This window comes from Atractosteus spatula, chromosome 5, assembly GCF_055471065.1.
Source record: "Atractosteus spatula isolate fAtrSpa1 chromosome 5, fAtrSpa1.hap1, whole genome shotgun sequence".
Taxonomy (NCBI): Eukaryota; Metazoa; Chordata; class Actinopteri; order Semionotiformes; family Lepisosteidae; genus Atractosteus; species Atractosteus spatula.
In genome coordinates, this window is record NC_142710.1 from 8,431,554 (window position 1) to 8,501,352 (window position 69,799).

General features: G+C 52.0%; 4 protein-coding genes across 5 annotated transcripts in view; all 4 read right to left on the bottom strand.

The window, feature by feature from the left end:
* Window positions 1-633: 633 nt before the first annotated feature.
* thoc6 (THO complex 6) lies at window positions 634-10,655 on the bottom strand. Its single transcript, XM_088917630.1, has 13 exons — window positions 10,512-10,655; window positions 8,142-8,233; window positions 7,370-7,434; window positions 6,813-6,916; window positions 6,642-6,679; window positions 5,655-5,703; window positions 5,491-5,562; window positions 4,955-5,057; window positions 2,400-2,449; window positions 2,131-2,193; window positions 1,444-1,554; window positions 896-1,024; window positions 634-782 (listed from the first exon to the last, which is right to left on the bottom strand). Exons 1-13 carry the CDS (start codon window positions 10,524-10,526, stop codon window positions 702-704), a joined length of 972 nt encoding a protein of 323 aa, XP_088773756.1. The 5' UTR covers window positions 10,527-10,655; the 3' UTR covers window positions 634-701.
* A 1,141-nt stretch (window positions 10,656-11,796) lies between these two features.
* Window positions 11,797-29,556, bottom strand: srrm2 (serine/arginine repetitive matrix 2). 2 transcript variants are annotated; one of them, XM_088915890.1, is made up of 16 exons: window positions 29,334-29,556; window positions 27,700-27,949; window positions 26,762-26,863; window positions 26,040-26,213; window positions 23,981-24,067; window positions 23,816-23,881; window positions 23,694-23,726; window positions 21,961-22,008; window positions 21,067-21,144; window positions 20,822-20,960; window positions 17,020-20,621; window positions 15,246-16,418; window positions 14,850-14,990; window positions 13,108-13,218; window positions 12,450-12,514; window positions 11,797-12,322 (listed from the first exon to the last, which is right to left on the bottom strand). In XM_088915890.1, exons 2-15 carry the CDS (start codon window positions 27,942-27,944, stop codon window positions 12,466-12,468), a joined length of 6,048 nt encoding a protein of 2,015 aa, XP_088772016.1. In that variant the 5' UTR covers window positions 27,945-27,949; window positions 29,334-29,556; the 3' UTR covers window positions 11,797-12,322; window positions 12,450-12,465. The 2 variants fall into 2 exon arrangements, with proteins under 2 accessions (XP_088772016.1, XP_088772017.1); XM_088915891.1 differs by lacking the exons at window positions 27,700-27,949; window positions 29,334-29,556 and adding an exon at window positions 27,081-27,105.
* Window positions 29,557-34,267: 4,711 nt separating this feature from the next.
* Window positions 34,268-52,242, bottom strand: mmp25a (matrix metallopeptidase 25a). Its single transcript, XM_088915892.1, has 10 exons — window positions 51,968-52,242; window positions 46,954-47,086; window positions 45,360-45,495; window positions 43,259-43,557; window positions 42,173-42,349; window positions 40,971-41,067; window positions 38,642-38,724; window positions 37,406-37,558; window positions 36,300-36,563; window positions 34,268-35,121 (listed from the first exon to the last, which is right to left on the bottom strand). Exons 1-10 carry the CDS (start codon window positions 52,067-52,069, stop codon window positions 34,841-34,843), a joined length of 1,725 nt encoding a protein of 574 aa, XP_088772018.1. The 5' UTR covers window positions 52,070-52,242; the 3' UTR covers window positions 34,268-34,840.
* Window positions 52,243-65,866: 13,624 nt separating this feature from the next.
* The window catches only part of unc119c (unc-119 lipid binding chaperone c), a 5,092-nt gene continuing 1,159 nt past the window's right edge, over window positions 65,867-69,799 (bottom strand). The window contains exons 2-5 of the mRNA XM_088917138.1: window positions 69,279-69,392; window positions 69,106-69,196; window positions 67,474-67,646; window positions 65,867-66,939 (exon numbers count right to left, since the gene is read on the bottom strand). Coding sequence (XP_088773264.1) covers window positions 66,827-66,939; window positions 67,474-67,646; window positions 69,106-69,196; window positions 69,279-69,392 — 491 coding nt within the window. The 3' untranslated portion in view covers window positions 65,867-66,826. The remainder of the gene's footprint in view (window positions 66,940-67,473; window positions 67,647-69,105; window positions 69,197-69,278; window positions 69,393-69,799) is intronic.

A 69,799-nucleotide genomic window follows, 5' to 3' on the forward strand; every position in this document is an offset into this window, starting at 1 on the left:
CAGTCAGTGTGTCTGTATTAACCCCCCTCTCTCTCAGTGCAGTGTTAATGTACTGGAGTTTCCAGTCAGTGTGTCTGTATTAACCCCTCTGTCTCTCAGTGCAGTGTTAATGTACTGGAGTGTCCAGTCAGTGTGTCTGTATTAACCCCTCTCTCTCTCAGTGCAGTGTTAATGTACTGTAGTGTCCAGTCAGTGTGTGTGTATTAACCCCTCTCTCTCAGTGCAGTGTTAATGTACTGTAGTGTCCAGTCAGTGTGTCTGTATTAACCCCTCCCTCTCTCAGTGCAGTGTTAATGTACTGGAGTGTCCAGTCAGTGTGTCTGTATTAACCCCTCTCTCTCTCAGTGCAGTGTTAATGTACTGTAGTGTCCAGTCAGTGTGTGTGTATTAACCCCTCTCTCTCAGTGCAGTGTTAATGTACTGGAGTGTCCAGTCAGTGTGTCTGTATTAACCCCTCTCTCTCTCAGTGCAGTGTTAATGTACTGGAGTGTCCAGTCAGTGTGTCTGTACCAGACCTTGTAAACTTCCAGGGAGGAACAAACCACAATAAGACGTTCATCATCCTCGAAAATATCACGCCCGGATTCCAAGACGGCATGTATACGGATCAAAATAAAACTGTCAGCCACAGAGTTCTATAAAATCCTTTATTTTTACAAAAACAGCATAGAAAGAAGCAGTTCGCACGCCAGCGCCACGCGTCAGAAGGACAAGGAGAAAGCTCTGTAGCTGAAGTTGGTGAAGACATCGATCTGCCCACTGCTGCCCCCTACTGTCAGCACCTGGAAACACAGGAGGCAGAAACACCTTGAGTCCAGAGCTCCTTCCTGTGTCGGCTCGGACAGGAAACGCGCCCTGCAGGACCCATGAACAAGCGAGGAACACAGGTACCGACCCGGTGCTCGGAGGAGCGCGTGTTCAGACCCAGGGTGTACAGGCTCTGGGGGGTGCAGGGGATGTGGGCGCGGGGCTCCCCGTTGAGCTGGCAGTGAGACAGGAAGGCGCTGTCGCCCACTGACAGGATCTGCAGAGAGAGGGAGAGAGGGGGGAGGACGCAGGTCAGGCAGACACCCGAACAGAGCCTGCTGTACCGGGAACTCTCACACACTCTCACGCACTCACACACTCACACTCACACTCTTTCACACTTTCACTCTCTCTCACGCACACGCACGCACGCACGCACTCACACACGCACACTCTCACACTCTCACACTCGTCCACGAGGGGCGAAGGAAAGCATGTTCCCTGTGCTCCATGGACAGGAGGATGTTCCGGATGAGCTGTGTAATGTAGAGATCTGTACTGAGGTGCATTCGAGACGCAGAGTCCCAGAGCCTCTGTGGATCAGCACACTCTTCAACACCCGACTCTTCTTCAGACATCTCCTGGACACCCTCTCCCTCCCTCCATCTCCCTCCCTCTCCCAGCCTCCTCCCTCACCAGGTCCTGGTAGAAGGCTGCATCTCTCTGGCATCCAGACAGGGGGAAGACAGTGGTGGGAGTGATGGAGCGGAGGTGCCAGAGAGACAGAGAAGGGCCTCCCCCACACAGCTGTACAGAGAGAGAGGTTAATACAGACACATTGACTGGACACTCCAGTACATTAACACTGCACTGAGAGAGAGGGGTTAATACAGACACACTGACTGGACACTCCAGTACATTAACACTGCACTGAGAGAGAGGGGTTAATACAGACACCCTGACTGGACACTCCAGTACATTAACACTGCACTGAGAGAGAGAGGTTAATACAGACACACTGACTGGACACTACAGTACATTAACACTGCACTGAGAGAGAGAGGGGTTAATACAGACACACTGACTGGACACTCCAGTACATTAACACTGCACTGAGAGAGAGGGGTTAATACACACACACTGACTGGACACTCCAGTACATTAACACTGCACTGAGAGAGAGGGGTTAATACAGACACACTGACTGGACTCTACAGTACATCTGCTAGAAGGTGTTGGACATTTTCGCATTGGCATCCGTTCCTCCAACCAATCAAAGATCAATATTCCACCCACTCCCACATACCATCCAATTACAAGCAGCCTTTTCCCACCCCTCTTACAATCCAATCAAACTCCGTCTCTCCCCCTACATATGCTTACCATCCAATCAGAGTCTGTCGTCAGACAGCTGATCCACTTCCCATACTGCGGTCTGGCGCAGTCCTGTGTGGATGACATCATCAGAGCGGGACAGGCGTACACATACACCATTTAAACATGTGTGATGAAAACTAAGCACAATAACCTATCAAGCAGCTGCCACTGCCCTGGTCAGAGAAGAGAACCACGTGATCGGAACTCAGCCCGGCTGGACACTACGAGCCCGGGTACAGGCCCTGCCCTCGCCCTCTGCGCTGCCCCCAGCTCACCTCGTACTTGTAGACCTCGATGCAGTGCACACTGCTGCCCGACCGCGGGTCTGTCAAGACAGAACACAGGCACTGCGCTCAGGCAGGACGAATACCACCCCACAGTGCGCCAGTCTCACCCCTCACTGTGACAATACCACCCCACAGTGCGCCAGTCTCACCCCTCACTGTGACAATACCACCCCACAGTGCGCCAGTCTCACCCCACACTGTGACAATACCACCCCACAGTGCGCCAGTCTCACCCCTCACTGTGACAATACCACCCCACAGTGCGCCAGTCTCACCCCTCACTGTGACAATACCACCCCACACCGCGCCAGTCTCACCCCTCACTGTGACAATACCACCCCACAGTGCGCCAGTCTCACCCCTCACTGTGACAATACCACCCCACAGTGCGCCAGTCTCACCCCTTACTGTGACAATACCACCCCACACCGCGCCAGTCTCACCCCACACCGCGCCAGTCTCACCCCTCACTGTGACAATACCACCCCACAGTGCGCCAGTCTCACCCCTCACTGTGACAATACCACCCCACAGTGCGCCAGTCTCACCCCTCACTGTGACAATACCACCCCACAGTGCGCCAGTCTCACCCCACACTGTGACAATACCACCCCACACTGTGACAATACCACCCCACACTTCGCCAGTCTCACCCCTCACTGTGACAATACCACCCCACAGTGCGCCAGTCTCACCCCACACCGCGCCAGTCTCACCCCTCACTGTGACAATACCACCCCACACCGCGCCAGTCTCACCCCTCACTGTGACAATACCACCCCACACTGCGCCAGTCTCACCCCTCACCGTGACAATACCACCCCTCACTGTGACAATACCACCCCACACCGCGCCAGTCTCACCCCACACTGTGACAATACCACCCCACAGTGCGCCAGTCTCACCCCTCACTGTGACAATACCACCCCACACCGTGCCAGTCTCACCCCTCACTGTGACAATACCACCCCACACCGCGCCAGTCTCACCCCTCACTGTGACAATACCACCCCACAGTGCGCCAGTCTCACTCCTCACTGTGACAATACCACCCCACACCGCGCCAGTCTCACCCCACACTGTGACAATACCACCCCACACTGCGCCAGTCTCACCCCTCACTGTGACAATACCACCCCACACCGCGCCAGTCTCACCCCACACTGTGACAATACCACCCCACACTGTGACAATACCACCCCACACTGCGCCAGTCTCACCCCTCACTGTGACAATACCACCCCACACTGCGCCAGTCTCACCCCTCACTGTGACAATACCACCCCACACTGCGCCAGTCTCACCCCTCACTGTGACAATACCACCCCACAGTGCGCCAGTCTCACTCCTCACTGTGACAATACCACCCCACACTGCGCCAGTCTCACCCCTCACTGTGACAATACCACCCCACAGTGCGCCAGTCTCACTCCTCACTGTGACAATACCACCCCACACCGCGCCAGTCTCACCCCACACTGTGACAATACCACCCCACACTGTGACAATACTACCCCACACTGCGTCAGTCTCACCCCTCACTGTGACAATACCACCCCACACTGCGCCAGTCTCACTCCTCACTGTGACAATACCACCCCACAGTGCGCCAGTCTCACCCCTCACTGTGACAATACCACCCCACAGTGCGCCAGTCTCACCCCTCACTGTGACAATACCACCCCACACCGTGCCAGTCTCACCCCACACTGTGACAATACCACCCCACAGTGCGCCAGTCTCACTCCTCACTGTGACAATACCACCCCACACCGCGCCAGTCTCACCCCACACTGTGACAATCTCACCCCACACTGCGCCAGTCGCACCCCTCACTGTGACAATACCACCCCACACTGCGCCAGTCTCACCCCTCACTGTGACAATACCACCCCACAGTGCGCCAGTCTCACCCCACACTGTGACAATACCACCCCACACTGCGCCAGTCTCACCCCACACTGTGACAATCTCACCCCACACTGCGCCAGTCGCACCCCTCACTGTGACAATACCACCCCACACTGCGCCAGTCTCACTCCACACTGTGACAATACCACCCCACACTGCGCCAGTCTCACCCCTCACTGTGACAATACCACCCCACACTGTGACAATACCACCCCACACCACGCCAGTCTCACCCCTCACTGTGACAATACCACCCCACAGTGCGCCAGTCTCACCCCACACTGTGACAATACCACCCCACACTTCGCCAGTCTCACCCCTCACTGTGACAATACCACCCCACAGTGCGCCAGTCTCATCCCACACTGTGACAATACCACCCCACACCACGCCAGTCTCACCCCACACTGTGACAATACCACCCCACACCGCGCCAGTCTCACCCCTCACTGTGACAATACCACCCCACAGTGCGCCAGTCTCACCCCACACTGTGACAATACCACCCCACACCGCGCCAGTCTCACCCCACACTGTGACAATACCAGCCCACACTTCGCCAGTCTCACCCCTCACTGTGACAATACAACCCCACACTTCGCCAGTCTCACCCCTCACCGCGCCAGTCTTACCCCACACCCTGACTGAGCCGTCTTCACTGCCAGAAAGGACCTCTCCCTCCCTCTCTCTCAGACTGAGACAGTGGATGTAGTCAGTGTGACCCTGCATCGCCATCTGAAACACAGGTACACACACCTATCAGACACCTGTCTAACCTGTACACACAGACATCTCACCTGTCTGTCTAACCTGTACACACAGACATCTCACCTGTCTGTCTAACCTGCCCACACAGGCATCTCACCTGTCTGTCTAACCTGCCCACACAGACATCTCACCTGTCTGTCTAACCTGCTCACACAGGCATCTCACCTGTCTGTCTAACCTGTCCACACAGGCATCTCACCTGTCTGTCTAACCTGCTCACACAGGCATCTCACCTGTCTGTCTAACCTGCTCACACAGGTATCTCACCTGTCTGTCTAACCTGTCCACACAGGTATCTCACCTGTCTGTCTAACCTGTCCACACAGGTATCTCACCTGTCTGTCTTACCTGCTCACACAGGTATCTCACCTGTCTATCCTATCTGCCGGTACTCTCTCACCTTGAAGGCTCCTGACTCCAGATCCATGATGTGGATGTTGTTGTCACCCCCGCCGACCAACAGGGAGTTATCCTGCAAGACAGAGGCGGGGCTGATCGATGGCTCCACACGTCTCAAGCACAGCCTAGAGACGGCGTTCCTGATCATTCGGACAATTTGCTCACTCTAGGGTTAATGACCATCGCGTTGATCTCCGGGATCTCCAGGCTGCTCCTGGGAGAGGAAAGAGGGAGAGACCGGGATTAGGCAAAAACACCTCCACAGAATTACAAAATTCCCATTCCTGCCAGTATCTGAGCTGCTTCCAATCCCACTTGGGAAGGAAACTTATCCAAGCTGTCAACCCATGTCCCAGCCTGAGGAACAGACAGAGAACCTCTCAATAATAATAATAATACAGTGTGTGATCTGCTGAAACAGCCTGAGGAACAGACAGTGAGCCTGTCTCTCAATAATAATAATACAGTGTGTGATCTCCTGTCCCAGCCTGAGGAACAGACAGTGAGCCTGTCTCTCAATAATAATAATACAGTGTGTAATCTCCTGTCCCAGCCTGAGGAACAGACAGTGAGCCTGTCTCTCAATAATAATAATAATACAGTGTGTGATCTCCTGTCCCAGCCTGAGGAACAGACAGTGAGCCTGTCTCTCAATAATAATAATACAGTGTGTGATCTCCTGTCCCAGCCTGAGGAACAGGGAGCCTGTCTCTCAATAATAATAATAATACAGTGTGTGATCTCCTGTCCCAGCCTGAGGAACAGACAGAGAGCCTGTCTCTCAATAATAATAATAATACAGTGTGTGATCTCCTGTCCCAGCCTGAGGAACAGACAGAGAGCCCGTCTCTCAATAATAATAATACAGGCCGATACCCTGGCTTCTCTCAGGACACAGCTGGGTGAGACACCCCAGTCAGGACAGGAGGCTCTTCTTTACACAGAGGGGGGTGGGAGTGTGGAACAAGCAGCCCTGTTGTGGAAGCCGATACCCCGGCTTCTCTCAGGACACAGCTGGGTGAGACCCCCAAGTCAGGACAGGTGGCTCTTCTTTACACAGAGGGGACTCTCACATCAATTAAAGGTGCAGATGGCCCACGAGGAGAAACACAACAGAGAGACAGATGAGCACAGAACGAGAGAGAGCCTTACTTGTACTCCGGCCTGCGGGTCCACGCTGCCTTATTGCCCTGGGCGGACAAAGACAAGAGGGGAGACAGGTAAAAAAAACGGCTCCTTCTGTGGTCAGGGCCCCGGACCCAGAACGGGAGGGTTGTGGGCTCTAATTAAGATGTCCCCCCCCCCCGATCGCTGCCCCCTCACCTTGTTCACCAGCTCGCTCCAGTTCCAGGCGGAAATCTCTCCATTCCCGGCGCTCAGCAGCTGCGAGTCGGTGGAGAGCAGGCTGAACACGGGCCCCTCGTGAGCTGGAGGAGACGAGAGAGCCGAGCACCACGAGTCACCGTGCACCATGGACAATACACCAGTAATACATCACGACAATATATATATATATCAAGATAATTGATATCATCACACAGCACGGTACATATATCACGTAACTGCACTATATGTCATGATACAGCACCAATATGACAATATAACAACACCTAACATGTATATATCTCAATATTTTCCTTCACTGCACGGTCTGACATATCATCACAGAGCCGCTCAGTCTCACACAGAGACACAGAGACACAGAGACACAGAGACACACAGACACACAGACACACAGACACACAGACACACAGACACACAGACACACACTGGGACAGCCGTCTCCTCCTCACAACGAGACAGTCCTGTGATTCCTGGCGGATCAGGGCACATCCGTCACAGGCGACAGTCCCGATGTGTCAGGCTGGCGCAGGGCTTACCTTTAAAGGTGAGGATGGGCCTCTGGCTGGACTCCGTGGCCTCTGGGCTGAGAGCGGAGCAGAGACTAGGAGACACAGCGGGAGCAGGACAGGTTAGCGAGAGCGGAGCAGAGACTAGGAGACACAGCGGGAGCAGGACAGGTTAGCGAGAGCGGAGCAGAGACTAGGAGACACAGCGGGAGCAAGAGGGGTTAGCGAGAGGAGCAGAGACTAGGAGACACAGCGGGAGCGAGAGGGGTTAGCGAGAGGAGCAGAGACTAGGAGACACAGCGGGAGCAAGAGGGGTTAGTGAGAGGAGCAGAGACTAGGAGACACAGTGGGAGCGGAACAGGTTAGGGAGAGGCGCAGAGTCTAGGAGACAGTGGGAGCAAGTCAGGTTAGCGTGAGGCGCAGAGACTAGGAGACACAGCGGGAGCAAGAGGGGTTAGCGAGAGGAGCAGAGACTAGGAGACACAGCGGGAGCGAGAGGGGTTAGCGAGAGGAGCAGAGACCAGGAGACACAGTGGGAGCAGGACAGGTAGCGAAAGGCACAGAGAATAGGAGACAGTGGGAACGGGTCAGGTTAGCGAGAGAGGAACAGAGACTAGGAGACACAGTGGGAGCAGGTCAGGTTAGCGAGAGGCACAGCGACTAGGAGACACAGTGGGAGCAAGAGGGGTTTGTGAGAGGAGCAGAGACTAGGAGACACAGTGGGAGCAGGTCAGGTCAGTGAGAGGCGCAGAGACTAGGAGACACAATGGGAGCGAGAGGGCACCGCAGTTCCCTGTCTCACCTGAAGATGGCGATCTCGCCATAGTTGTTTCCAGCCGCGAGGAACCGGCTGCAAGGCGAGAAGCTCTGAGAGAAGACGGACATGTGCAGGAGCTGCAACACAACAACACAACCCTGGGTCACAGCACAGCACAATGACAGTGTAACACAACACAGCAACACAGCCCTGTGTCACAACACTGCTCAAAAACAGTGTGACACAACACAGCACAATGACAGTGTAACACAACACAGCAACACAGCCCTGTGTCACAACACTGCTCAAAAACACACTGTGACACAACACAGCACAATGACAGTGTAACACAACACAGCAACACAGCCCTGTGTCACAACACTGCTCAAAAACACACTGTGACACAACACAGCAACACACACCTGTGTCACAACACTGCTCAAAAACACAGTGTGACGCAACACAACAACACAACAACACAACCCTGTGTCACAGCACCATTACAATGTTACTCGGAAAATCAACACAACCCTGTATCACAACACAGCTGAAAGACACAGTGTGATGCAATGCAACCCTGTATCACAACACAGCTGAAAGACACTGTGTGATGCAACACAACAACACAACCCTGTATCACAACACAGCTGAAAGACACGGTGTGATGCAACACAACAACACAACCCTGTGTCACAGCACAGCACAATGACAGTGTAACTCAACACACCCACACAACCCTGTGTCACAACAATGCACAATGACACAGTGTAACACCAAAACATCACACAATATAATAAAGATAAGAATAATCTGCTTTGGGGCCCAGCAAGAGAAGGCCTGCAGACTGTGGGAACAGACAGTGAGCCCGTCTCTCAATAACAGACGGGCTTGAGGACAGGAGACCAGAGCTAGAAGAGCGAATGGTCTGGTTGTGAGGTGGGGAGCAGGAAGATAAGTCGGACAGCTACTGAGGTGCCAAGCCATGCAGAGCCTCATAGGGGAGCATGGGGATTTTGAGATGGACACGAAACCTGACAGGAAGCCAGTGCAGGGACTCCAGGACAGGAGTAATGGGATCACTTGCACTAGACCTGGACAGGATCCGGCCTGCCGAATTCTGGACAGACTGGAGTTTGTTCAGTGTGGGTTTAGATACCCCAGCAAGTAAGGCGTTGCAGTGATCAATTTGAAAGAAAATTAAAAAAAAGTTCTGGCCAAGTTTTCAGCAACAGTTATCAGGAACATAGGACCGTAGCCTGGCAATACTTAGTGGAAGAATGAGATTTTTTTACAATATGTTGCACGCGTGGGTCAAACGCCAAGCCTGGATCAAATATCACCACCACGTTCTCCGGTTTAGACTGAAATTCCAGTGCACAAATTCAAGGGCCGTCCGCAGTTAGGGTCACTGCACTGGCTGCACAGTACACTGTTGATGGGAGGTGCAGAGACGCATGACTACAGTCCTGTCACTGTTTCAATTAAGAAAATCCAGGATGTTATGTCAGAGATGCAATTAGACAGTACAGAGACAGTCACTTCAGTGCCAGGTTTATCATGGATACAGATTTATGCATCATCGGCGTACCAGTGATCGTTTACACCGTGTGATCTCAATAGCTGACCAAGTGGGAACAGGTAAATGCTGAAGAGGAGGGGACCCAGTATCGAGCCCTGAGGAACACCAGACTTCACAAACCCAAATTCAAGACTGAAACCAGCAAAAGAGGTAGTGTAATAGGGCAGTTTCACTTCAGCAGTAAAAGTCAGTAAGAGCCCAGGCTGGAGTGAAGACCAGGAGACACAGTGTTTCTCCTGGATCAGGACTGAGATCGTCTGTGATAAAGTCAGTAAGAGCCCAAGCTGGAGTGAAGACCAGGAGACACGGTGTGCCTCCTGGATCAGGAGTGAAATAAAGTCAGGAAGAGCACAGGAGTGCTCTGGTCTGACTATGAACGTTGTGGACCACAGTAAGAAAAGAGGAAAGAGAAGGGCGCTACACCGTGGACACGTTCAGTGTGGAGCTGCCACGCTGTGGGTTATAAAACACGACCTTATGCTCTCGACCCTTGAAGTCGACCACCATCCATCAACGGGGCTGTGTGTTGGTGTTTTGGGGAGAAGGTGATGAATTATGTCTGGAGACACGGGTGGAAAACAGAAACTCGGATAAAAACACGGCACCTCCCCCGGCTGCTGTCGCGCAGTTACTTCAGAACACAAAGGCTCACACAGTAACCCCTGTTTGTGTAAAAGCCCCAGTGACCGGATTACATACTGGAAATGTTTTTTTCTAGAACTGAAATCGTCCTGTGCTACATCCCCCGGGGCTTTTACACAAAGACACCCCCGACACACACGCAACGTGAGAGCGCGCTTCATACACACAGAGACACGAAAAGCACGGGCCATCACCTCGACCGGTCCCATGTTTCCTCTTGGTTTAGACGCGGCGTCCGATTTGGCGAGAAAAGTGAAACTTGCACACAAGCCAGACTCGTCAGCCCCGGGTCTGCACAGCCCAACACTCTCCCTCTCGGAAAGGGACACGGGCGGCGCAGGGCAGTGACGTCGCAGGACCCCCCGCGATACGGCATGACGGGAATCGTAGTTTCGACTTCGAAAAGCGACCGCTGTTCCCTCTCCACTAACCGAAACAAAAAAACACGTACGCATGCACAGGATAAGAAACTACTCGCCTTGGAGCTGCTAGAGATTGGCAAAACCCTTGTTTCGGTTGGCGCAGTCACATTTTTGGAACAGAGAGGATATAGGTGCATGGATTCATTTTGTCTATATAACGATATAGATGTGATCTGGTGATATATCTTTATCTGACATTTTCTATGATACAGGATATCCGAGATTCTTAATGCTGAGGTGATAAATCTGTAATGATCAATTAACACAAAAATGTTTTTGGTTATTGTCTGTGTCAATTTCAATACTTTTTTTACACAAAGGGGGGTGGGAGACTGGAAAGAGCTACCCAGTTATATTGTTGAAGCCAATATCCTGGCTTCTCTCGAGAAATAGTTCAGATCCTGGGATTAATAAACTACAAAATGTCCTCCTCTCTCTATCTCTTTAGTTGCTGTTGTTTTTAAAAACATACATCCATTTACATAACTGATTCGTATGCTCTGTAGAGATACATACTGTACAAACCCATTTGTGCTTCTGAACCACTGGATCTAAACCACTGGACCAGCTGTCCTTCCACTGTAACAAGACTGGACCTGAACCACCGGACCAGCTGTCCTCCTGGTGTAACAAGACTGGACCTGAACCACCGGGACCAGCTGTCCTCCTGGTGTAACAAGACTGGACCTGAACCACTGGACGAGCTGTCCTCCTGGTGTAACAAGACTGGACCTGAACCATTGGACGAGCTGTCATCCTGGTGTAACAAGACTGGACCTGAACCACTGGACCAGCTGTCCTCCTGGTCTAACAAGACTGGATCTGAACCACCGGGACCAGCTGTCCTCCTGTTCTAACAAGACTGGACCTGAACCACCGGACCAGCTGTCCTCCCGGTGTAACAAGACTGGACCTGAACCACTGGACCAGCTGTCCTCCTGGTCTAACAAGACTGGACCTGAACCACCGGGACCAGCTGTCCTCCTGGTCTAACAAGACTGAAAACACACCTAAAAACACACACGCCAGAAACAGAAAACTCAAAAGAACTGCTGGATTTTTTTTTCTTTTTTGATTTTATTATTTCACAAAAAAAACAGCTTTTAAAGAATAATGTTTTGTATTCACAAACAGTGTCATCTTGCCCTGCGCCCCCCCTCCCCCCCCCAAAATAATTCACAGATCAAGACCCAGTACGGCGTGGGCACGCACGTCTGAAGCCCGCGCCCACGCTCCCTGCCCACCGCGCTCTCGCCACCTTCCCCAGAACAAACAAAACGAAAAGGGAACCATTTCCGTCCTCCAAAAACAGCACAAAAGTCACAATCGGATATCGGCCTCTCCTCCTGGCGGGTCTCTCTCTCTCTCGCTCTTCTCTTCCTTTCGTCGTCTTTTCCAAACTCCAGTGTCAGCATCTCAGTCCTCCATCTTGGAACAGTGTCCTTGTACCACCCCCCTCCCCCTCCCCCCCCGTGCAACCCAGAGTGGGACGGCCCACGAGCATCTTACAGACTAGGTCCTGGGCTGTACCACCACAGAGTTGGGGGGGGGGGGGTTGGGAGAGGGAGTCCAGGTGTCGACACCTGCGAACAAGAAAGAAAAGGCTCTGGTCAAACCTGACAGGCCGACTGGTGAGTACTGGGAAAAAAAACGCTTTCCAGCAAGCGCTGCGAGCAGGACTCCGCCTGGCAAACCACAGGAATCGCTTACCTTCCCGCCCGGCACCTTATTTCCTGCGTTTCTTGCTGGGTGACCGGCTGTCTGACCTCTGACCCCTGCGGGCAGACAGGAGAGAGAGAGAGAGAGAGAGAGAGAGAGAGAGAGAGAGAGAGAGAGAGAGAGAGAGAGAGAGAGGTCAGGGTTCATCCTGCAGGCGCGCACGCAACAGGATAGCCCCGGCGCATCGACAAGCACACACTGGGGCCCGGACTCTGTCCCGCCAAGCCCGGGCTGCTTCTGTGCCGCCCCCCCGGCATGACGGGAGAAGATCCGCTTGTCCGGGCGGCCGCCCCTCACACCGAGCGAGGGGTACGCTCTCCCCTACCGCCACCCCCCCAGCGCTAAAGGAAGGGCGCAGCTGCGGGGTGTACAGGGGCCTATGATACCGATCACCCCCCCCCACCAGGCCAGGGGCCACAAAGGCACGTTTCTCCCACCCTGCCGGAACGAAGCGACCCCAGACGGCTCCGAGTTATCACATCCGACTGATCCGGACGCACGCAGAAACAACCCATCGCCCATCGCCGGGCAGAGCCAGGAGGCCCCGAGCGGGCCCGGCCACAGTCCAGCGCCGGCGAGAGCGTGTTTGCGTTTCCCCCGAGGGCCCCCTGCGGGACCGGGTCGGGTCGGGTCGGGCCCGGCCGCTCACCTGTGAGGCGGGGGTGAGGACGGCGCCGGCCTGCGCTGTCGGAGCGGCGGGGAGTAGCTGGGGGAGCGGGAGTCTCGCAGAGAATCGGCCGGCTCCCTGGGCCGGGGAGGACTGGGAGAGAGAGAGGGAGGAGAGAGAGGGAGAGAACCACCGTGAACATACGTGCACACACACAAGAAACAGCGCCACGTAGGGCCTCAAATCGATATTGCGATAATTTCCCACATTTACCCCGATAACGATAAATTATCATGTTTTTGAAACCCTTGAAATGATATGATGACATGACATGCTGGAAGATCCCGTTTTAAATATGCGAAACTATGAAACTTAGTAAATGTCAGGCACCACAGTTCGAGAAAAATATTTTCTCGAGGGCACAACGCATCTCTTGTCAGGGGCTTGAACAAGTCTTTTGAAACCTCTGTGCTCCACGGTAGCTCTGGGAACCATGTCGTTCGCTGTGTAGTGTGTAATGGCGTTCGTTATTTCGTTACGCCTGCGTGAATCTTTTGCGTATTGAGTGGCATGAGTAAATGCTTGTGTTAAGAGACAGCTTTTTGGGGGAATCCCTTCGGCCACGGGTGCGTTTGTCAGTCTCTCTCGTTTTTTGGCCATGCAGTCTTCGTATTCCACGACATGGTTGTGTTTCAAGCAATGAAACAAGGTGCTCGTGTTACTTGTGGGCGCAGAAACGGTTTTCCCGACAGAGTTTACATCTGACCTCTCTTTGTTCGGTATCCGGTTTGCTGAAGCCAACACACGACCAAACGATCGACACTGCATCTTTTTGAGCTACCAGCTCGTCCTCCTTTGTGCTCGAGTCTTCCCTGCCTGATGGGGGTTCAGCACGAGCGCTTGTGTTGTCTCACGCCCGGCACGCCTCTTTGTGTTTTGAACGAAGAATGCAGGTTGGACGAGGCAGAAGCACGTGACTGGATATGACGACTGGGTGTTGTCGTTTTTTTTTTAAGGGGATGGCTCATGAAAAACGCACAGTGGGGAAAGCTTTAACCGAACATCCTGACATAAGCAAAATAAGGCCGCCGAGAGATTCTTAACGTCGGTATCGATACATTTTTTATATATATCGCCCAGCCCTAGCGCCAGGCCAGCGAGAAGACGGCGGAGCTGGTCTGAGGGCACTTGGACGTTCTCTCTCCAAATGATACCGACAGGAAACCCTCTCTTTTAACAGGCTTCGGGTTGCACGAACGAAAACCCACTGAAGAGGGATTCTGTCTGTGAAACCCAACACCGGACTCTCCCCTCGGTAAGGACGGAAAGCACAGACAATAAAAAGCAGAAAGAACTACTACATGGGACTAAAAAAATCAAGAATATCAATTGATCAAAATCAAGATATCAATATCAGGCTAGTACAAGGTCAATTGCTTACGATGGGTGGAGTTTGTGCTTTGGATGTTGAAGCAAATTTTATACGGATATTAATGATACATGCAATAAAGAGCTTGTATATTTCAAGAAACCGCCACAGGAACAAAGTTTCGCTCACCGTGTGTTGACTACAAGTATTTTTTGTCATAATTCAAAAGATGCAAAAAGTGATATAGAGTACACATTTTCTCAAATGACAGTGCTCTTGGGCAGAAACACTACTGTCAGTGTTCAACACTGGCAGTCACAGACACCCCCCACAATATGCCTGTTAAACCAAAGGTGTGCCTTCATTAGGCGTCTGTTAATGAGCTGCTCCTTCTCTAACGACCGGTGCTCATTACCGCTTTGCAGAGTCTGCAGCGGGAGAGTCCTCGCTCCCGGAGGAGGAGGAGTCGGAGGAGGAAGAGGAGGAGTCGGAGGAGGAAGAGGAGGAGCCCGAGGCCTTCCCTGCCTTCTTCTGGTTGTCCGCTTCGCCCTCGGACCTGAGGGGGGAGGGCAGAAGTGAGACGGCAGGTATTTTCACCAGCCTTACATTGTATTTTACAACACCGGGCGAGGGTCCTGAATAACCACACATCGAGCAGAGTTTCCTGCAATATAAATTCAATCGGTTTTCAAGCTGGTAATACTTTGAATTACGCCCAGAACTGTAGAAAAAAGAAATAGTGAAACTGACTACACAGCAGAGAGGAACCAGAGATTGAGAGAGAGAGAAACGGAAAGGACAAATTTCTCACCCTCTTTTGTCCTCTGTCTCGGAGTCAGAGCTGTCGGAGGAAGAAGAGGAGGAGGAGGAGGAGGATGACGAGGAGGAAGATGACGAAGATGATGAACTGTCCTGCCCTTTCCTGTCATTAGGTTTTTCCGACTGGCTGTCTTCGCTGCCAGGTCCCTCCTTCTCTCTCCTCCCGTTGGCCTGTTCCTCTGGCCCATTCAATGATTGGCTCACAGAACCCGGAGAATTTGGTCCTGATTGGTCAGCGGCAGAGGCAGGGGCCGGCTTGACGACAAACCCAGAAGGTGATTGGCTGGCTTCTCCTGCCCCTCTGGGAGATGACCTTTCCAATTGGCTGTCGCGGGGCTCCTGGGCTGGCGACCTGGACCGCGATTGGTGGCAGCTGGGATCCACAGCCGGGGAGCAGGAACGCCTCCGGCTGGGGGCCGGAAGTTTCCCGGGCGATAACTCACCAGGACCCGCACGCGACTGGGTGCTTGGAGAAGCGGGGTACACTCTAACCCCTGGGGAGGAGGGAGAGGGGGTACGCGACTGATGAATGGACGCCCCTCTTTCCTTGCTCTCCTCCCGCTGTGGCTCTCCGAAAGACTGAGAGGGATCCTTCAGTGCCTCCTCCCCCCCTCTCTCTCCCTCTTCCTCCATAAGGGGGCAGGGAGAGGAGACGTCCTGCTCTCTACCCTCCTCCCTCTCTCTGTCCTTGTCGGGCGCATGCTCTCTCTCTGCTGGGCTCAGTCTGTCCTGCTCTTCCCTCTGGGTGTCCACCTTGATGTCACTTCCCCGCTCGCTCCCCTCCTCGCTCCCTTGCGCCGGCCCTCTGTCCGACACCTCCCTCTCCCCGTCGCTCCCTCTGCCCCCATGTCCGTTCGCTTCCGTCGCCTGGGCCCCGGTACGGGGAGGACTGGGGGGCTGAGAATTGGGGGAGGAGGAGGAGGAGGAAGAGGAGGAGCTGGACGAAGACGAAGAGGAGGAGGACGACGTCGAAGACGAGGAAGCAGAACGGGCACGGCGCTCGGGGGCTCTGGGGGGAGACTTTGGACGGCGCTCCCTCTCCCTCTCCCTCTCTCTTTCGCGGTTCCTCTCCCGCTCTCGCGCCCGCTCCCGGGACAGGGAGCGACTGCTTCTCCTTCTCCTGAAGGGAGAGGGGGAACGGCGGCGGGAGGGTGAGAGACGGTACCTGGAGAGACGAAGAGAGAGTGAGAGAAGGGTTGAAACTACCTTCCTGTTTCACTACTAAAGATTCATTACAAGGCCCTGACAGAGCTCCCCAGTCCTGGAGTTTCCCACTTTACAGACTGCTTCCCCCTTACCCGAGTCTCCGTTCTAATGTATACTTGAAAACATTAAAAACAACAAGGGCTATGTTAGTACCAATATGCACCCGTTGCATTTTTGATCAACCAATTCATGCATTCCTCTCCTAACACCCAGGTTGCGCTCTGAGACATACGGGCTCAAAAGGTCATATACAGTTTATGATATACAAGATAAAAGTTCTCTCTGTGTTAATGAGGTGTCCAATACTGATAGTACCGCAGCTCTTTCCCGACGCTGCTGGACGCAGGTGCTTAAAGAAAAACAGAAGATGAGGCGGCTGCTCTGGTCGGGACAAAAACCTTTTGGACACTCGGGACACCAGGAGCTGAGCTTGTCTTGGCTAGTCTGCCTCACTGACAGACAGGCTGACAGTGGACAGCCTGACCGACAAACAAACGGCTAAGACGCAGACGTTAACGGGACCTTGCACACAATCGGGAAAGCCTCTTGCACCCTCTCACCTGTAGGGGGGGCTGCGTGGACGGCGGGAGCGAGATCTGCTCCTGGTCCGAGATCTGGAGCGGGTCCTCCTTCGCCTGCGCCTATCCCAGTCCCTGTCCCTCTCTCTGTCCCTGTCCCGTCGGGATACAACCGGAGAGCTCCTCCGGTCCCTATCCCTCTGTCTCTCCCTCTCCCGCTCCCTGTCTCTTTCCCTATCTCTTTCTCTGTCCCTGTCTCTCTCCCTATCCCGTTCCCTGTCCCTTTCCTTCTCCCGATTCCGTTCTCTGTCCCTCTCCTTCTCCCGATCCCGTTGCCTGTCCCTCTCCCGCTCACGATCCCTCTCCCGCTCCCTATCCCTATCCCGCCCCCTGTCCCTGTCCCTATCCCGCTCCCTGTCCCTGTCCCTATCCCGCTCCCTGTCCCTGTCTCGGCGTGACTGGGAGACTGGCAAGCGCTGGGGGGAAGGAGAGCGAGGCAGGGAGGGCTTTCTGGTAACTCGGCTGGTACTGGGAGAAGGAGATAGCTTTCTGGTAATGGGGGGATTCTGGTACTGCAGTGGAGGAGTGAGGGGCCGGTCCTGCGCAGCAGGAGAGGGAGACGAAGAGGAGGAGGAGGAAGAGGAGGAGGACGAGGAGGAGCGGCGAGACGGTGAACTGGGCCCCCCGGCGTGGCTCTTTGCCCCCCTTCCGGGCCTCTGGGGCGACGGCGACTCCCTTTCACTCCTCGTCACCGAAGAATGGGACGGCGCACTCCCCCCCTCCCTCTCCTGTTCCACGGGCGTCTGCCGCTCCCGCCGCATCTCTCTCGGGGAGGAGGGGGTTCGACTCCGTCTCGGGGGAGAGGGTGTTCGTCTCTCTCTCTCTGTGGGGGAGTACGTCTCCTTCCCGCTGCCTGCTGCCTCCGGGGACTCGCTCCTCTCTTTAGAAGGGCACCTCTCCTTTCCAGCGTCCATCCCAGACTGGTTCCAACGGCACTCTCCTCTCTCCATCTCCCCGGAGGTCTTGGGAACATCCCACTCTCTCAGGGGAGAGGGGGATGACACCCCCCTCTCGGGATCTGTTGGAGAATATCTCTCTGCACCCCTTCCTGATGTTTCTCTCTTCTCTTTCTCCCTCTCACTTGGAGAGTACTTCTCGCTGCCTCTCTCGGCCCGCGGTGGGGTCTCCCTCTCTCTCCTTATCGCTGAAGAACGTGAGCTTGCTCTCTCTTCTCTCGGGGGAGTGAGGGAGGGCGTTCCTCTCTCTCTTCCTGAAGGGGTGTACCTCTCTTTCCCTCGGTCCGAACCCATCTTCCCCACCTCTCTCCCTCGATCCGATCCTGGTGTCTGGTCCCGGCGTTCACCCTCTCGCACTCTCCCCACAGCTTTCGGAGTCAGTCTCCTCTCCCTTGAAGGGGAGGGGGATGGGGTCTCCCGCTCTCTGTCTGTGGGGGAGTACCTCTCTTTCCCTCTCTCTCTTCCTCGAGTCTCCCTCTGCCTCGGAGGAGAGGGGGTCTCTCGCTTCCTATCTGTTGGGGAATATCTCTCTTTCCCTCTCTCTCTTCCCAAAGTCTCCCCCTCCCTCGGAGGGGATGGGGATGGAGTCTCCTGCTCCCTATCCGTTGGCGAGTACCTCTCTTTCCCCAAAGTCTCCCTCGGAGAAGATGGGGATGGAGTCTCCCGCTCCCTCTCTGTTGGGGAGTATCTCTCTTTCCCCCTCTCTCTTCCCAGAGTCTCCCTCTCCCTTGGAGGAGATGGGGATGGAGTCTCCCGCCCCCTATCTGTTGGGGAGTACCTCTCTTTCCCTCTCTGTCTTCCAGGAATCTCCCTCTCCTTGTGACTTGGGGGAGAGGGTGACCGCGTGGTTCTTTCTCTCCAGACAGGCGAGTACCTTTCCCTGCCTCTCTCTCTCCCCCTCTCCACCTCTCGGGGCGTTTCGGAAGTCTTGTCCCAGCGGCTGCTCTTGGAAGGACGATCCGATTCTCTCCTCTCTCTCAGAGAAGTCAAAGGTGATTCTCCCTCCGTCAGCGAGTATCTCTCCCTCTCTCGCTCGATCTCTGGTTTCTGTCCAGTACTCTGGTCCCAGTGTCCCGCCTCCCTTGGGACATCTCTCTTTGCCCTTCCGGCCATGTCTCTCTCATCATATCGCTGGATGGCCGCCTCCCTCTCCCCCGAGGAGTCTCCCTCGTTCCATCTCTCTGCCCTTGCTGGTGACTCCTTTTCTCTCTCCCTCCTAAAGGCTGAAGGATAAGATGCCTCTCTCTTCTCCTCCTCCTCCTCTTGCGGAGAGGGCGTCAGTCGACGTCTTGTATCCGGAGAGCTGGGCCTCTCCCTTCTACGCCCAGGAGAGTCTCGCTCTCCGCATGGTCTGTCCCACAGCTGGGAAGAAGGCGGGAGCGGGGGTGGAGCAGAGGTTGCCGAGAGAGCCGATGGGCGTTCCTCCCCAGACTCCTTCCGTCGACTCTTCTTCGTCTTGTCCTCCGGCTTTTTCTCGCTTCCTGCCTTGCGTTTCCCATCTTCCTCCTCGTCAGAGGAGGAGGAGGAAGACGACGAGGACGACGATGAGGAGGAGGAGGAAGACGACGAGGACGACGAAGAGGAGGAGGAAGACGATGACGAAGTTGATCCAGAGCCGCTGCTGCTGCTGCTGCTGCTGGTGCTGCTGCTGCTGCTGGAATCGCTGCTATGATCTCGGGCATTCTTTCCCCGGGTCGCAGCTCGGTCTCCCTTCTCCTTCGTCTTCTCCATCGCCACACCCTTCCCACTCTCTTTCTTCCTCTCTCTCGGCACGTGGCTCTTCTCCTTGGCCTCCGCTCTGCCCCCGTGCCTCTCGTCCTGTTCTTCGGAAGTCTTGCTCAGCCGAGTCCTCTTGCTCTCTCGTTCTCTCTCCACTCCTCTCTCTTGTTCTTGCTCTCTGTCCCGCTGTTTCACTTCTCTCTCCCGTTCTCTTTCCAGGTCTCTCTGCCTCTCCCTCTCCAGTTCTCTCTCCTTCTCCCTCTCCAGTTCTCTCTGCCTCTCCTTCTCCTTCTCCCGTTCTCTCTCCAGTTCTCTCTGCCTCTCCTTCTCCTTCTCCCGTTCTCTCTCCAGTTCTCTCTGCCTCTCCTTCTCCCGTTCTCTCTCCAGTTCTCTCTGCCTCTCCTTCTCCCATTCTCTCTCCAGTTCTCTCTGCCTCTCCTTCTCCCTCTCCCGGTCTCTCTCTAAGTCCCTCTGCCTCTCTTTCTCCCGGTTCCTGTCTCTCTCCTGCTCTCGGTCTCTCTCCCGCTCTCGTTCTTTGCCCCTTCCGTTGGTGAGGGGCGAGCGGCGGGGGGAAGGGGAGGCCTCTGCCGACGAGTGCCTGTCGTTTGCCCGCCGCTCTCTCTCTCTGTCCCTTCTCTGCCGGGGCGAGTCCTCCTTCTCGCGCTCCCTCCCCCGGTCTGCCCGCCTGTCCCTCTCTCGGCTCGATCGGTCGCGAGGGGACTCCTCCCTCTCCCTGCTGCGCTGGCGCCGCTCCCGATCCGGGGAGGGAGAGGCGGAGGAGGAGGAGTCATGCCGCCTCCCCCTCTCGTTCCTCTTTCCCTGGTCTCTCTCTCGGTCTCTCTCCCGCTCCCTGTCCCTGTCCCTGCGCCGGTCTCCTCGATCGGGCGGAGTGGAGCGTCTCGGGGATCTCTGCAAAGAAAAAAACAACAACGTCGGGCTTAAAAAGAAGAAGACGCTGATTAACTGTACACTACTCAACTAAGTTAAGCTTTTTTTACTTTTGCAGGTTGAATTTAGGTTTAGCAAATGGGCCAACCCAATTTCTCGCCTAAACCAGGACGACAGCATTTGGGAAGTCATTTACGCCGAACCACCTCTTGCCCTCTTACCTCTCTGACCTGTGACCTCTGTGGGCTCCCAGCCTCTTGGCCCCTCCCTTTCCTGCCTTCGGGGGACCGCCCTCTTCCATCATCGGCTCGTCTGGCGGGTTGAGCTGGCCGCACCTCTCGGAGCGGAGCAGGGGATTGGCTGGAAGAAGAGGCAGGTTAAACTCTCCCGAAGCAAGAGAGAGAATGAGCCGCACAGACGCACACGAACGAAGAGAGATGACGGCGAATGAGAGGGAGGCTTGCACCTGGGGGAGGAGTCTGAAGAGGAGGAGCGGCTTCTCCTTCTCTGATGTTTCTTTGGGGGAGGGGTCCCACTGTCAGACCTGTAGAAATGGGAGGAGCCACACAGGTCTTTAACAATTAATCCTAATCCCAGCAGATAAGCGTTTAGTTCCTGTTGCTGCAGGAGACCGTGTGCCGCCGCCACCACTACGCACAACCCAATACAATCGGGGTGCAGCTGGCATTATTTGCTGTCGGGGTACCCTTCCGTGCATTCACTCAGTGAGAACCCACTGGCACTGAGGGGTTCCCAGTGTCTGTCTCGCAAACCACCTCTTAGTAGGAGATTCATCCTTGTAAGGACCTCAGATTTAAATTGGAATGCATCACCAGTATTAAGTCAGGCTACTTATTACTCAGGAAGACTTTAAGGGGGAGATTCACTGCAGTTACTTAGGACGCCCAGAGGACTGCCTCAACACCCCAGGTGTGGGGTTGCAATACATCACAGCACAGTGCAGCAAAGGTTTGAGATGAGTTTCAATCCAGTACACAATCCAGAGAACAAACAGGGCCCCGTACAAAAAAGGCATCTTCCTGTAATTCTCTGCACCCCAGTAATTGCGGGGGAAAAAGGTTTATTTTTCACTTTAGACCATCTCCGAGCTACCACACAAAATGGTGTTCAGTAGAGGTTATTGTATAATTGGTCAAAAATTACATATGGTCCATATGTAACAAAACAGAAGGTTTTGGCATCGGTTATCCCCTTCTTCAGTCACGCTGAAACGTCACCTAGAGCAGATGTCTGTCTCCCTGCTTCAGCATGCAAAGATCGAACACTTTTCACCCACACAGACCGAATCCCGGACCTCCTACTCTTGCGGCGGCAGCGAAGATGAAGGCAGCGTACTCACCTCTTCCTCTTCTCCTTGGACCTCGGCCTGTCGGAGGCACTGGGAGAGCTGCGGAGAGGCGCCAAACAGCACGTCAATGAGAAATCGCACCCTCGCCATGTTTGAATTTTCACGCGGAAAGGACAAAAGACGAGGAGGAGCGCGCGCCATTATTTTAAAAGCCAGTGCATGCAAATAAGAGGTTTCTAACCCTGGTCCTAGAGAACCCCAGTCTAGTTTATTATATAACATCCTTCATCTCCAGTTATTTAAGAATTATGACACTTGTTTAATCAATTAAGGAATAGTATATTAATGAAGAACACTGTTCAAAATGCCCTCTACAAGACTTAATATTTATATTAACATATAATAACATATTTGTATTCTCTCGAATTGACTACTGCAATGCTCTACTCCCTGGGGTATCTAAATCTACTCTGAACAAGCTGCAGTATGTCCAGAATTCAGCAGCCAGAATCCTGACCAGGTCTAGTGCAAGTGTTCACATTACTCCTATCCTGGAGTCCTTGCACTGGCTTCCGGTCAAATTCCGCGTAGACTTTAAAATCCTCATGCTCACCTATAAGGCTTTACATGGCTTGGCACCTCAATACCTGTCTGAACTTTTATCGCCCTACTCCCCACCTCGCAACCTCCGCTCTTCAAATTCTGCCCTCCTTACTGTCCCCCAAGCCCGTCTACATTGTATGGGCGACAGGGCCTTCTCCTGCTATGCCCCCAAGCTATGGAACTTTTTGCCCAAGGATATTAGAGAGTCACCTTCTCTAAACTCCTTCAAATCCAGACTCAAAACCTTCTTCTTCAGAAAAGCCTTTACTTAACTGGTTCCATTCTTCACCCCTCTGCTCTTCTTAATACCACCTTCCACAGTCTCCTCTATTGTTATTGTTGTATTGTTGTAATTATAATTGTCTCCTATCTTGTGAAATCTTCTTATTTATTGTTGTAGTCTTCTTATTTATTGTTATTGTCATCCTGTAAAGCGCTTTGAGAAGCCACCTTTAAAGGCGCTATATAAAATAAAGTTTATTATTATTATTAATGGAACAGACCTTGTTTTCGAGCAATTAAAGTTAAACTCCAGGCCTTAAAAAAACTACTGACTTAAAAGCTGTCTATAAAAAAGTTTTAGGATACAGGCTGGAGACCCCTGCTGTAAAGTATTCAGACCAAATGTAAAATAGACTAGATAAGGAACGAGAACTGTCAACCCATTTCTCCATTAAACCTGGACTGTAACTGACACACCGAGAGAAACAGGACAGTCTGAAGAAGACTTGGAGAAAGAGAGAGGAACAGAGACAGTGCACTAACACTACTGCCAGCCCATTTCTCCATTAAACCTGGACTGTAACTGACGCACCGAGAGAAACAGGACAGTCTGAAGAAGACAAGGAGAAAGAGAGAGGAACAGAGACAGTGCAGTAACACTACTGCCAGCCCATTTCTCCATTAAACCTGGACTGTAACTGACGCACCGAGAGAAACAGGACAGTCTGAAGAAGACAAGGAGAAAGAGAGAGGAACAGAGACAGTGCAGTAACACTACTGCCAGCCCATTTCTCCATTAAACCTGGACTGTAACTGACGCACCGAGAGAAACAGGACAGTCTGAAGAAGACAAGGAGAAAGAGAGAGGAACAGAGACAGTGCAGTAACACTACTGCCAGCCCATTTCTCCATTAAACCTGGACTGTGACAAATTCTTATGTTTGCGTTGTGGGTCTTACCTGTGTCTGTTCTCCTTCTGTACAGAGCCCGACCTGAGAGACAGACATAGAAACAAACCCATTATTACAGAACCAATCTCAGCCCCTGCAGCCCCGACATCTCCACACCCTTGGGGCCTCACCTTCTCTTCTTCTTCTTCTTCGACCTCTTCTTCTCCCGGCGCGGGGACGGCGACCGGCTTTCTGAGCTGAAACGAGCGGGACAGCGGGCGTCAAGATGACTCCTTTCTCTCCCCTCCTCTTCCCTACCGCCTCCTCTCTCGCCCTGCACTCCCGCACCCCCTTACCTGTCTCTGTGCTTCTCCTTCTTCTTTTTCTTCTTTCTCTGCTGAGGGGGAGGGGAAGGAGACTCATCTGAAGACGCCTCAATCAGCCTGGAGAAGCAAAGAGGGAGAAAATGAGACCAGAGACACTGCACTCGTGTCCACACAGAGGGACAGGGCTCAGGACAGCCCATAGGCACACAGAGGGACAGCCCACAGGCACACAGAGGGACAAGACTCAGGACAGCCCACAGTCACACAGGGACAGGGCTCAGGACAGTCCACAGTCACACAGAGGGACAGCCCACAGTCACACAGAGGGACAGCCCACAGTCACACAGAGGGACACAGCTCAGGACAGCCCACAGGCACGCAGAGGGACAGCCCACAGGCACGCAGAGGGACAGGGCTCAGGACAGCCCATAGGCACACAGAGGGACAGCCCACAGTCACACAGAGGGACACGGCTCAGGACAGCCCACAGGCACGCAGAGGGACAGGGCTCAGGACAGCCCATAGGCACACAGAAGGACAGCCCACAGTCACACAGAAGGACAGGGCTCAGACAGCCCACAGGCACGCAAAGGGACAGCCCACAGGCACGGAGAGGGACAGGGCTCAGGACAGCCCACAGGCACGCAGAGGGACAGGGCTCAGGACAGCCCACAGGCACGCAGAGGGACAGCCCACAGTCACACAGAAGGACAGGGCTCAGGACAGCCCACAGGCACGCAGAGGGACAGCCCACAGGCACGCAGAGGGACAGGGCTCAGGACAGCCCATAGGCACACAGAAGGACAGCCCACAGTCACACAGAAGGACAGCCCACAGGCACACAGAAGGACAGCCCACAGGCACGGAGAGGGACAGGGCTCAGGACAGCCCACAGGCACGCAGAGGGACAGCCCACAGTCACACAGGACAGGGCTCAGACAGCCCACAGGCACGCAGAGGGACAGCCCACAGTCACACAGGACAGGGCTCAGACAGCCCACAGGCACGCAGAGGGACAGCCCACAGTCACGGAGAGGGACAGGGCTCAGACAGCCCACAGGCACGCAGAGGGACAGCCCACAGTCACACAGAAGGACAGGGCTCAGGACAGCCCACAGGCACGCAAAGGGACAGCCCACAGGCACGGAGAGGGACAGGGCTCAGGACAGCCCACAGGCACGCAGCGGGACAGCCCACAGGCACAGAGAGGGACAGGGCTCAGGACAGCCCACAGGCACGCAGAGGGACAGCCCACAGTCACACAGGACAGGGCTCAGACAGCCCACAGGCACGCAAAGGGACAGCCCACAGGCACGGAGAGGGACAGGGCTCAGACAGCCCACAGGCACGCAGAGGGACAGCCCACAGTCACACAGGACAGGGCTCAGACAGCCCACAGGCACGCAGAGGGACAGCCCACAGGCACACAGAAGGACAGGGCTCAGACAGCCCACAGTCACACAGGACAGGGCTCAGACAGCCCACAGGCACGCAGAGGGACAGCCCACAGGCACGGAGAGGGACAGGGCTCAGACAGCCCACAGGCACGCAGAGGGACAGCCCACAGTCACACAGGACAGGGCTCAGACAGCCCACAGGCACACAGAAGGACAGGGCTCAGACAGCCCACAGTCACACAGGACAGGGCTCAGACAGCCCACAGGCACGCAGAGGGACAGCCCACAGTCACACAGGACAGGGCTCAGACAGCCCACAGGCACGCAAAGGGACAGCCCACAGGCACGGAGAGGGACAGGGCTCAGACAGCCCACAGGCACGCAGAGGGACAGCCCACAGTCACACAGGACAGGGCTCAGACAGCCCACAGGCACGCAGAGGGACAGCCCACAGTCACACAGGACAGGGCTCAGGACAGCCCACAGGCACGCAGAGGGACAGCCCACAGTCACACAGGACAGGGCTCAGACAGCCCACAGGCACGCAGAGGGACAGCCCACAGGCACGCAGAGGGACAGCCCACAGTCACACAGGACAGGGCTCAGACAGCCCACAGGCACGCAGAGGGACAGCCCACAGGCACGCAGAGGGACAGCCCACAGTGGCGTCTCTCCCCCTCGCCCTGACTCACGTGTACTGCTTCTCCCTCTCCTGCCGCTCCTTCTCCCGGCGCTCCCTCTCCCTCTCCCTCCGCTCGGGGTGGAAGGAGGAGCCGTCCACGTAGTCCTCGCCAATGCCGAACGCCGCCCGCAAACGCTCGTTCTTCTCCTGATTGGCCGCCGCCAGCGCGTGAGTCTCCGTCACCCTGGAGAGAGACGGAGAGAGGACCATGGGAAGGGTGTTTGTGCCTGCTCTACCTACAGCTTGGTGTTTTACCTAGACCTAGACCCTCCACACCAGACAGCAGGCCCCTGCAAGTGTTTGTGCCTGCTCTACCTACAGCTTGGTGTTTTACCCTGCCCTCCACACCAGACAGCAGGCCCTTGCAGGTGTTTGTACCTGCTCTACCTACAGGTTGGTGTTTTACCCAGCCCTACACACCAGACAGTAAGGCCCCTGCAGGTGTTTGTGCCTGCTCGGCCTACAGCTTGGTGTTTTACCCTGCCCTCCACACAAGACAGCAGGTCCCTGCAGGTGTCTGTGCCTGCTCTACCTACAGCTTGGTGTTTTACCTAGACCCTCCACACCAGACAGCAGGCCCCTGCAAGTGTTTGTGCCACTTCTGCCTACAGCTCGGCATTTTACCTAGCACTCCACACCAGACAGCAGGCCCCTGCAGGTGTTTGTGCCCCTTCTGCCTAGTGCTTGGTGTTGTACTGAGGTGCCTAACTTGGTGTCACGTCAATGACTCACGTTGGCCTCTCGCTGGGCGCCTCCTTCGCCACGGGCTCCTGCTTCTCCTGCAGCATCAAGCGGAAGGTGGCGACTTTCTCGTCAATCTCCTCGACCGAGTACCTGCGGGGATCGCAAACAAAACACACTTGGGTTAGCTTATCCATCAATCAGACCGCCCGGGCAAGCAAGACAAGAACTACCAGGTCCATCTGCACCAGACACTGGCTGGACCCACAGACGGGTCACTGCCTTCCCTGCTCCTCCATCATGTCCTGCAGCTCAGCTGCTCTGAGCCTCAATCTCTCTCTCTCTCCTCCCCCCCCGGTCCCTCTCGTACCCCTGCTCCTCCATCATGTCCTGCAGCTCAGCTGCTCTGAGCCTCAATCTCTCTCTCTCTCTCCTCCCCCCCCCGGTCCCTCTCGTACCCCTGCTCCTCCATCATGTCCTGCAGCTCAGCTGCTCTGAGCCTCAATCTCTCTCTCTCTCTCTCCTCCCCCCCCGGTCCCTCTCGTACCCCTACTTCTCCATCATGTCCTGCAGCTCTGAGCCTCAATCTCTCTCTCTCTCTGCCCCCCGGTCCCTCTCGTACCCCTGCTCGTCCATCATGTCCTGCAGCTCAGCGGCTCTGAGCCTCAATCTCTCTCTCTCTCCTCCCCCCCCGGGTCCCTCTCGTACCCATGCTCCTCCATCATGTCCTGCAGCTCTGAGCCTCAATCTCTCTCTCTCTCTGCCCCCCGGTCCCTCTCGAGCCTCAATCTCTCTCTCTGTCCTCCCCCCCCCCGGTCCATCTCATACCCCTGCTCCTCCAACATGTCCTGCAGCTCAGTGGCTCTGAGCCTCAATCTCTCTCTCTGTCCCCCCGGTCCCTCTCGTACCCCTGCTCCTCCATCATGTCCTGCAGCTCAACGGCTCTGAGCCTCAATCTCTCTCTCTGCCCCCCCCGGTCCCTCTCGTACCCCTGCTCCTCCATCATGTCCTGCAGCTCGGCACACTTCAGCTCCAGCTGCCTCTTGCGCTGGTGCTCCAGGATCTCGGCGTTGGGCTGCCTGCTGAGGGCGTTCTCCCGCTCCAGCCGCTGCAGGTCGTCGGGCCCGCCGCCCTCGGTCCGCGAGCGCTTGGCCCGCACGCTGGACAGGTTCCGCTGCACATAGCCATTGGTGCCACTGCCCCGCGGGGTGGGCAGGCCAATCCCGTTATACATCCTTCCTGAGAGAGAGAGGGGTTAATACAGACACCCTGACTGGACACTCCAGTACATTAACACTGCACTGAGAGAGAGGGGTTAATACAGACACCCTGACTGACTGGACACTACAGTACATTAACACTGCACTGAGAGAGAGAGGGGTTAATACAGACACCCTGACTGGACACTCCAGTACATTAACACTGCACTGAGAGAGAGGGGTTAATACAGACACCCTGACTGACTGGACACTACAGTACATTAACACTGCACTGAGAGAGAGGGGTTAATACAGACACACTGACTGGACACTCCAGTACATTAACACTGCACTGAGAGAGAGAGGGGTTAATACAGACACACTGACTGGACACTCCAGTACATTAACACTGCACTGAGAGAGAGGGGTTAATACAGACACCCTGACTGGACACTCCAGTACATTAACACTGCACTGAGAGAGAGGAGTTAATACAGACACACTGACTGGACACTCCAGTACATTAACACTGCACTGAGAGAGAGAGGGGTTAATACAGACACACTGACTGGACACTCCAGTACATTAACACTGCACTGAGAGAGAGAGAGGGGTTAATACAGACACACTGACTGGACACTCCAGTACATTAACACTGCACTGAGAATACCAGCTGCTCAACAGGTTAATCGATACAATCAACATTTGATCATCTCAGGGATTTCGAGAGCTTCACACTGACGTCCGGCTACGCACTAAGAAACTTCCAACTTCGAGAAAGGCTTTAACAGTAACGGGCTTTTTGTGTCGGTCCGATTTCATTTCAGAAGAAAACAAAAAGTGAATTTCGCCCTGGAAGAAGCGCAACAGCTGCTATCCCGGGCGAGACGGCACTTCCTCCCAAACACTCCTCCTGTCTTTATCGCCAGTGAAGTCCCCCCGGCAGGACTCCCGACACCCGGCCTGGCGGCCTGGCTCGCACCCTTCCCGGGACGAAAACGCGCGGGGGTGAAAGAAACTCCCGTTTCTCTGTTTAATAAAGTTTTTATTTTCGTCTCCCCCTCCTCCTCCCCGCTGGGTTTCTGCTGACCTGCTGTGCCGCACAAACGCACGTCTCTGTAACTTCCCCGGACTCGGGCGAGTGAGGGAAATAAAACACCCTCCAATCCCTTCAGAGACGATGGAAAAGCTCTCCCAGTCTCTCTCTCTCTCTCTTCCCCCCCCCCTCGGCTTCCTCTCGACACCAGCTCCCCCCCCCACACACACACAAACCCGGACGCAAAGGCCTCCCCAATCCCCGGTCTCGCAGTGCGGCCTTCGGCCGGGCATGCACGCCTGGCCGCGGGGACACGCTCCGCGCTCGACCGCCCTCACCTCCCCGCCACCCCCTGGGCCCCACTCTCTCTCTTCTCTCGTGGACTTACCTTCACCTCCGCCTTTCCTCTCCCGGAGAGAAAGGGAGGATTGTTTTTAAAAAACGAAAGGATATCGAACCTCCTCAGGACGAAGGGAGCAATCGCCTCTGAATATGACAATAATTAATTACAGAAAACACGATCACGTCCACGACACGGAGATCGGAGTTTCTACCAGTGCGTCAGACAGCGCTTACGCCGTACCCACACTGCACCGCGGGGGGAGGACTACAACTCCCATAAGTCCCAGCGAAGGCCGCGACGAATCCGGTTTCCCCGTTAGCGTATTGTGATTAATCGTGACGTCAAAGAACAGAGACGGAAGTGGTAGTGGCGTACTTTTTTTAAATGTACAGAAACAGACAATCCGGCAAACGAGGTTATACACATACACGTGTGGCATCATGACAGAACAAAGACAATTAAAAAATGAATGAAACAGAACAGCAAATCAGAACCTTATCAACAGTACGAGGGGTGTGTGTTGTGTTAGGGGTAATTATATAAATAATAAGTTTATATGCTGAAAGGTTTCTGCAAACCAGTTCATCGAACGTATTTTTAATAAATTTGCGTGTAACTTAATTGAATAAGTACATTCTTAAAAGCACATAGGAGTTTGTATTACTCTACACGTATGCATGTAAAATTTAACATTTAACATTTCACAATTCGCATTTACGATGCGAATGACTTAACATTATACAAGCTTCTTTGTTTTTATTCAGAACACCAAGAACAATGTCCTTAGAAATGAGATTTACACAAATTTACACAAATACTATTATTTAACCGCGAACAGAGAGAGTGCCAGCAAGCTGTTGAATGACGACATGAGAAAAAAAAGTTCAGTTGTTTCAATATTAGATTCACACAATGTACGGGTGTTGCAGTCAGAGTTGAACCTTTTTCTCAGAAATTCCTTGGATATGTTGTTCGGTATTTTAAAATGATTTTGACGGAGTGGGTGGAGTAATGTATTCAGTTCCAGCAAAATAAGAGAATCGTCGTCTCTATCATCAAAAAGTACCTTCTCCTTGATGTTTCGGCCATAATTGTTCGGATGTACTTCTTATTACACTTTCTTTCTGAAATATCGTAGGCTCCAGTTCGGTTTACATCCAATGTCATATCTTTGAACAAAATCCCAGTATTTATAAAACTCTCCATTAGCCCCCAATAAATGCATGACTGACCAAATACTCTTATTTAACCAGGATTCATGAAATATGGTCTTCCTTAGCAAGATATATCTGTTTTTCCGTATAATACCATTATGAGGGGAGCCGCTGTGGTTCTATCATAATTTCCAGTATATGAATACGTGTCGATGAAAACCAGAGAGCCGGACTGGGAGCTTGTTTATATCAAAATTGCATCTCAACAAAAAGTCAGTAGCTCCCATTCACCTCATTACTGTCCTAGGGCTGGCACCCCAGGAGCTGTCTTTATTATTCACGAAAGAGCGGTACCGCCGCGTGAACTTCATCAATACCACCGCGCGTCCCACCCGTGCTGGGGGCTCCTCGGGGCCATCAACCCCGTCAGGCCACCTCGTGCAGCATTTAGGCCCTGAGGAACCAGTCCTTACGGCTCAGACACCGAGTCACCAACTCTGCCTCGTTTCTTCGTTTCTCTCAGCTGTTTCCCCAGTCTAAGTTCTGTTTGTCCTCATCAGCGCTGTCGCTATGAAATAACTCTCCCTCTCTGATTGCTGCGTGTCTCTGGCTCCTCGAGTTCTAATTTTCGCCGAACCTATGCGACACCTCGTCCAGCCTGGTCTAACAAGAGCACGACCGTTTTACCTTTAGGTGCCATTCACGATCTCAAAGTCTATCATATTTTCATATGATTTAATCATTTTGCTTTTTCTTACACGATGTGTTTTCTTTCTCCAGAGGGAGGGGAAGTCTTATTTATGTTTCTAATGACTGCAGTGGGGACAGAGATTGGTGCTGGGTAAATAAATCTGGAAATACGTTCTGTTTTAACTAAAAGAATTCCAACAGATAAGGAGGTATCTCTTTGTAACTAGCTGTTAAGCCTAGTCGGGGTTTTGGAGATGTTGCTAGCTAGCGAATGTTTAATTCTGTCATCCATTTATACAAATCCCCAAGTATTTAACTTCAGATGTAATTGGTATAGTTTGAATTTCTATCAGTTGACTATCACTGGTTATCATTAATTCACATTAATTTAAGTTTAAAGATCATCCTGAAGCATTTGAAAATTTCTTAATGGTTCCAATTGCCAATAATAACCTGATCTTTATCTTTCAGAAACAATGCTGTATCATCTGCCATTTGGCTTTTAACAACAGCTGTGCCCATGGCATTTCATGGCTTAATGTTATTGTTTTTGATTAGGATTGCTGATGTCTCTGCAGCCGATAATAAGAGCAGAGTGATGAAGCCAGTTCAGAGAGGGGGGTTATTAGGAGGCCATGATGGGTAAAGACCAGGGGGAAATTTGGCCAGGACACCGGGGTGACACCCCTACTCCTTTCGAGAGACGCCCTGGGATTTTTACTGACCACAGAGAGTCAGGACCTCGGTTTTACGTCTCATCTGAAAGACGGAGCCTTTCTACAGTATAGTGTCCCCCGTCACTATACTGGGGCATCAGGACCCCCACAGACCGCAGGGTGAGCGCCCCCTGCTGGCCCCACTAACACCTCTCCCAGCAGCAGCCTCAGCTTTCCCAGGAGTCTCCCATCCAGGTACTGACCAGGTTCATACCTGCTGAGCTACAGGGTCATATGGCTGGGTCATATGGATCTTCCAGGTCAGCGGGAGTTGTGATTCTATGTAATAACTGTCCAGGTAAATCTGTATACTGTAAGGCAGATGAAAATGATCATTGGGTAGTTGTGTACTGTTGTAGGGGCTGTAAGGATGTAGGATACACCAACACCTGTCACTTATGGAGTAATGAGACATTGTACCTAAAAATGTAAAGATGTCTAAAGAAATATCACTAGACTAAGTCCTATGTTATCGCTAACTGTTGCTGAAAAGCTGATCAACACATTTGTTATCTCCCAAATTGATTACTGTAACGTTCTACTCACTGGGGTTTCTAAATCCACATTGAACAAGTCAGCCAGAATCCTGACCAGGTCACGTGCAAGTGATCACATTACTCCTGTCCTGGAGTCCCTGCACAGGCTTCCTGTCACGTTTCATGTCGACATCAAAATGCTCCTGTTCACCTTTAAGGCTCTGCTTGGCTTGGCACCTCAGTACCTGTCTGAACTATTATCGCCCTACTCCCCACCTCGCAACCTTCGCTCTTCTAATTCTGCTCTCCTTACTGTCCCCCAGGCCTGTCTACATTGTATGGGTGACAGGACCTTCTCCTGTTATACCCCAAGCTCTGGAACTCTCTGCCCAAGGATATCAGAGAGTCACCCTCTCTAAACTCCTTCAAATCCAGACTCAGAACCCTCTTCTTTAGAAGAGCCTTTACTGAGCTGTTCCATTCTTCACCCCTCTGCTCTTACTGTATACAGTACCCCCATCTACTGTGTCCTCCCATTGTGTATTTCATTTTGCAGATGTTGTGCGTTTTTATTATTGTTGTTGTCGTCATTCTGTAAAGCGCTTTGAGAAGCCACCTTTAAAGGCGCTATATAAAATAAAGTTGAATATTATTCTTATAACGCCCTTCCTATGTTCCTGATCTCTGGATGACGGACAACTTTAAGCCCATTCTCGGGGGCGTGCATTTCCTCCTCCTGACTCCCCGTTTCAAAATCTCTGCTGTAAAGGTACCCCACTTTAGATTTGAGGACGTTTCTTTACCGTGCACTGATTTATTCAGCCTGTTATATGATAAGCTTTTTTTTTTTACCTGAAGTGTTATACAGGTGATCGCGGTCTTTTAATGAAGAGGGTTGTGTGGATTTATTATTGCAGGGTCCCAGAGGCTTCCCTGGACGTCCAAAGACTTGACCCCCAATTCCTGCAGACTCACTTCCCCTTTCCCCCTTCCTGTTAGAAATGGGGTACCCCTTTTTCCCCTCCTATTAGAAATAGGGGACCCCTTTCCACCCTCTTGCCATTCTTGTGCCAAACCCCTGACAGAGCAGTCAGCTCCGTGCCCTTTCCTGCCTTTCTGCCCCGAGGGACTAGCCTGCCCCTGTATCCCTAAGGGCAATAAACTAGTAAGCTGCAGTTCCAGTCTCCTGCCTCTCTCTTTGCACCGCCGTCCACTGAACAGAGGGAAATTTAGGGAGGACCGCTACAATATCATTATCATACACACTGTCACCTCTCAGTAGCATCCGCCCTTCGTGCTGTGACCCGATCGGATCTCAGAGGCCCCGGGCAGTACTGGGATTGGAGACCTCCACTGGTTGTTTCTGTTAGTGGTGTTGGTGGACCAGTAGGGGGCGATCTTTCACCTGTCAGGATTCCCGACTGATGCTCCCGTGTGTTGGCACAGGGAGCACTGTGCCGCGGGAGGTGGGGGGGTCGAACTTCGGGCCCCCAGTCACTGCAGATGCCCTGACGCTGTTTGACTGTGCTGTTACGGGAACTGTCTGGGTGGAGTTTGCATGTTCCCCCCTGACTTTTGGGTGTCTCCTCCCAGAGAAACGGCTGGTTAGGTGGATAGCCTGGGGGGAGCAGGAATGGGGTCCCTTGCAGGGGCAGATCGGTGGCACTGTGGCTAAGGATCTGCGCCTGTGGCTGTGTGTCTCATGGAGAGCAAGCTGGGGTCTGTGAGAAGACAGATTCCTCATGCAAGAGATTGTATAGGGCCAATGAAGTGATCTCTCTCCTCGATAGTCCATTCTGTTGCAGCAATCCCCCCCACTGTGAGTGGAAATACGCAGAGAGAGATAGAGACGCAGATCTGGTCAGTAAAGTAAATCCAGGAGTGAAAGTCCAAAAGGCATGACCCCTCTATCCAGCGAATAAACACACTCGCACAAGAAGATCCACTTTGATGTTTATTCCAAAATGAAAATACAAAACAACAAGGCACTTAAAAAAAAGAACAACATGGAAAGCTGCGAGCTGAGATTCTGCACCCCAGGCTGCACAATCCAGAACTCTCCGGGCACGGAAATAAATAAGTCAAGAGCACCAATCGACTCGTTTAGGAAGAAAGAAAACACTGGCGTAGCTTTCCAAACCCCACGGCTTTCCCAGAGACGAATGCCTCTGGAGCCCGAGCGAGATCGGAACCCGGGACCGGACTCCAGCGTCTCCTCCAGTCTGCACCAGAGCCCTGAACCCTCCCCACCGCCAGTCCTCTCCCCTGCGTGCCGTGCGCTGCCTGGAATCGGGAAAGATCCCACTGGGGACCTCTCGAGCAACCACGCCCGAGCGGAGACAGGAAGTGAGAGGAGGGACAGGAAGTGGGAGACAGGAGGCAAGCCTTCATGCAGATCCGTCCCGGGCCATCCCAAATTCCCGAAACCCAGCGGCAGAGCCCCGTCCAGGACCTATGAAGCTCGACCTGAGCTCCACATGGGGGGCGTCTCCTCTTTAATTTCGGCAGCTTGAGCTTCAGTAGCAGAAAAAGGAAGTGAGGTGGGCGAGCAAGGAGACAGGCAGCAGAAACAACCAGTGAGAGACCACCTTGGGAGTTTGCCCCACCCCACCGTTGCCGAGGTTGCAGATGCAGTCCCGCCCTTTGGGATCAGACCTGACAGGTGGTTGGCTGGGAGAGGGGGGCGGGGCGCATCTCATCCAATCCACGGCCACTGATCTGGGAGTGGTTGCCTCTTGGTTCAGCCCCCCTTTCTGCTGTACCCAGTACTGGTTGTCCTTGAAAAAGTAGGCGTCGCCTAATGGAGGGAGAAGGAGAGAAATGGCACTATGAGAGACTGAGACCTGGGACTGAGATAGGGAGGAGGAGACCAGGTTAGGGAAGTAAGGGTGAGGATATATTGATATATATAGGTTTGTTAAATTATTGTGTCCTCAAAAGTCTGTGGGAACAGAATTTGTTTGTTTGGTTAACTGCTACAGGTGCCAAACTGATCTCAATTCCACTAGACCATAAGCAGGCCATGACTGATCATACGGATGTAGTGTAGTGCAGTGTTCTCTACACTGTGAGCACTACACCGTGAGCAACTGATCTCAATACTCTACACCGTGAGCACACCGCGACTGACCTCAATACTCTACACCATGAGCACACTGTGACTGATCTCAATACTCTACACCATGAGCACACTGCGACTGATCTCAATACTCTACACTCTGAACACACTGCGACTGATCTCAATACTCTACACCGTGAGCACACTGCCACTGATCTCAATACTCTACACCATGAGCACACTGTGACTGATCTCAATACTCTACACCATGAGCACACTGTGACTGACCTCAATACTCTACACTCTGAGCACACTGCGACTGATCTCAATACTCTACACCATGAGCACACTGCGACTGATCTCAATACTCTACACCATGAGCACACTGCAACTGATCTCAATACTCTACACTCTGAGCACACTGCGACTGATCTCAATACTCTACACTCTGAGCACACTGTGACTGATCTCAATACTCTACACCGTGAGCACATTGTGGCTGATCTCAATACTCTACACTCTGAGCACACTGCGACTGATCTCAATACTCTACACTCTGAGCACACTGTGACTGATCTCAATACTCCACACCGTGAGCACACTGTAGCTGATCTCAATACTCTACACTCTGAGCACACTGTGACAGATCTCAATACTCTACACTCTGAGCACACTGTGACAGATCTCAATACTCTACACTCTGAGCACACTGTGACTGATCTCAATACTCTACACCGTGAGCACACTGTGGCTGATCTCAATACTCTACACTCTGAGCACACTGTGACTGATCTCAATACTCTACACCGTGAGCACACTGCGACTGATGCCAACTGAACCTCCCTGAGAAGAGCTTTTTCAAGGAAATGACACACCTGTCACTTATGATGTCATTACGGGTGACACAATGACCTTACCGTCTTCCCAGGTGATGATGTCATCAGGGTCAGAGGGCACCCCGCTCCAGAGAGAAGCGGATTTGGGGTAACCAGGGTCCACTCTTCCTTCCCGGTCATCGTAACGCCAGAATTCCTTCTCCCGGAAGAGGTAGGTCTTGCCATTGTGCGCCCACACGAAAGCTGCAGTCACTCTGCTGCCCCCTGCTGGCAAGCCCCAGTCCGACACGGGCCGGGGGTAACCATCCAGTGCTCTGGTGTCCTTAAACACCCAGTACTGAGCGCCTGAGAGAGAGTGTGTTAATACAGAGAGACTGGTCACCAGGCTGGGTTAACTGCTGGCCCATTTCTCTGCACAGCATGGATTATAACATGCAAGACTAAATAGTAAAATAATAATTCCTTGCACTTATATAGTGCTTTTCTGGACACTCCACTCAGAGCTCTTTACAGGTCATGGGGATCCCCTCCACCCCCACCAGTGTGTTCCCCCACCTGGATGATGCTCCAGTCTGCTCACACACTCCAGCTCTCAGTGGTGAGGAGCAGAGTGATGAAGCCAGTTCAGAGATGGGGGTTATTAGGAGGCCATGATGGGTAAAGACCAGGGGGAAGTTTGGCCAGGACATCGGGGTGACACCCCGACACTTCTCGAGAGACGCCCTGGGATTTTTAATGACCACAGAGTCAGGACCTCGGTTTTACGTCTGATCCGAAGGACGGCGCCTTTTTTACAGTATAGTGTCCCCGTCACTATACTGGGGCATTAGGACCCACACAGACTGCAGGGTGAGCGCCCCCTGCTGGCCCCACTAACACCTCTTCCAGCAGCAGCCTCAGCTTTCCCAGGAGTCTCCCCTCCAGGTACTGGCCAGGCTCACACTGCGGAGCTCCAGTGGGGCTGCCATCTGGGAGTTGCAGGGTGACATGGCTGCTAGCAAAATGTATTTATCTAAGTGATATGTGCATTCGGGGGCTCTATGGCAATCTATGTTTATCTATGGCAATATCTCAAACATGAACAGAGGGAATGCATTATCCACAAATTACTGGGGTGCATGAGCTGACATCTAAGGACCAGATATAGAAAACAAGGACAGAGCAGTGCATAACAGCGCTCAACTGACCGATGAAGAAGATGATGTGGGAGTCAGTCATTCTCTCGTACACCGCGTCAATGCGGGCAAACCTTGCCGGGAGACCCTGCCAGAAATTGGACACTAGTGCTGGAGACAAGGACACCAGAGAGCCGGACCGCTGGATACGCCAGAAATACTGGCCTGAGAGAGAAGGAGAAGGAGAGAGAGAAGTCAAACAAGACACACTGACTGGACACTCCAGTACATTAACACTGCACTGAGAGAGAGAGGGGTTAATACAGACACACTGACTGGACACTCCAGTACATTAACACTGCACTGAGAGAGAGAGGGGTTAATACAGACACACTGACTGGACACTCCAGTACATTAACACTGCACTGAGAGAGAGGGGTTAATACAGACACACTGACTGGACACTCCAGTACATTAACACTGCACTGAGAGAGAGAGGGGTTAATACAGACACACTGACTGGACACTCCAGTACATTAACACTGCACTGAGAGAGAGGGGTTAATACAGACACACTGACTGGACACTCCAGTACATTAACACTGCACTGAGAGAGAGAGAGGTTAATACACACACACTGACTGGACACTCCAGTACATTAACACTGCACTGAGAGAGAGAGGGGTTAATACAGACACACTGACTGGACACTGCAGTACATTAACACTGCACTGAGAGAGAGGGGGGTTAATACAGACACACTGACTGGACACTCCAGTACATTAACACTGCACTGAGAGAGAGAGAGGGGTTAATACAGACACACTGACTGGACACTACAGTACATTAACACTGCACTGAGAGAGGGGTTAATACAGACACACTGACTGGACACTCCAGTACATTAACACTACACTGAGAGAGAGGGGTTAATACAGACACACTGATTGGACACTCCAGTACATTAACACTGCACTGAGAGAAAGACGGATTAATACAGACACACTGACTGGACACTACAGTACCGTACATTAACACTGTACTGAGAGAGAGGGGTTAATACAGACACACTGACTGGACACTACAGTACATTAACACTGCACTGAGAGAGAGGGGTTAATACAGACACTGACTGGACACTACAGTACATTAACACTGCACTGAGAGAGAGAGGGGTTAATACAGACACACTGACTGGACACTACAGTACATTAACACTGCACTGAGAGAGGGGGTAATACAGACACACTGAACATCCTAGTTTTAGAACAACAGACGTGCTCAGCTCAGAGTTAGATCAGTGCTGACCCTTGAAGAAGAAGACCTCTCCTCGGATGTTGGCCACAGCATCAAATCCTCCAGCACATCGGTCCGGAAACGCTGGCCCGGGACTGAGAGACACAGGGGACAGGAAAGGTCATCATCATCTCATGCTGATCGAATGAGTCCAGAAGTGCAATTTTGAAACATCACCACTGGAGGGCAGCACTGGCCTATGTTTACATAAGCAGCTGGCAGAAACAGCTGAAGAGACGGAGCTTTGATGGGGGAGCTCAGGCCTGCCAGTGATGGCACTGGGGGAGAAGACACACAGGGCTTTGTGTGCCTGGGAGACACAGCGTGAGGACAGACTGATTTAAAGAGACAGGGAGACACAAAGTGAGACGGTGACAGAGAGAGTAACACCAGCAGTCACAGACGTGTGGACAGACAGAAACAAGATGGACACGGACACAGAGACACAGATACCGGGACAGGTAGACACACAGACAGGTGGACACCGGAAGCTCTTTTGCTTACATGCACAATGAAAGAGTTTAATTAAACAATAACCAGGACTCAAAATACGAACATGCTCTCTCTTTCCATTTATTTCCCTGATATATTTCTCCTCCATTTTTTTTCATTTGGATTTCTCGCGATTCCCATCGGATCTTGACTTCCTGTGAAGCTGCTGCGCGTTTTCGTGTGTCTAGCTGTGTGGGTGAGATGGCGTTAGTCTGTTTGTGCCTTCTCCTGTGTTGCAATCAAAGCGTTAGAGTGGTCTGCTCCGGATGTGTATCTGGCGATTAATGTGATGAAAAGCCCGTGGCAGCGTTGAGGGGGTCTGAGCGGTGGGCTTGATTCACAACGTTTGGGGGTTCATCAACCCCCCTGCTCCTCGTGCAGGAAAGGAAAAAAAAGGCAGACAGGACCACCGCCAGGGGGCGCCACCTGCAGAGCTTTGGGAAGACCCCCTGTAGGTCAGCAGCTGTATCCCCCTGCAGCTCAGCACTGGAGCTCCGCAGTGTGAGCCTGCCCAGTACCTGGAGGGGAGAGTCATGGGAAAGCTGAGGCTGCTGCTGGGAGAGGTGTTAGTGGAGCCAGTAGGGGGCGCTCACCCTGCGGCCTGTGTGGGTCCTGATGCCCCAGTATAGCGACGGGGACACTATACTGTAAAAAGGCTCCTCTACCCCTACCTCTGGTGCACACTGATGGGCTTTGTTTACGTTGTGTGTTGTTTAACGTGCTGCTGCTGTTCTGTGTTGATGCTCTTGCTGTGTCCTTCATGTCTCTGTCTCGGAGCACTGACGCCAGCGAGCATGTCACTGCGCCGGTGCCGCCGGCAATAAACTGAACTGGACTTCGGATGAGACGTAAAACCGAGGTCCTGACTCTCTGTGGTCATTAAAAATCCCAGGGCGTCTCTCGAAAAGAGTAGGGGTGTCACCCCGGTGTCCTGGCCAAATTCCCCCCTGGTCATTACCCATCATGGCCTCCTAATAACCCCCCTCTCTGAACTGGCTTCATCACTCTGCTCTCCTCCCCACTGAGAGCTGCTGTGTGTGAGCAGACTGGAGCTTCATCCAGGTGGGGGGACACACTGGTGGGGGTGGAGGGGATCCCCATGGCCTGTAAAGAGCTCTGAGTGGAGAGTCAAGAAGATAACTATATTATTATTATTATTATTATTATTATTATTATGATTATGATTATGATTGGAAAAGGGGTCAAGTCCCCCTCCTGCAGGCAAATAGACACAAAATCACAAAATGTTATTTTTGCAACTTTTGTAGTGTTGTGTTCAGTGTCAGTTGTCGGTAGTAAGTAACAGACAATTGTACTCATTCCGAGTGGGGCCACTGTCTTCTCTGTCAAAGCCAGAGAAGAGAAATCGACCATTTTATCTTATACATTACAAGGGAAAAGTTCAGTATGAAATTATACTGAACAATTCAGTTCAGTTTCACGCCAATAATGTCTCTTACAACACACAGATCGAAATCTGGACAGATAAAGACAAAAAAAGTCACATGGACATAGACAGATGGACTCAGCCAGACACAGGGACAGATAGACAGACAGATGGACACAGACAGACTGAGACAAACACACAGACTTGAGAATGCAGGCAGACTTACAGACAGAAAGATGGACACACAGACAGAGACATGAAGACAGAGAAAGACAGATGGACACAGGCAGTCTCACAGACAGACACATGGAGACAGAGACAGACAGATGGAGACAGGCAGGCTGACAGACAGATGGGGACAGAGACAGACAGATGGAGACAGGCAGGCTCACAGACAGACACATGGAGACAGAGACAGACAGATGGAGACAGGCAGGCTCACAGACAGCCGGACAGACTCACTATCTGGTTGGCCTGCGAGGCGGTGGGGAGGGAAGTCGGGGTACAGAGCGAGTTGGCTGGGCGTCTGGGGGTGAAACGGTCACACCTTTCTTCTTTCCTGAGACACACAGGGAGAGTGAGAGGGTGAGAAGGAAGGAGAGTGAAGGAGAGTGAAGGAGAGTGAGAGTGTGAGAGTGAAGGAGAGTGAGAGGGTGAGAGTGAAGGAGAGTGAGAGGATGAGAGTGAGAGTAAGAGTGTGAGAGTGAAGGAGAGTGAGTGAATGAGAGTGAGAGTGAGAGAGTGAAAGTGAAGGAGAGTGAGAGGTTGAGAGTTAAGGAGAGTGAGAGTATCAGAGTGAAGGAGAGTGTGAGAGTGAGAGTGAAGGAGAGTGAGAGTATCAGAGTGAAGGAGAGTGTGAGAGTGAGAGTGAAGGAGAGTGAGAGTGTGAGAGTGAAGGAGAGTGTGAGAGTGAGAGTGAAGGAGAGTGTGAGAGTGAGAGTGAAGGAGAGTGAGAGTGTGAGAGTGAAGGAGAGTGTGAGAGTGAAGGAGAGTGAGAGTGTGAGAGTGAAGGAGAGTGTGAGAGTGAGAGTGAAGGAGAGTGTGAGAGTGAGAGTGAAGGAGAGTGAGAGTATCAGAGTGAAGGAGAGTGTGAGAGTGAGAGTGAAGGAGAGTGTGAGAGTGAAAGTGAGTGAAGGAGAGTGTGAGAGTGAGAGTGAAGGAGAGTGTGAGAGTGAGAGTGAAGTAGAGTGAGAGTGTGAGAGTGAAGGAGAGTGAGAGTATCAGAGTGAAAGAGAGTGTGAGAGTGAAGGAGAGTGTGAGAGTGAAGGAGAGTGAAGGAGAGTGTGAGAGTGAGAGTGAAGGAGAGTGAGAGTGTGAGAGTGAAGGAGAGTGTGAGAGTGAGAGTGAAGGAGACTGTGAGAGTGAGAGTGAAGGAGAGTGAGAGTATCAGAGTGAAGGAGAGTGTGAGATTGAGAGTGAAGGAGAGTGAGAATATCAGAGTGAAGGAGAGTGTGAGAGTGAGAGTGAAGGAGAGTGTGAGAGTGAAAGTGAGTGAAGGAGAGTGAGAGTGTGAGAGTGAAGGAGAGTGAGAGTATCAGACTGAAGGAGAGTGAGTGAATGAGAGTGAAGGAGAGTGAGAGTGTGAGAGTGAAGGAGAGTGAGAGGATGAGAGTGAAGGAGAGTGAGAGTGTGAGAGTGAAGGAGAGTGAGAGTGAGAGAGCTACCATAGAGCTGCTGGATGCCCTGGGTGTCATCAGCGGGCAGTACATAATTCTCCGGTCTCCCGACAGGGCCCTGGTAGTAAGGCGCCATGATAGAGTTGGTAGAGGAGGAGTGTGAGAGACCCAGTGCGTGACCAAACTCATGGATAGCCACTGTGAACAGGTCTGTACCCTGAGGATCTGAGAGAGAGGGGGGTTAATACAGACACACTGACTGGACACTCCAGTACATTAACACTGCACTGAGAGAGAGGGGGGTTAATACACACACACTGACTGGACACTCCAGTACATTAACACTGCACTGAGAGAGAGGGGTTAATACAGACTCACTGACTGGACACTCCAGTACATTAACACTGCACTGAGAGAGAGAGAGGGGTTAATACAGGCACACTGACTGGACACTGCAGTACATTAACACTGCACTGAGAGAGAAGGGTTAATACAGACACACTGACTGGACACTACAGTACATTAATACTGCACTGAGAGAGAGGGGTTAATACAGACACACTGACTGGACACTCCAGTACATTAACACTGCACTGAGAGAGAGGGGTTAATACAGACACACTGACTGGACACTCCAGTACATTAACACTGCACTGAGAGAGAGAGGGATTAATACAGACACACTGACTGGACACTCCAGCACATTAACACTGCACTGAGAGAGAGAGAGAGAGGGGTTAATACAGACACACTGACTGGACACTACAGTACATTAACACTGCACTGAGAGAGAGGGGTTAATACAGACACACTGACTGGACACTCCAGTACATTAACACTGCACTGAGAGAGAGGGGTTAATACAGACACACTGACTGGACACTCCAGTACATTAACACTGCACTGAGAGAGAGGGGTTAATACAGACACACTGACTGGACACTCCAGTACATTAACACTGCACTGAGAGAGAGAGGGGTTAATACAGACACACTGACTGCCTGGCCTGCAGTGACTCAAACTACTCTGTTAGTGTCGATGGGAGTCTGACAATAATATCTGTTCACAGAAAGACCTGCTGACGAGCAGTCAGCCAGTGGAATGAAGGCTGATTTTCATTAATCAGCTGCTCACCTGCGTAAGTCCAAGACTCTTGGTCATCGAAATGCGTGTCCCCAGAGACGGGGTGCTCTCCGGGGAAGAAGGCATGAGCCAGCGTACCCCCCGGGCCATCGAAGGGGTAACCGTCCTGGTGGTAGGAGCTGCTGAACGTGATGTGGATGTCGGGCTCCTCGCTGGCGCCCCCAGCTGTCAGCTCGCGGAACTGCAGGGGAGTGACTTTGGCCCAGACCTGCAGGGCCAAATGCATGAGATACCTCACCATATCAGCACGGAGAGTGGGGCTCTGAGCGGCGTCGGGGTAGTTATCCACCCTGAGAGAGAGAGAGAGAGAGAGAGAGAGAGAGAGAGAGAGAGAAGCCAGAGGTGGCAGCGAGGGAGAAACACAGTGAGGGAGAAGAGAAGGAGGGAGGGAAGGAGGGGGGAAGAGAAAGAAAGTGTGATTCCCAGCCCGGAGCTCAGGTGGCAGAGTCCTGCTACCTCTCCTCCGGGGTCCAGTCCAGCGGAGGAGAGCACAGCTGGAGCAGACTCTCGGGATCGGAAACTCTCAGACCCGAGTGATGTCAGCCCAGAGGGGGCGTGGCATATGGTGAGTGTTGTGGGTGTGGCAAGACGGTGATGTGGGTGTGGCGGTGGTGGTGGGGGCGTGTCTAAAGCATGATGTGGGCGTGGCATTGGGGGCGTGGAAGGTTCTACAGCACACTGCTCCACTGACACACTGTGTCATAACCTCTTTCTTGCTATGCTGCCTCTAAAAACGAGGAGGCCTGCTGGGTCTGACTACATCTGATGCCATCCAGATTGCCAGAGGCACCCTGTGGATACTCTTGCTCTCTCCTTATATTCGGTTCTGGGGTGATTCCCCACTTATTTACTGCCTCAATGGCATGTAAACTGGAATGCGCCCCATGTCAGATCAGATCACTTTATTGGCCCTATACAATCTCTTGCATGAGGAATGTGTCTTTTCACAGGCCCCAGCTCGCTCTCCCTGAGACACACAGACAGGGAGAGAAGCTGGGGGTCAGAGCGCAGGGTCAGCCATTTATACAGCACCCCTGGAGCAGTTGGGGTTAAAGGCCTTGCTCCGGGGCCCAACAGAGGATGATTTCTTCTGCCGGCCGCGGGATTCGAACCGGCAACCTTCCAGCCACACAGGCGCAGATCCTGAGCCACAGTGCCACCCACGTGTCCTCTTAGAACGTCTGTAGCTGCTTTGCCTCCGCAGTGCCACTTGAGGCTACCGTGAAAACTGCTTGTTGTGACTCTCTGATACACTGTGTTATAACAGGGGTCTCGAGCAGCAGTCTCGGGATCGTTAAACGGGCACCAATCGGAATGGCCTCTACAGATCTGTGGTCCCTCTGTGATTGTAGCCTTCGAGCCGTGCTTGAGTGAATCTGGAACTGACGTCACTCTCCTGTCCTCTAGAGCCCACACGGGGCAGGAGGACGGTGCAGGAAACACAGGCATGTCAAAAATCCATGAATATAACCCTTCTCGGGGTTTTCTTCTCCCTCTTTACGGGCCCAACTGTTGTGTGGGTTTTGTCTTAAGTGTGTTACCAGATTTTAATCATGAAAGAGGGAGAGATAAGGGAAGAAAGTCGCACGCTGTAAATCGTCTTTCCAGTCGGCCCATTTCTCTATGAAATGTGGACTGTGAGAGAGGAGAGTGAGAGTCTATTGTCGTCAGCCACAGCTCTTACAGAGCACCTGAGCGGACTGTCCTGATGGGGACACCTCACAAAGTCAGGGAGAGACACTGGGAGAGGGAGGAAAAACATGTCCACTAGGGGGCAGTGTTGTTTTATTACGTCCACATACATCTTCATCAGCAGCAGCTCAATTCCTTGTGTTTTTACCAGTGTCTTCCATGTGGAAGAATCCCACCAATGTCCTGAATGTCTTTGTCCCCAACACAGAAACAGTGAGACAGTGACACTCCAGCAGTCAGACATTCAGACAGAGACACGTCTTTGTCCCCAACAGAGAAACAGTGAGACAGTGACACTCCAGCAGTCAGACATTCAGACAGAGACAAATCTTTGTCCTCAACAGAGAAACAGTGAGACAGCCACACTCCAGCAGGCAGATGTTCAGACCAAGACACAGACCTCCAGGTGAGCTGGGTGTGACTCCACACTTCCCCACTGAGAGCATATCTCTTCCTCCTCCTCAACAGCTCCGCAGTGCCAATTATGTCAGGGAGAGAACAGCGGGGTTTCTTCATCAGCAGCAGTGTCTCAGAGTCTGAGAGAGAGAGGGGTTAATACAGACACACTGACTGGACACTCCAGTACATTAACACTGCACTGAGAGAGAGGGGTTAATACAGACACACTGACTGGACACTCCAGTACATTAACACTGCACTGAGAGAGAGAGGGGTTCATACAGACACACTGACTGGACACTCCAGTACATTAACACTGCACTGAGAGAGAGAGGGGTTAATACAGACACACTGACTGGACACTCCAGTACATTAACACTGCACTGAGAGAGAGAGGGGTTAATACAGACACACTGACTGGACACTCCAGTACATTAACACTGCACTGAGAGAGAGAGGGGTTAATACAGACACACTGACTGGACACTCCAGTACATTAACACTGCACTGAGAGAGAGGGGTTAATACAGACACACTGACTGGACACTCCAGTACATTAACACTGCACTGAGAGAGAGAGGGGTTAATACAGACACACTGACTGGACACTACACTACATTAACACTGCACTGAGAGAGAGAGGGGTTAATACAGACACACTGACTGGACACTCCAGTACATTAACACTGCACTGAGAGAGAGGGGTTAATACAGACACACTGCCTGGACACTCCAGTACATTAACACTACACTGAGAGAGAGGGGGGTTAATACAGACACACTGACTGGACACTACTGTACATTAACACTGCACTGAGAGAGAGGGGTTAATACAGACACACTGACTGGACACTCCAGTACATTAACACTGCACTGAGAGAGAGGGGTTAATACAGACACACTGACTGGACACTCCAGTACATTAACACTGCACTGAGAGAGAGAGAGGGGTTAATACAGACACACTGACTGGACACTACACTACATTAACACTGCACTGAGAGAGAGAGGGGTTAATACAGACACACTGACTGGACACTCCAGTACATTAACACTGCACTGAGAGAGAGGGGTTAATACAGACACACTGCCTGGACACTCCAGTACATTAACACTACACTGAGAGAGAGGGGGGTTAATACAGACACACTGACTGGACACTACTGTACATTAACACTGCACTGAGAGAGAGGGGTTAATACAGACACACTGACTGGACACTCCAGTACATTAACACTGCACTGAGAGAGAGGGGTTAATACAGACACACTGACTGGACACTCCAGTACATTAACACTGCACTGAGAGAGAGGGGTTAATACAGACACACTGACTGGACACTCCAGTACATTAACACTGCACTGAGAGAGAGGGGGGTTAATACAGACACACTGGTGGGGATGTGGAACAAGCTGCCCAGCCGTGTTGCTGGAGCTGATAATCCTGGCTTCTCTCAAGAAATAGTTGAGATCCTGGGATTAATAAGCTACAAACTACCACATGGGCCAGATGGAGTCAAACGGCCTCTTTCTATCCGTGACCTTGATTGTGTTTTTCCACCGGACAGGCAGGACGTCAGACAGACAGAGACGTACCCAGCTGGCCCGTCTCTTTGATGCCGCCGAATCTTTGCATCACCCTCAGCGCCTTCTCGATCCCCTCTTTCGTCTGCAGCTGCCCCGTCCGCGGGTCGGGGGGCGGGAGGTACCCGTACCGGCTCAGCCAATCCTGCGCAAGGGTCAGAAACACACAGCCAATGAGGGTACAGCTATGCAGGCCCTCGGCCAATCCCGGGGGAGTACTGAGAAAGGCTCAGCCCACCGGGAAGTGTGAAGGAGCCCCTCCCGACAGAGAAGAGGTGTGGATCCGACCAGTCACGGCGTGGCGTGGAACTCTGACGTTTCAGATGCCAGCCAATCAGCAGCCAGGGGGTCAGCTGACTGCGACAAACCAATTAGCAGCCAGGGGGTCAGCTGACTGCGACAGGCCAATCAGCAGCCAGCGGGTCAGCTGACTGCGACAGGCCAATCAGCAGCCAGCGGGTCAGCTGACTGCGACAGGCCAATCAGCAACCAGCGGGTCAGCTGACTGCGACAGGCCAATCAGCAGGGAGCGAGCTACCGGGCAGGTCGATCAGGGAGGAGGTCACATGGTGGAGGAGAGATCTTCACACCCAGCAGGTACAGTCGGTCCCAGGGACAGGGAACACTCAGCTCTGAGCTCGCGCCACCTCCCTCCCTGACTGGCCCATCAGAGCACTGGAGACCCGGGCGCTGGCCCGACAGGCGGAACAGGCCCGAACAGACTGGCAGTGAGTCCGAGCAAGAGACGGAGAGGGGGCTTTGAGGAAGAAAAGATGACCTAACTGCAAAGCTGCAACGATTTTCTTCCTTCCTCTGAGCTGTTGACTCACCCACCCACCCCCTCCTCCCCCCGCAAACAGACAGAAGAGCAGCCGATAACAAACACTCATCTGGAGAGTTTCCTGTTCAAGAACACCACACTTCCCTTTCCTGCACAAGCACCTGCTGAGGGTCACGACCCCGAGAGAGGGGCCCCAGCTCTCTTCCTGCTCCCATGCCCACCCACTGTCTGCCGGTCCTGCGCAGCCCTCAGTTCTCCTGTGTAGCCCAGTGTTGTCCTGCGCAGTCTAGTGTTCACCTGCGCAGCCCTGTGTTCTCCTGGGTCAACATTAGCATTGTTCCAGTTAGAGATTCAGGTCCAGTCTTGTTAGACTAGGGGGACAGCGGGTCCGGTGGTTCAGGTCCAGTCTCAGGTCCTTTATCTGCCCTGTGATGGACTGGTGTCCTGTCCAGAGTGTGTGTGTGTGTGTGTGTGTGTCCTGTGATGGACTGGTGTCCTGTCCAGGTGTGTGTGTGTGTGTGTGTGTGTGTGTGTGTGTCCTGTGGTGGACAGGTGTGCTGTCCAGGGTGTGCGAGTGTGTGTGTCCTGTGATGGACTGGTGTCCAGTCCAGGGTGTGTGTGTGTGTCCTGTGATGGACTGGTGTCCTGTCCAGGGTGTTACCCGCCTTGCGCCAGTGTCTTGCTGGGATAGATTATTTCACAATCCACTACAATCAAGGTGACTTGGTCTTGCTCTAACTAAATCAGCATGGAGAGTCCAGAATTCAAACCCCTCAGGATCATGACTGGCCTCTCTCAACATCAATTGCAGCCGGACTCCATCAACAGCTAAGTGCCAAACGATTTGCAGCTGCTAATTACAGTGCCTTCAGAAAGTATTCACCCCCTTGAATTTCTTCTCATTTTGTTCCTGTTACACCTCCCAGATTTTAACACATTGAAATAATTTTTTCTCCCTTTTAATAACACAATACGTTAAACACATTTATGAATCCAAAAATATATTTTTTAATTCAAGAACACTCATTTCTCCAGAATGAAAGACTGACATTTCTCATTTACAAAGGTATTCACCCACCCCCCCCCCCCAGTCAATATGCTTTGCACATTCAGATTGGGGCATTTTTGCCCATTCTTCACTGCAAATTTGCTCCAACTCTGACAAATTCAATGGAGATCGTCGGTGGACAGCGATTCTCAGGTCATCCCACAGATTTTCCAGTTGGATTCAAGTCTGGGCCATTCCAGAACACTGACCTTCTTTTTTTCCCTAAAGCCATTACTTGATAGTCTATGCCGTGTGATTTGGGTCATCGTCCTGTTGGATGCTAACAGGCTGAACGAGCTCATCAGAGGAGCAAGTTCTGTCATTGGGTCTGGCCTGGACCCCTGGAGGTAGTGGCTGAGAGGAGAATGGTGTCCAAACTAGAGGCCATCATGGACAACGTCTCCCATCCCCTCTATGACAGGCTTGTGGAAATGAAGAGCACGTTCAGCAATAGACTGATCCATCCACAGTGCGACAGGGAGCGCTACAGGAGGTCATTCTTGCCTTCTGCCATAAGACTGTACAACGCATCCACCTTGCGTCTGGGCAGAGGCAACACTGACAGTGACCTGCTTCTGGACTGAACAGTAAACTGATACATCTGTTCTCTTTCTTTTCCCCTTTACAACCGTTCTTGGGCAATATACGCCAGGGACCCGTGCAATACATTTATATTTATAATCATATTGTGCAATACGCCTTTTTGTATACTGTTCTGTTCTGGTTTGTTCTTTGTGTGTTCCGGACTGTGAGTAACTCTTCTTAGTGCACTTCTCACTGTACTGATTGTATTGTATGTATTGTTGTATCATTTCGTTACACTGTGCTGTGTTGACTGTGTTAATCTGCTGTTGCACTGCAATTTCCCTCACGGGATCAATAACGGATCTATCTATCTAAAATGAATCTTCGCCCTAAACAGGCGAATCTGGCTCACTGAAACAGGTTCTCCTCAAGGACTTGCCTGCGTTTGGCTCCATCCATGCTGCCCTTGATGGCAACGAGCTCTCCAGTTGCTCCTGCTGAAAAGCAGCCCCAGAGCACGATGCTGCCAGCACCATGCTTGACGGTAGGGATGGCGATACCTGGGTGTTGGGCTGTACCTGGTTTGCGCCAAACACAGCGCTCTGCTTCCAGGCCAAAGTGCTCAGCTTTAGTCACATCGGACCACAAACGTTTCTTCCGAAAGGTTTCAGGTTTTGTCACATGGCTTCTAGCAAACCCCAGGCGTGCCTCAATGTTGGCCTCTCTCGGAGCTGGCTTCCCTCTAGCCACTCTCCCAAAGAGGCCGAACCTGGGAAGTGCTGAAGAGATTGTTGAAGTCTGGATAGTTCCTCCCGTTTCAGCCAAAGAGCTCTGCGGCTCTGTCAGTGTTGTAGCTGGCCTCTGGGTCACTTCTCTGGGAAAGCTGAGGCTGCTGCTGGGAGAGGTGTTAGTGGGGCCAGCAGGGGGCGCTCTCACCCTGCGGTCTGTGGGGGTCCTGATGCCCCAGTATAGTGACGGGGGACACTCTACTGTAAAGAAGGCGCCGTCCTTCAGATGAGACGTAACACCGAGGTCCTGACTCTCTGTGGTCATTAAAAATCCCAGGGCGTCTCTCGAGAAAAGTCGGGGTGTCACCCCGGTGTCCTGGGCAAATTCCCCCTGGTCTTTACCCATCATGGCCTCCTAATAACCCCCCTCTCTGAACTGGCTTCATCACTCTGCTCTCCTCCCCACTGAGAACTGCTGTGTGTGAGCAGACTGGAGCTTCATCCAGGTGGGGGGACACACTGGTGGGGGTGGAGGGGACCCCCCTGACCTGTAAAGCACTTTGCCCTTCTTGTCCGGTTGCTCAATTTGGGAGGACGGCCTGATCTTAGGAGTGTCTGGGTTGTGCCATGTTTTTTCCCCATTTTGTTTCAGTGGACTTCACGGCGCTCCTGGGAAGGTTCGAAGCTTTGCCAATCTTTTTATAACCTTCTCCAGCTTTTCTCCTCCTCACAACTTCATGTCGAAGTTCCACGGGCAGCTCCTTGGTCTTCGAGACAGCAGGACTGGACTGGACTGGACTGATCTGATCTGATCTGATCTGCTGTTTCAATTGTGAGACCTCACAGTCAGTGATATTTATTGTGCAATCAAGCAATCGAGCACAGGTGTACTCTGTGAACGTATTTAGTGTGATATCTCTCAAGATAATTGAATACCTCCCCCCAGTTTAGGTTGTTAAAACCAAGGGGGTGAATACTTATCAATGAAGTAATTTTTATTTTTAATATAATTCTGAAGACATCAAAATACTCTATTTCGTTGTAACATTATAGAGAATTACTTCTACAGGAGGGGAAAAGCGCTCCCGTGTAAATATGCTTTAATTTGACTTTGCAACACAAAGTCTGGGCTTTTAGCACCAGACTGCTCCAGCTCCGGTGTTCAGGGGAACGTTTCTGCACGTCTCTCCTCCCGGCGGCTGTCAGGGTGTATAACGCTGCCCTAGGCTGGGACTGTTAGACCTTCATCTGCTCATCTATGGACAGCATGTTGCTCCATTGTACTTTTTGGACAATCAGTCTGTATAAACCGATGCACATTTTGCACATATTTTATTGTTTTTACAGCGACTATGTTCAGCATTTTTTGCACACACCTGTGTATTTATTTTTTAATTATTTTATATTTGTTTTGTATAACTTTGTCTATTCTGATGTCTGTTTTTGCTTGTCTTGGGCTGGACTGCTGTAACACATCAATTTCCCTACGGGATCAATAAAGTCTTATCTAGCTAACTAACACAGCAGAACGAGAAATAACCAACGGGGGGCGAATACTTTCTGAAGGCACTGGAGCTGCCTCTTGGTTTGTACCCGTCTGAAATCCTCACCGCACGACAGCGATCGCTGGGTTTAGCGGTTTGCTTTTTTAGCCTTTTCTGAAAGTTGAATGCTCTCGCCCTCTGAACGGTGTGCTCAAAGCGCACAAGCGAGGCTCTGGGACTTCATTCCGGACCGCTCGGAACCGCTGAGCTCGCACTGCTGAAATCAACCCGCAGCGGCGCTTTCCCGAACCCGAACTGTCCGGTCAGGCAGCCCGCCTGTTCGGTTCTGCCAAGTCTCCCCAGGACACCCAGCCCAGCCCAGCCCAGCGCGACAGACCGGGCTCGCCCGGATACAGAGCGAATCACTCACGCACAGAAATGCAGAAGTGTTTAAACTCACCACGCTTTTGCTGTAATCGTCCGGAGCCGGAGCCGGGGCCGCCCGGGACGCAGAGAGGCAGAGGTACACGACCAGGGTGCCGAACACGACCCGGTACCGCATCGCGCCCGCAAGGTCCGGCGAGAGACAGACTCGGGAGGCTGCCTGTTTATGGGCTATTTACAGCAGTACAATCCTGCCTCCCCGTCCGCCTGCCTTTCATTCTTAATGTAGAAATTTCATCTCCTGTGGGCCGTCCTCTTCTCTCTCTCTTCTCTCCTCTCTTCTCTCCTCTCTCTCCTTCTCTTCTCTGTTTTTTCTCCTCTCTCTCTTTTTCTCTCCCGGGAGCAGGCAGACCGATCGATAACAGTGGAACAGAGAGGCTTTCACTGAGCCCGTCTCTCCCCCGCCCCTCCCCCCCGAGACACGCCCCGGCGGGACCTCCAGGGACTGACCGGGGCCGACAGCTACTGTAGGGCCCATCACAGGACACACACACACACCCTGGACAGGACAACAGTCCATCACAGGACACACACGCACACACCCTGGACAGGACACCAGTCCATCACAGGACACACACACACACACCCTGGACAGGACAACAGTCCATCACAGGACACACACACACACACCCTGGACAGGACAACAGTCCATCACAGGACACACACGCACACACCCTGGACAGGACACCAGTCCATCACAGGACACACACGCACACACCCTGGACAGGACAACAGTCCATCACAAGACACACACGCACACACCCTGGACAGCACACCTGTCCACCACAGGACACACACACACCCCCCCTGGACACTGGGCAGCACCCTCTGGCTTAGACTGGTGATGAGGAGATGTTACCCTGCTGTGCCCCACCCACTGTCACTGAGGGTTAAAAGCAGTTTAGAAGCAGGACAGGACACACACAGGAAGAGGCCCCTCCAAAAGCTAATTGCACTGAGCATCTCATCTAAGTGTTTAGTCGTGAACAAAACCAGGGTGTCAGCTTCAGTAAAATGGCTGGGCAGCTTGTTCCACACTCCCACCACCCTCTGTGTAAGGAAGTGCATCCGGTTCTCTTTAATTTATTTGTATTTTTACCTGGTCCTCTGCAGTGCAATGCAGTGGAGTGTTAATGTACTGGAGTGTCCAGTCAGTGTGTCTGTATTAACCCCTCTCTCTCTCTCAGTGCAGTGTTAATGTACTGGAGTGTCCAGTCAGTGTGTCTGTATTAACCCCTCTCTCTCTCAGTGCAGTGTTAATGTACTGGAGTGTCCAGTCAGTGTGTGTGTATTAACCCCTCTCTCTCAGTACAGTGTTAATGTACTGGAGTGTCCAGTCAGTGTGTCTGTATTAACCCCTCTCTCTCAGTGCAGTGTTAATGTACTGGAGTGTCCAGTCAGTGTGTCTGTATTAACCCCTCTCTCTCAGTGCAGTGTTAATGTACTGTAGTGTCCAGTCAGTGTGTCTGTATTAACCCCTCTCTCTCAGTGCAGTGTTAATGTACTGGAGTGTCCAGTCAGTGTGTCTGTATTAACCCCTCTCTCTCAGTGCAGTGTTAATGTACTGGAGTGTCCAGTCAGTGTGTCTGTATTACCCCCTCTCTCTCAGTACAGTTTTAATGTACTGGAGTGTCCAGTCAGTGTGTCTGTATTAACCCCTCTCTCTCTCAGTGCAGTGTTCATGTACTGTAGTGTCCAGTCAGTGTGTGTGTATTAACCCCTCTCTCTCTCAGTGCAGTGTTAATGTACTGGAGTGTCCAGTCAGTGTGTGTGTATTAACCCCTCTCTCTCAGTGCAGTGTTAATATACTGGAGTGTCCAGTCAGTGTGTCTGTATTAACCCCTCTCTCTCAGTGCAGTGTTAATGTACTGGAGTGTCCAGTCAGTGTGTCTGTATTAACCCCTCTCTCTCTCAGTGCAGTGTTAATGTACTGGAGTGTCCAGTCAGTGTGTCTGTATTAACCCCTCTCTCTCAGTGCAGTGTTAATGTACTGTAGTGTCCAGTCAGTGTGTCTGTATTAACCCCTCTCTCTCAGTGCAGTGTTAATGTACTGGAGTGTCCAGTGTGTCTGTATTAACCCCTCTCTCTCTCAGTGCAGTGTTAATGTACTGGAGTGTCCAGTCAATGTGTCTGTATTAACCCCTCTCTCTCTCTCAGTGCAGTGTTAATGTACTGGAGTGTCCAGTCAGTGTGTCTGTATTAACCCCTCTCTCTCTCAGTGCAGTGTTAATGTACTGGAGTGTCCAGTCAGTGTGTCTGTATTAACCCCTCTCTCTCTCAGTGCAGTGTTAATGTACTGGAGTGTCCAGTCAGTGTGTCTGTATTAACCTCTCTCTCTCTCAGTGCAGTGTTAATGTACTGGAGTGTCCAGTCAATGTGTCTGTATTAACCCCTCTCTCTCTCTCAGTGCAGTGTTAATGTACTGGAGTGTCCAGTCAGTGTGTCTGTATTAACCCCTCTCTCTCTCAGTGCAGTGTTAATGTACTGGAGTGTCCAGTCAGTGTGTCTGTATTAACCTCTCTCTCTCTCAGTGCAGTGTTAATGTACTGGAGTGTCCAGTCAATGTGTCTGTATTAACCCCTCTCTCTCTCAGTGCAGTGTTAATGTACTGGAGTGTCCAGTCAGTGTGTCTGTATTAACCCCTCTCTCTCTCTCAGTGCAGTGTTAATGTACTGGAGTGTCCAGTCAGTGTGTCTGTATTAACCCCTCTCTCTCAGTGCAGTGTTAATGTACTGGAGTGTCCAGTCAGTGTGTCTGTATTAACCCCTCTCTCTCAGTGCAGTGTTAATGTACTGGAGTGTCCAGTCAGTGTGTCTGTATGAACCCCTCTCTCTCAGTGCAGTGTTAATGTACTGGAGTGTCCAGTCAGTGTGTGTGTATTAACCCCTCTCTCTCAGTGCAGTGTTAATGTACTGGAGTGTCCAGTCAGTGTGTCTGTATTAACCCCTCTCTCTCAGTGCAGTGTTAATGTACTGGAGTGTCCAGTCAGTGTGTCTGTATTAACCCCTCTCTCTCTCAGTGCAGTGTTAATGTACTGGAGTGTCCAGTCAGTGTGTCTGTATTAACCCCTCTCTCTCAGTGCAGTGTTAATGTACTGTAGTGTCCAGTCAGTGTGTCTGTATTAACCCCTCTCTCTCAGTGCAGTGTTAATGTACTGGAGTGTCCAGTGTGTCTGTATTAACCCCTCTCTCTCTCAGTGCAGTGTTAATGTACTGGAGTGTCCAGTCAATGTGTCTGTATTAACCCCTCTCTCTCTCTCAGTGCAGTGTTAATGTACTGGAGTGTCCAGTCAGTGTGTCTGTATTAACCCCTCTCTCTCTCAGTGCAGTGTTAATGTACTGGAGTGTCCAGTCAGTGTGTCTGTATTAACCCCTCTCTCTCTCAGTGCAGTGTTAATGTACTGGAGTGTCCAGTCAGTGTGTCTGTATTAACCTCTCTCTCTCTCAGTGCAGTGTTAATGTACTGGAGTGTCCAGTCAATGTGTCTGTATTAACCCCTCTCTCTCTCTCAGTGCAGTGTTAATGTACTGGAGTGTCCAGTCAGTGTGTCTGTATTAACCCCTCTCTCTCTCTCAGTGCAGTGTTAATGTACTGGAGTGTCCAGTCAGTGTGTCTGTATTAACCCCTCTCTCTCAGTGCAGTGTTAATGTACTGGAGTGTCCAGTCAGTGTGTCTGTATTAACCCCTCTCTCTCTCTCAGTGCAGTGTTAATGTACTGGAGTGTCCAGTCAGTGTGTCTGTATTAACCCCTCTCTCTCTCAGTGCAGTGTTAATGTACTGGAGTGTCCAGTCAGTGTGTCTGTATTAACCCCTCTCTCTCTCAGTGCAGTGTTAATGTACTGGAGTGTCCAGTCAGTGTGTCTGTATTAACCCCTCTCTCTCTCAGTGCAGTGTTAATGTACTGGAGTGTCCAGTCAGTGTGTCTGTATTAACCTCTCTCTCTCTCAGTGCAGTGTTAATGTACTGGAGTGTCCAGTCAATGTGTCTGTATTAACCCCTCTCTCTCAGTGCAGTGTTAATGTACTGGAGTGTCCAGTCAGTGTGTCTGTATTAACCCCTCTCTCTCTCTCAGTGCAGTGTTAATGTACTGGAGTGTCCAGTCAGTGTGTCTGTATTAACCCCTCTCTCTCAGTGCAGTGTTAATGTACTGGAGTGTCCAGTCAGTGTGTCTGTATTAACCCCTCTCTCTCTCTCAGTGCAGTGTTAATGTACTGGAGTGTCCAGTCAGTGTGTCTGTATTAACCCCTCTCTCTCTCAGTGCAGTGTTAATGTACTGGAGTGTCCAGTCAGTGTGTCTGTATTAACCCCTCTCTCTCAGTGCAGTGTTAATGTACTGGAGTGTCCAGTCAGTGTGTCTGTATTAACCCCTCTCTCTCTCTCAGTGCAGTGTTAATGTACTGGAGTGTCCAGTCAGTGTGTCTGTATTAACCCCTCTCTCTCTCAGTGCAGTGTTAATGTACTGGAGTGTCCAGTCAGTGTGTCTATATTAACCCCTCTCTCTCTCTCAGTGCAGTGTTAATGTACTGGAGTGTCCAGTCAGTGTGTGTGTATTAACCCCTCTCTCTCTCAGTGCAGTGTTAATGTACTGGAGTGTCCAGTCAGTGTGTGTGTATTAACCCCTCTCTCTCTCAGTGCAGTGTTAATGTACTGGAGTGTCCAGTCAGTGTGTCTGTATTAACCCCTCTCTCTCAGTGCAGTGTTAATGTACTGGAGTGTCCAGTCAGTGTGTCTGTATTAACCCCTCTCTCTCTCAGTGCAGTGTTAATGTACTGGAGTGTCCAGTCAGTGTGTATGTATTAACCCCTCTCTCTCAGTGCAGTGTTAATGTACTGGAGTGTCCAGTCAGTGTGTCTGTATTAACCCCTCTCTCTCAGTGCAGTGTTAATGTACTGGAGTGTCCAGTCAGTGTGTCTGTATTAACCCCTCTCTCTCAGTGCAGTGTTAATGTACTGGAGTGTCCAGTCAGTGTGTCTGTATTAACCCCCCTCTCTCTCAGTGTAGTGTTAATGTACTGGAGTGTCCAGTCAGTGTGTCTGTATTAACCCCTCTCTCTCTCAGTGCAGTGATAGTATTATCTAAAAGAGGTGCCTCCTCTCTTGATGTCAAGCCAGGGTATTGGTTTCAACCACATGGCGGGGGCAATTTGTTCCATACCCTCCCTGCCTTTCCTGTTTCTGTTAAACTGCCGAGAGCTTTCCGTTACGACAGGTGAACCGCTGAAGAAGAACAGAGCCCGACAGCAGAGGCCCGCCCGAGACCTCGCCCAGCGAGCGGCAGAGCTGCAGGGGCCAGGCTTCCCCGCGAGGGGCAGGGGAGGAAGTGGGGTCACCAGAGAGAGTGAGCGCGGCGCCCCAGCACGCCGGAGTCGGGGCGATCCAGGGCCACAGAGGCCCTGCAGGCCAGAGCGACTAGCCCTCTTCAGTCTAGACCAGAAGAGACTTGCGTGTGTGCGCGCGCGTGTGTGTGTGCGTAAGTGCGTAATTTAGCATGACTGTGTGCATGTGTGCCTGTGTGTGTCTGTGTGTGTGTTTACACATATGAGCATGAGTGCACGAGAATGTGTGTGTGCATGTGTGCGTGTGTGTTTAAGCATATGACCCTGTGTGCATGAGTATGTGTGTGTGCATGTGTGTGTGTGTTTAAGCGTATGACCCTGTGTGCACGAATATGTGTGTGCATGTGTGCCTCTGTGTGTATGTGTGTGTACCTGTGTGTGTGTGCATGTGTGCGTGTGTGTACATGTAGAGCATGTGTACACGAGTGTGTGTGTGCATGTGTGCATGGGTGTACACGTATGAGCATGTGTGCATGAGAGTGTGTGTGTGCATGTGTGCATGTGTGTACATGTATGAGCAAGTGTGCAAGAGTGTGTGTGTGTGCGCATGTGTGCGTGTGTGTACATGTATGAGCATGTGTGCATGCAGGGGTGTGCCACACTGTCCCAATCAGGGGTCAGGGGTGTGCCACACTGTCCCAGTCAGGGGTCAGGGGTGTGCTGCCCTGTCCCAGTCAGGGGTCAGGGGTGTGCCACACTGTCCCAGTCAGGGGTCAGGGGTGTGCTGCCCTGTGCCAGTCAGGGGTCAGGGGTGTGCCACACTGCGTCGCTCCTCCTGGCCCCCGGTGCGAATACAGGCAGGACACTGACACAGGCAACGCAGACAGGACTAAAAATACTAATACATCAGACCGTGCAGACTAAGCTCGGATCAGATCACTTTATTGGCCCTGTACAATCTCTTGTATTAGGAATGTGTCTTTCACAGACCCCAACCTGCTCTCCATGAGACACACAGACAGGGAGAGAAGCTGGGGGTCAGAGCGCAGGGTCAGCCATTGTACAGCACCCCTGGAGCAGCTGGGGTGAAGGGCCCTGCTCAGGGGCCCAACGGAGTAGGATTCCTCTGCCGGCCACAGGATTTGAACCTGCAGCCTTCCAGCCACAGGCTCAAGCACAGATACTTAGCAACAGAGCCACCACTCCGCCCCTAAGACAGTGTCCACCGGAACAGAGGCACACCGAGTGTACACAGGATACATACAGTACATAGTGCAATTCAACTGTTACATCACACGATATACACTAAACACTGGGGACGTTCAAACCCTGTTTCTGGAATCAGAGTGGGTGCAAGTAGGTACCAGGGTGTTGAGGAGCCTGACAGCCTGCGGGAAGAAGCTGGGACAGAGTCTGGTGGAGCTGGCCCCTACACTGCGATATCTCATTAGAAAATATTTAATAAGAATTCCTGACACTTATCGAGCGCTCTTCTGGACTCTCCACTCAGAGCTCTTCACAGGTCAGGGGGATCCCCTCCACCCCCACCAGTGTGTCCCCCCACCTGGATGAAGCTCTAGTCTGCTCACACACAGCAGCTCTCAGTGGGGAGGAGAGCAGAGTGATGAAGCCAGTTCAGAGAGGGGGGTTATTAGGAGGCCATGATGGGTAAAGACCAGGGGGAAATTGGGCCAGGACACCGGGGTGACACCCTAGAATTGTCCTGTGGTTGAGGACCTGTGGAGTGTCACAGATATATGGCCTGAGACATCGAACTGGGCTGTACTGTACTGGACTGTGTTTTTACCCTGATCTCACTGGGCTTTACTGCACTGTACTGTGTTTTTACCCTGATCTCACTGGGCTTTACTGCACTGTACTGTGTTTTTACCCTGATCTCAATGGGCTTTACTGCACTGTACTGTGTTTTTACCCTGATCTCACTGGGGTTTACTGCACTGCCCTGTGTTTTTACCCTGATCTCACTGGGCTTTACTGCACTGTACTGTGTTTTTACCCTGATCTCACTGGGCTTTACTGCACTGGACTGTGTTTTTACCCTGATCTCACTGGGCTTTACTGTACTGCGCTGTGCTTTTACCCTGATCTCACTGGGCTTTACTGCGCTGTACTGTGTTTTTACAATGCAGAGTCACTCCAGTATATATACAGCACAGGGAGTGACTCTGCTTGCCCGGACCCTGCCTGTGACCAGGATCGAACCCTGGCAGGCCCAGAGGACGAGCGCACTAGTCATGCTGTGGCTGAGTGAGAATTTACAACCCGTGCAGATCCCCCAGCGGGCCCTGTGGTGATGCTCGGAGATCGGGGCCGAGAGAATATCGCTTTTCACAAGACATGGGAGCGATTGTGCCTCTTGGCTTTAATCTGGGGAGCCTGTAGGCGGAAGGCTCTTGTGCGTGGGGAGAAATTGCACCCTGATTGCGTTTCGAAAGGGTCATTTCCTTCCCTGGAGCGATGAAGTCAGTCCGACCTTTGACCCCTCAGTCCCTGTTGACAGCAATCTGTGTGACTGAAGGGGAAGCAAACTCATGGGAGCAGGGTGCTCAGACTTTACTGTGTTTTTACCCTGATCTCACTGGGCTTTACTGCGCTGTAAAGCCCAGTGATCTTTTTACCCTGATTTTACCCTGATCTCACTGGGCTTTACTGCACTGGACTGTGTTTTTACCCTGATCTCACTGGGCTTTACTGCACTGCCCTGTGTTTTTACCCTGATCTCACTGGGCTTTACTGCACTGGACTGTGTTTTTACCCTGATCTCACTGGGCTTTACTGCACTGTATTGTGTTTTTACCCTGATCTCACTGGGATTTACTGCACTGGACTGTGTTTTTACCCTGATCTCACTGGGCTTTACTGCACTGGACTGTGTTTTTACACTGATCTCACTGGGCTTTACTGCACTGGACTGTGTTTTTACCCTGATCTCACTGGGCTTTACTGCGCTGTACTGTGTTTTTACCCCGATCTCACTGGGCTTTACTGTGCTGTACTGTGTTTTTACCCCAATCTCACTGGGCTATACTGCGCTGTACTGTGTTTTTACCCTGATCTCACTGGGCTTTACTGCGCTAGACTGTGTTTTTACCCTGATCTCACTGGGCTTTACTGCGCTGGACTGTGTTTTTACCCTGATCTCACTGGGCTTTACTGCACTGGACTGTGTTTTTACCCTGATCTCACTGGGCTTTACTGCGCTGTACTGTGTTTTTACCCCGATCTCACTGGGCTTTACTGTGCTGTACTGTGTTTTTACCCCAATCTCACTGGGCTATACTGCGCTGTACTGTGTTTTTACCCTGATCTCACTGGGCTTTACTGCGCTAGACTGTGTTTTTACCCTGATCTCACTGGGCTTTACTGCGCTGGACTGTGTTTTTACCCTGATCTCACTGGGCTTTATTACAGGGTAGCAGCCGAACGCTTTAGAACAGAGTGCTCATGGTACAGCCCCAGTGGGGAGCGGTGAGCCCCAGTGCTGGCCAGACACAGAGAGGGGGGAGTGGGGGAAGGAGAGGCCGAGGGCAGTGGGAGAGGGAGAGGGAGAGGGACAGGGACAGGGACAGAGGGACAGAGGGACAGCGGCTGGTGTGCCAGTGTGGTCCAGCGCCGGGGGGAGAAGAGTCCAGCTCCAGGGACCGGAAATCAACTGAATCAGCTTACTGTCCACCCAGTTTGTGAGTTTGCCTTATTGGAGACGGGCGAAGATATTCAGGTCCTGCTGCGGTCTGGAGCCTCTGGCTAACCTTCAAGCCCTGTCGCAAGAGTCACAGGACCAGCCGTTCCGAAATCATCCTCATCTCGGGACGTCCCACTGCCCTCCGCAGTCCAACCACAGCATTGCGCCACAGCAGAGAGGAGCCCAGGGGCCCTGACAACACCCATCCTGCCAGGAGCAGAGGACAGGAGGCACAGGGTGAGAGAGGAGATCACAGAGACTCCCTCAGTAATACACACACACAACAGGACAGGAGACACAGTGAGAGAGAGGAGATCACAGAGACTCCCTTAGTAATACACACACACAACAGGACAGGAGACACAGGGCGAGAGAGATCACAGAGACTCCCTCAGTAATACACACACACAACAGGACAGGAGACACAGTGAGAGAGATGAGATCACAGAGACTCCCTTAGTAATACACACACACAACAGGACTGGAGACACAGTGAGAGGGAGAGGAGATCACAGAGACTCCCTCAGTAATAAACACACACAACAGGACAGGAGACACAGTGAGAGAGAGGAGATCACAGAGAATCCCTCAGTAATAAACACACAACAGGACAGGAGACACAGGGAGAGGTGGGCTATACAGAGTACAGTATTGCACACATCTATTTGCCTGAGTTTAGACACGGCTTGTACTGTTGTTATCCCTGATGTCTTGCAATCGGAATGAGATGCCAGGTTTAGTTCTCTTTTTTGTTGTGATAAACAAATGTTAAAAACAGGATGATGGAGAAATATTGAGTAAATAGCAGAAGACACAGAACTACAGTGCCAACTTCTCAGATTGACACACACACCACACACACACCAACCACACACACAGACACACACCACTAAAACACAGCACCCACACAGACACAAAACACAGACACACATCACAGACACATACACCACACATAGAAACTCACTCACACACTGACACATCAAGACATACACACCACTCACACACACACTCACACAGACACACGCACCACTCACACACACACACACATCAAGACACACACACCACTCACACACACACAGAAACTCACTTACACAGACACACACCACTCTACATAGTCAGAGAAGTGCACACACACTCAGACACACATCCACTGATTACCCTGGGCATGTGTGAGGAGCGGCCCTTGTGACTTGCTTGATGTGGTCAGTGTCAGTGACATGACAAGGAAGCTGTTGATGTCGGTGATCTTAAAGCCCAACTGTGTCTCTCTCTTCTTCAGACTTTGACATCATCACGATCCCACGAGGCATCAATAAAGCAGCTTTTATGTTTCATTCTCCATTCTTCTATTATAAAGTCCAATACTGTCCCGTCAGTCGGTGTGTCTGTATTAACCCCTCTCTCTCAGTGCAGTGTTAATGTACTGTAGTGTCCAGTCAGTGTGTCTGTATTAACCCCCCTCTCTCTCTCAGTGCAGTGTTAATGTACTGGAGTGTCCAGTCAGTGTGTCTGTATTAACCCCTCTCTCTCAGTGCAGTGTTAATGTACTGTAGTGTCCAGTCAGTGTGTCTGTATTAACCCCCCTCTCTCTCTCAGTGCAGTGTTAATGTACTGGAGTGTCCAGTCAGTGTGTCTGTATTAACCCCTCTCTCTCAGTGCAGTGTTAATGTACTGGAGTGTCCAGTCAGTGTGTCTGTATGAACCCCTCTCTCTCTCAGTGCAGTGTTAATGTACTGGAGTGTCCAGTCAGTGTGTCTGTATTAACCTCTCTCTCTCAGTGCAGTGTTAATGTTCCGGAGAGTCTGGTCAGTCAGTGTGTCTGTATTTATCTTCACTCTCTCTCTTCCATTAGTGTCTCTCCAGGGTAATTCCATGCTAATGGTATTAAGTAATCCCTCCTGCTGAAAGGGAGGGCAGGGAGAGAGGGGGATGGGGAGAGAGGCTCTCTCTGCGTCCTCACGTCCCCGGCCTGCAGCTGTCGAACCCTGACGCGAGACAGCTCTCTGCAGCTGCGGTCCTGTCTGTGCCTCAGTACGGATCCGGGGGCGACGGAGAATTATTTCTGCACCCACAGGCATTTACTGGGGAGAAACGAAACCACACAGAGAGAGAAAAACAAACTCCAAATAAGCACAGAGATCAAAACACACACGAGAACTATGTGGAAAACAGCTGAAAGGGTGGATCCTGACCAAGAGCCTGATGATAATGGAACATGTTGGATCTCGAGGTTCAGAGTGTAAGAGAGCTGAGAGAAAAGCAGGCAGGGAGTAGGTTAGTTAGGGTTAGGAGATGACCAGTACTGTGGGTGTCAGCTGTTGCTATGGAGATGACCAGTACTGTGGGGGGTCAGCTGTTGCTATGGAGATGACCAGTACTGTGGGTGTCAGCTGTTGCTATGGAGATGACCAGTACTGTAGGGGGTCAGCTGTTGCTATGGAGATGACCAGTACTGTGGGTGTCAGCTGTTGCTATGGTGATGACCAGTACTGTTGGTGTCAGCTGTTGCTATGGAGATGATCAATACTGTAGGGGGTCAGCTGTTGCTATGGAGATTACCAGTACTGTGGGTGTCAGCTGTTGATATGGAGATGATCAGTACTGTAGGGGGTCAGTTGTTGCTATGGAGATGATCAGTACTGTGGGTGTCAGCTGTTGCTATGGAGATGACCAGTACTGTGGGTGTCAGCTGTTGCTATGGTGATGACCAGTACTGTCGGTGTCAGCTGTTGCTATGGTGATGACCAGTACTGTCGGTGTCAGCTGTTGCTATGGAGATGATCAATACTGTAGGGGGTCAGCTGTTGCTATGGAGATTACCAGTGCTGTGGGTGTCAGCTGTTGATATGGAGATGATCAGTACTGTAGGGGGTCAGTTGTTGCTATGGAGATGACCAGTACTGTGGGGGTTTAGTGTGTGGGGTCAGTTGTTGCTATGGAGATGACCAGTTCTGTGGGTGTCAGCTGTTGCTATGGAGATGACCAGTACTGTGGGGCGTCAGTTGTTGCTATGGAGATGACCAGTACTGTAGGTGTCAGTTGCTGCTATGGAGATGACCAGTACTGTGGGGCATCAGTTGTTGCTATGGAGATGACAAGTACTGTGGGGGGTCAGTTGTTGCTATGGAGATGACTGGTACTGTGGGGGGTGAGCTGTTGCTATGGAGATGACCAGTACGTTGTGGGGTCAGCTGTTGCTCTGACTAAGAGGAACCGCTGGTTCTGATCTGTGGTGTCTGTGCTCGGCCGACGAGTCTCTGGTGTGAAGCTACCAGCTGAGGGATTATGACTGATCACCTCTACGTCCTAGAAGTTCAGGCTAGACAGGAATGTGCTGGGTGATGTGGAGCCAGACGTGTCAGAGTGGGGGTGATGTGGAGCCAGACGTGTCAGAGTGGGGGTGATGTGGAGCCAGACGTGTCAGAGTGGGGGTGATGTGGAGCCAGACGTGTCAGAGTGGGGGTGATTTTGAGCCAGACGTGTCAGAGTGGGGGTGATGTGGAGCCAGACGTGTCAGAGTGGGGGTGATGTGGAGCCAGACATGTCAGAGTGGGGCTGATGTGGATCCAGACGTGTCAGAGTGGGGTGATGTGGAGCCAGACGTGTCAGAGTGGGCTGATGTGGATCCAGACGTGTCAGAGTGGGGCAATGTGGAGCCAGACGTGTCAGAGTGGGGGTGGTGTGGAGCCAGACGTGTCAGAGTGGGGCTGATGTGGAGCCAGACGTGTCAGAGTGGGGGTGATGTGGAGCCAGACGTGTCAGAGTGGGGCGATGTGGAGCCAGACGTGTCAGAGTGGGGGTGGTGTGGAGCCAGACGTGTCAGAGTGGGGGTGATGTGGAGCCAGACGTGTCAGAGTGGGCTGATGTGGATCCAGACGTGTCAGAGTGGGGCGATGTGGAGCCAGACGTGTCAGAGTGGGGCGATGTGGAGCCAGACGTGTCAGAGTGGGGGTGGTGTGGAGCCAGACGTGTCAGAGTGGGGCGATGTGGAGCCAGACGTGTCAGAGTGGGGGTGATGTGGAGCCAGACGTGTCAGAGTGGGGTGATGTGGAGCCAGACGTGTCAGAGTGGGCTGATGTGGATCCAGACGTGTCAGAGTGGGGCTGATGTGGAGCCAGACGTGTCAGTGTGGGGCTGATGTGGCCGCAGAGCCAGCCACGCGAGAAAGGTCAGCGATTGGCTGCTCAGCTTAGCTCCACCTCGTTTGAGGGGGAGAAACGATAGCCGTGCGTCTTGGGAGACCCCCCTTGATCCCTATATCCACTGCGCCACCTGAAACAGCTGTGTCACAGTACAGGCGGACGGACGCAATTCTAGCAGGGAGCTGGAACGAGCCGTTCTCGTGCCTGGGATGTGGCGCCCTCTGCTGGTCCGGCCCCGTCACTGCCGCCGCACCAGGCAGACCCAGAATTCCCGGCAGCAACAAGCCAGCAGGCCGCTCCAGAGGTCCAGGACTCGAGCCGAGAATCACATCCTCACGTCTTATTCATCCCAGAACACGTCAGGAAAAGACCTCGTGGACATTTCTCCGGCAGGATGTCTTTAAATAAGAATTAATTTGGCATGCGTTCTGATCCAGACAGACTGCTTTTTGACCCATCCATCTGCTATTTTGAACCACGATCCAACTCAGGGTCACGGGCCGCGGGAGTCTATCCCAGCCAGCAGCGGGGGCCCAAGGCAGGGTACCCCCCGGAAGGGACGCCAGTCCGTCGCAGTGTTTTCTGATTTGATTCGTGGCTTAGTTATATTTCACTGGGGTGAAAGCTTGCGGCTCGGGGGCGCAGCAGCAGCTGGGGTCTTGGGATTAACTGCAGCCTGACCGCCTGCTCCGGGCTGCTGCAGCTCCTCCGGATCGCCCCCCCCAGGCCGGAGAGACTCTGCCGGGCTCTTCCCTCCTCACCAGGAAATAAGACTCACACAGGCCTGGAGTTTGAAAGTGCTTTATTAACTCTAGACAGTGTGCGAGTGTCTCTGTCACTGCGGTCGCTCATACAGTATACACAGACAGCAGTCTTGCTCTGAGGGGAGACACTGTGTCTCCTGTCCTGGTATCTCTTCTCCTTCTTACTGTGCCTCCCGTCCTATCATCTCCTCTTCCTCTGACTGTCTCCTGTATTGTTGTGTCTCTTTATAACTGAGGGATTTTTCTATGATCTTCTCTCTCTCACTGTGTCTCCCGTCCTGTTATCTCCTCTCCTTCTTACTGTGTCTCCTGTCCTGTTATCTCCTCTCTCTCCCTCACTGTCCTGTTGTGTTTATTACTGAGGGACTCTCTGTGATCTCCTCTCTCTCACTGTGTCTCCTGTCCTGTTGTGTGTGTTTATGACTGAGGGATTCTCTGTGATCTCCTCTCTCTCACTGTGTCTCCTGTCCTGTTGTGTGTGTTTATTACTGAGGGACTCTCTGTGATCTCCTCTCTCTCACTGTGTCTCCTGTCCTGTTGTGTGTGTTTATGACTGAGGGATTCTCTGTGATCTCTTCTCTCTCACTGTGTCTCCTGTCCAGTTGTGTGTGTTTATTATTGAGAGATTCTCTGTGATCTCCTCTCTCTCAGTGTGTCTCCTGTCCTGTTATCTCCTCTCTCTTTCACTGTGTCTCCTGTCCTGTTGTGTGTGTTTATGACTGAGGCGTTCTCTGTGATCTCCTCTCTCTCTCACTGTGTCTCCTGTCCTGTTGTGTGTGTTTATTTCTGACAGATTCTGTCTTGAATTTTCTGGCTATAGACAGAGTATAGATACTCTCTGTAATGATCCTACTGATTTCAGTACTGATCAGTACCACTGTACTGATTTCTATTATTTAACTAGACTGCTCGATATGTACACACAGTACTGTACAGTTCACTGCACTGTCTCTGAGCTCGATCTACTGTACAGCCACCCTCTCCTCTACCCTCTACTCCCCTCCTGAGAAGCTGTACTCCGCCTTGTGGTGCATGATCAGCTTGTTATTGATGAAGTAGAAGCTGTCAGACCTTGTTGCAAAGGGGTGAGCGATCATCTCTTCAACTAGGGAAGAAAGAGAGAGGGGTTAATACAGACACACTGACTGGACACTCCAGTACATTAACACTGCACTGAGAGAGAGGGGTTAATACAGACACACTGACTGGACACTCCAGTACATTAACACTGCACTGAGAGAGAGAGGGGTTAATACAGACACACTGACTGGACACTACAGTACATTAACACTGCACTGAGAGAGAGGGGTTAATACAGACACACTGACTGGACACTCCAGTACATTAACACTGCACTGAGAGAGAGAGAGGGGTTAATACACACACACTGACTGGACACTCCAGTACATTAACACTGCACTGAGAGAGAGAGGGGTTAATACAGACACACTGACTGGACACTACAGTACATTAACACTGCACTGAGAGAGAGGGGTTAATACAGACACACTGACTGGACACTCCAGTACATTGACACTGCACTGAGAGAGAGGGGGGTTAATACAGACACACTGACTGGACACTACAGTACATTAACACTGCAGGAGAAGGAGATGGCATTAGTAGGGTGTGTTAGTACTTGTCTCGCTGTCCAGCTCTGGGAGCTCGTAGATGTGCTCGCAAGTGTTGCGGCTGTTGGGGATACAGAAGCCAATCTCAAAGTCAAAGCTCTTAAGCAGCCTGTCCCTGAAGTAGTGTCTCTCGATTAGACGGAACTTATTCAGGGCTTTATTGCCCACTGTGAACTCCACACTGAAACACAGCAAAGAACAGAAAATGTAGACTTCATTTTCAGCACATAGTCCACTCCTGTACAGACTCCCTAAACACACGGTGCTGTCCAGTAGAGACTCACACACAGACAGTCCTGTCCAGTAGAGACTCACACACAGACAGTCCTGTCCAGTATAGACTCATACACACAGTCCTGTAAAGTATGGACTCACAATCACACAGACCTGTCTATTATAGACTCATACACACAGTCCTGTCCAGTATCGACTCACAATCACACAGTAGTGTCCAGTATCGACTCACAATCACAGAAGTGTCCAGTGTAGACTCGCAATCACAGTCCTGTCCATTATAGACTCACACACGGTCCTGTCCCGTACAGACTCACACACACATTCCTGTCCAGTACAGACTCACACACAGACGTCCTGTCCGGTACAGTCTCACACACAGACAGTCCTGTCCAGAATAGACTCACAATCACACAGTCCTGTCCAGTAAAGTCTCACACACAATCCTGTCCAGTATAGTCTCACAATCACACAGTCGTGTCCAGTGTAGACTCACAATCACACAGTCTTGTCCAGTACAGTCTCACACACACATTCTTGTCCAGTATAGACTCACAATCACACAGTCCCATCCAGTACAGTCTCAACCACAGTCCTGTCCAGTATAGACTCACACACACATTCCTCTCCAGACTCACACACTGTCCTGTCCAATATAGACTCACAATCACACAGTCCTGTCCAGTATAGACTCACACACAGTTCTGTCCGGTACAGACTCACACACACATTCCTGTCCAGTAGAGACTCACACACACAGTCCTGTCCAGTAGAGACTTGCACACACAACGTCCTGTCCAGTAAAGACTCACACACAATTTCCTGTCCAGTAGAGACTCACACACAATTTCCTGTCCAGTATAGACTCACAATCACACAGTCCTGTCCAGTATAGACTTACACACACATTCCTGTCCAGTATAGACTCACACACAGTCCTGTCTGGTACAGACTCACACACACATTCCTGTCCAGTATGGACTCACAATCACACAGTCCTGTCCAGTACAGTCTCACACACACATTCCTGTCCAGTATAGACTCACAATCACACATACCTGTCCAGTATAGACTTACACACAATTTCCTGTCCAGTATAGACTCACAATCACACATTCCTGTCCAGTATAGACTCACACACAGTCCTGTCCGGTACAGATTCACACACAGATTCCTGTCCAGTATAGACTCACACACAGTCCTGTCCGGTACAGATTCACACACACATTCCTGTCCAGTATAGACTCACAATCACACGGTCCTGTCCAGTACAGTCTCACACACACATTCCTGTCCAGTACAGACTCACACACTCACTCACACACAGTCCTGTCCAGTACAGACTCACACACACAGTCTTGTCCCGTACAGACACACACAATCCTGTTTGGTCCATTAAGACTTACGTTGCTCCAATCTCTCTCAGCTGCAGGAATTCAGGGGTGAAGTGATACCGGATAAACCTGCCTGCATTAACTTCTCTCACATCCTGGATCTCTGTGGGAGAGAGACAGCGGGGCTCTGCTGTTAGACAGCCTTTCCAGCTCCAGTCACCCCCAGTCCAGACGGCCTGCCTCACCTGTGGGACAGTGTTTCCTGATCTCTAGTATCACCCCTCCGCTCTCCATGTCCCGGATCTTGAAGCGAGAGAAGACGATGTTGTAGATGTTGTCCTCTGGGGAGCACAGGTAGTCTGTAGGATGGACACACCCGTCAGCCACCCTGAGAGCAAACTGTTACGACCCTGCAGTGGGTGTCCCGATCTCTCCACGACCTGGACAGACTCTGGCGGCGTAGCAAGAGGAAAAACAAAACACCCCCACCCACACAAGGAACCAAGACGCCCACAGGCGTAACAACCCCCCATCTGAAGTAACTAAAGTCTAGGGGAAAATTCACGAGGTGTCACGATCGGGATCCCTCCTCTTAAGGGCGCTCTGATCCTTTTCGGATTTTAGTTCATTATGTGCACCTGCCCCCTGTTTTGTCCCTCCTTATTCAAGCCTGGCGCTCCCGCTATTCCTGGCTCAGCATTGGGAGATGGACGCCCGGAAGCCCACCTACCAGCGGGTCCAGGAGAGACCCCGACGGCATCGGCTT

What these genes read in the sequence shown, in the direction of transcription:
- mmp25a (XM_088915892.1), bottom strand. Translation starts at nt 52,069, where the DNA reads ATGCGGTACCGGGTCGTGTTCGGCACCCTGGTCGTGTACCTCTGCCTC. An exon ending in CCACATCATCTTCTTCATCG is followed by an intron (nt 36,564 to 37,405) that starts GTCAGTTGAGCG and finishes ACTCTCTCTCAG; the next exon opens with GCGCTCAGTACTGGGTGTTT. An exon ending in CATCATCACCTGGGAAGACG is followed by an intron (nt 35,122 to 36,299) that starts GTAAGGTCATTG and finishes TCCCTCCATTAG; the next exon opens with GCGACGCCTACTTTTTCAAG.
- thoc6 (XM_088917630.1), bottom strand. An exon ending in GGCGAGATCGCCATCTTCAG is followed by an intron (nt 7,435 to 8,141) that starts GTGAGACAGGGA and finishes TGTGTCTCCTAG; the next exon opens with TCTCTGCTCCGCTCTCAGCC. An exon ending in CGGCTCAGTCAGGGTGTGGG is followed by an intron (nt 2,450 to 4,954) that starts GTAAGACTGGCG and finishes CTGTCTTGACAG; the next exon opens with ACCCGCGGTCGGGCAGCAGT.
- srrm2 (XM_088915890.1), bottom strand. Translation starts at nt 27,944, where the DNA reads ATGTATAACGGGATTGGCCTGCCCACCCCGCGGGGCAGTGGCACCAAT. An exon ending in GACATGATGGAGGAGCAGGG is followed by an intron (nt 26,864 to 27,699) that starts GTACGAGAGGGA and finishes CGATCCCCGCAG; the next exon opens with GTACTCGGTCGAGGAGATTG. An exon ending in GCGCCCAGCGAGAGGCCAAC is followed by an intron (nt 26,214 to 26,761) that starts GTGAGTCATTGA and finishes GTCTCTCTCCAG; the next exon opens with GGTGACGGAGACTCACGCGC.